A 72,089-nucleotide genomic window follows, 5' to 3' on the forward strand; every position below is an offset into this window, starting at 1 on the left:
CACGTTTTCTGTTCAAGATATTTGAAATAGTTCCAACACAAATCCATGCCTTAAGGTGAGGAAGAAGACCTTGCTACATAATTAATCGTATAATAGTCTCTCCATAGCAAGGCAAGCCAGTATATACAAAAACCATGAATAAGTGTGTTAGTCAATTGTTGTCAAGGGAACTGAGCTTGTTCTCATCATGAAGCTTTCACATGATGGTCTGTGTGTGAAAAACGCTGGAGGGGGTCACTTCCTTTGATAATTGAACAACCAAGATACTAAGGCGTGTGGAGGTGGAGCAAGAAGAATCCGTACGTGTTGCAGGCTTTAGTAAGACTCTTGTGTTAAATTGGAGGTCCCTATTAGTGTGGTGAGTGTGGATGATTATGGAACTATATTCATTAAAGACTCTTGCACATGAAAATATCATATGGTGCCAAACCATTTTGTTATATTTTGTAGATATATTTTGTGCTTTAATGACCATGTAATGGTATTTCACTTGTGCGTTATCCAAAAGTTCTGCACGTTGAAAAGCTATGAGAGTTGAGAAACTTGGGTTCAGTATCCCCAATGGTGACTTCTAAATGTTTATAAACAGTTACTGAACCTCTCTTGAATTTGAAGTTTGTTGGGTCTATCATTTAATTTTTGAGGATCATGAGTTATTTTAATTTCCTATGAGAGCATATGTCATGGATAGTTGGCATAACTCTAAATCTCCAAGCGTGGACATTGGTTATCGCTGTTCAGAGCCGAAAGGAACCAATATTTATTTACACATGCTATAAATATCTGTAAACATCGATGACCCATTTTCATACAGTCGCTGGATGAGGAATTTCTATCAGTCATCTTACCACATCATAGTCATTTCCTGCTAGTCACAAAGCATTAGAATAGATCCCTGATGCAATAGTGCATTTTTGTTGTTGTCCATCAAATCCAACTACAAATTGGAGCATAGGAACTCGAAACATATTTTCAAGGGTTGTGTTCATCTTTGACTCAGGAAAACTACCTTTATTTTCCTCCACTTATAGTTTCATATGCTTTTATTGCCTAGATATTGTGAAAACACATGTGGTTCTCTTGCTTTAAGATCACATTTTCACTAGTTGCTTTGCTTCTTCTGCGTTAACCTTTCATTTATTTTAACTGGAGAAAATGGTGAAAGTTGATGAAGTAGTACAGTTACTTAACACTTTGAAACTTTCTTCAATGGACGGTGCAATAAAAATTAGGAAGGGCACTCTCACTAACATTTAGACTTGTTTGCAAAATACACAAGAAAACATTGAATTTCTGGAGCTTGAATCTCAGCTTCAACGAGAAGAATTAAAACATAAGAGCTGTAATTCTGAACTTGTTCAGAGCATTGAGACAAAATACCATCAACAACAAGTCAATAATGTTGAAGTTGATTAAGATCTAGTGCCCAATGAAGGAACAAATTTGCAGAAAGAAGTAGAAATTTAGCATACACTTCCCAAGTCCATCATCAAACCTTGGGAAGAGCTTGTCCATAACAAATGTAAAATTGGTCTTGGATATGAAAAGGAATTGTCTTTCATATTCCAGACTATTCCAAGCCCATTCAATTTCAGAGTGCTGGATATCTTCATGACAGTTCACCTTCATCTGTTCCAGATTCTGCTCCTCTTCCACAACAACAACAACAAATTGTTAAATGCCAACATTGTGATTGAGTTGGCCATGTGAAAGATCACTGTTTTGATCTTCATCCATGTAAGAATTGTCATAAAACTAGTCATTCTTCACATAGATGCTTCAGAAACAAGCCTCCTGCAAGAACAAAGATTCATATTGGATGGATTGCTTCTTGGCAATGGGCATCAACAACCAAGAAGATATTTCAGTCATATGTCAAAACTTGTTCTAGAGTATTGAATAGTCTTGCAGTCGAGTTTTCTCCATTATCTCACCTTGTAGCTGACAGGGGGGAAGTGATGGTCATCTACAAGCTTCAAAGCCATATCAAGCGAGCCTGAGCCACAACCTGCCATACGAGATTCAGAGTTGTAGCCAGAGACAAAGATGCCCCTGAGCATGCCTTCAGTCGGTGTTACCTCTTCAAATTATTGGGGACACTTCCTCTAGTAGAAGACTTCAGCTTCTTGCCAGTTTTGGAAGAGTTCGAGGAATTTCATTAAGCATTCCAGAGTTGTTGGTCATCCTTAAACCATCACAGGTTGAGACCTCCATTTTTAGGTTGAGGTTCTCCCTTTTATGCGGGGTGAGACCTCCCTTTCATGGTTGAAGGTTTACCTCTTCAAAACATCAGGAGCACTTCCTCTAGCAGAAGACCTGAGCTTCATTCCAAACTTGGAAGAGTTCCGGGAACTACACTGAGAATTCCAGTGTTCATGGTCATCCTTAAATCACCTCCCTTTATACCAACATTTCAGAGAGCAAATTCAGCCTAGTGTTGTCATGCATTTTTTCACGTTTTGTATTACAACTCTCTTCTTGGACTCATACTTAACCCTTCAGATTGAGGGGGGGAATGTTGGACACCTAATCCTCTAAGGGTTGGCGTGGAAGCTTAACAACTAGAGGGAGTCCAAGGGACCAATTGGAATATGAAAGCAAGGGTCACTCCTATGTATTAGAAATGTATATCATGTCAATAATAGATGTACTCCCATTATTTTAATTCACACTTTGTGTCTGCCATGTATGTGTTTAATAGTCTCTTCAGTTTTCCCTAGGAAAACTCCACCAAATCTGGAGAAACTCTAGTTAACCCTGCCAAATTTGGAGTAGTTCCAGATTTTTCGCACTTGCCAAAAATACCACCAACTAAATCTGAAATTAATTAAGGGTTAATCATGTTTAATTAGCTCTTATCTCTGTGGTTAGTGTTATCACTGGCTTCTAGTTACGAAGTTGGTCACATGCAGAGGTAAAGGTTAGCGGTTACCTCCCAATCTGCCACGTGCTATCCTTCAAATAGAAAGTGTGTGCCATGTTTGTTAAGTGACATGGTTGTGGCATAACGGTAATACGTGGGGATTGTGTGAGCGAGGTCGTAGATTTGATTCCCCGGCTTGCCAAAACATTTTACATGACATTTGAGAGGGCACATGGCAGCCTCCGGGCTTGCCACATGTCAGCCTCTCATTGGTCCACCTTAATTCCCTTGACCAAATAATGTGTCGACACTTGTCACCATTCGATTGAGCCACCTATCAGAATATTCCAAGAATATTTTGATGAATATTCCTAGGAATATTATTTTTACTGACTGGGCTATATGGATGCCTAGTCAGCATCCCAGTTAGCCTATACCCAAAATTTTGCATGTTTGACAAAATGATTAGAACGCGATATCTTTCTCATACGAACTCCACTTTGAGTGAAATGAGTTGCGTTAGGATCATATCACCGAAACAGATGTGATCCTTTAGGTTTTGATAAATTCCGAGCACTTTTATTTTTGAGCAAATTTTTGCCCCTAATCTAGATTTCGATCACTCCTTCCCATTGACAGGATTTTGGACCCAAAAAACTAGTTATTTGATGAGAACTGAATACTATTCTCCTTCCCAAGTTCTACTAATTGATTCTACTTGGGAAAATCTCCATGAAAACCACTTGGGTTCATTGGCATGCCTTGCCTTGCAAATGGCTTGGCACTTCAACCAATATTCTCCTTTGCTGCTGACCTAATCCAACACTTGCTGGCTACTTTATGATTAAACACCTTGCTGTACCAAAGTGATCCCTTGGTGCTTGGAAATCTGACTCATGGCCTTCCCATTGAGAATCATGTTCCTCCTTTGCAACACATGCATTCGATGTGTTATCACTCCTCTGGATCTCCAAGGTTGAGGAAGAGTCCAGCTGAGGTAACCATAGACCAAGATTTTGACTTGGTAGCTAGCCCTACCAAGTCGGACAAGGCTATCTACAAAGGATCACAACCCAAAAGGGTTGGATGGATTAGGGTTTTAGGCTAGATATAGTAGCTCAGGGTTTTGATTTGATTTGATTGGGGTAGTCACTGGATGAGTGAATTAGGTCAGAGAGTGAACTAGGTTAGGGCAAAAGAGAATCAGAATTGCAGACATCTGATGGGGCAAGGTAGGAAAGTTACGTTAACACTTTGTAGTATATTTATGAAATGGTTTAGATTTATGATGTGCTAAAAAGAGCATGAAAATCATGAATTATTTTTAACTGAAGAAATGAAACAAATTATGATGATTTTCCCAGGACATAGCATAGAAGATGAATTCTGCTTATCACACCTTGAAAATAAAACATATTTAGAAGTGAAATGGATCATGGAAGATACAAAACATTTACATGCATGTAACTGAAGAAGAAACAATGTCAAAATACGATGCCACAGGAATCCCACCAAAATAGCTACAACTCATCCAATATATTCCATGCCAAATTCTGAAACACTAGTACAACATCTAATGGAGTCCAACCTATAGAATGACTGAAAAAGTACATGATTTAGGCCTCAAACAAACTCCTTCCAACCTCAAGGGTCGAATCCATGAGAGGAGGAGCAGTTCCACCAAAAAGTTGTAGAAATTTTGAATAATAAACACTTATTCACAGAGATTATCCCGATTATACACTATTGCGGAATACATGCATAATACGTAACCTCCTCTATGTTGATCATCAATTTAGCAGCATTAAAATCAATGAAACATCAATCGCATGCACACATTAACACAGTATGTAACCCGAGGAAAGATTACAGCTGAAAACCACACACTATCTGTATATTAATGATTGAGAACATGTAACAATACATAGTAGAATACTCCTCACAAGTACTCAGTACTATTTCCACCTGTTACACACAAACTAGCTCAGATCTGATGCCTCAAATCTCCTCCATTGTCTGCCTGCCTCCATTGCGCAACCTTGCAAGAGAATGAATGATGAATGGCTGATCCAAACTCCTATTTACCTTGTGAAAATCACTCACACTGGAAATCACATGAGCACAGGCTATTCTAATGGGCATATGTTGTGCAATCCTCATGGGCATACTCAATACATTTCTTGTGCAAGACCTCATGCACAACTATAGTCACAACTGATAGCAATCTCAACCTCTAACACCTGTCTCCACTGAACTATACATGCACTGAGTTAACTGATGTATTCTTCAGTTGCATTATGAGTTAATAATTAGTGAATTAATTTAATCAATTAATTCACATCACTCATCACTAGTATATTTGCAGTTAGACTAATTACAACTAGTTACAAAGTCAAACTGAACACAACTCCATCAACTCCACATCCAACTCCACAGAACTCACATGCATGAGTTCTAACTGATGTCCTGCATGCAATAGCTCAACTTACTCACAAGAAAAGCGTATTTCCTTCTGAAAGCTGCATGTGCCACATCTATAGCTCAAACTGAAGTGCTCCAAGAGAATAAGATAAAGTTTATAGTCTAAATATTATTATGAGACAATAATATTTGACTTTTATATTTTTAACCTGGTGTCGAACGGAATGTGTCGATCTTGTGGACAAGATAGACCTTCCTAGAATCTAAAGAAGACCTAACGACAAGCAAACCAACCAGACACTATCTTTCTCTAAATATGCTTCAATAAACAATAGAAAACAAGTGTTTTTAGGGCCTACCTTTGGTCCAACGCAAGCTTGTGAATGCCCTCGCTCCTTTGATCCAAATGAGCTCCTTTTCGCCAATCTGCAAACACAAACAAGGAAACAAATTAAATAGCACCTGAAAAACCAATTGCGTAAAACATATTTAACATGAAAGTCAAGGAGTCCATGAAACAAATAACATAAGATACTTGTTGAGAAAAATGAGTTTGATTGTATTGATTCAAAAGAAGAAGAACTTTACAACCTTTGCCTTGACGTTGTACAAGCTCCTCCCAGGGTCCAACAAGATGTCTCCTCTACTTTGAGAAGTTTCACTCACTCTCCAATGGAACCAAGAGGTATGTGATCTCTCCTCTCAAGCTCAACCAAAGAGTCTTAATTTCACCAGCATTTACCCTCAAAATGTTCAGCTTCTAACCTCTCTAGTCCTCACCCCAATGCCTGTATTTATAGTGCAATGGAGGGAAGTTACTAGGTCCTCCTTCAAAGGGATAAAGCCCTCCTTCAAAGGGATAGCTCCTTTAGCCAAGGGATTAGCTCCTTCTCTTTTGGGATGCATGAACCACCTCAGAGCGAACAATCCACGTCAAAATTCCTTCTAGAAAACTCTAGAATTAACCCAAAGTGAGTTTTTTAAGATAAAACTTGCGCCTTTTGACTTTCACAGGGGTTCGCACCTACACCGTTAGGAACAGAGTGGGTAGGTACGCAACTTTTGTACACAGAAGGTGCGGGACTGCAGGTGACCATGAGAGAAAGTGCGGAACCAGAGTTACATTGATATTTAATGTCTTTCTCCTACTTCTAAAGCTTGATTTGAAGAGCTGAGGTCTTAGACTTGCTTAGGAGGACAGTACAAGTGATGATAGACCCATACTGACTGCAAATAATCATGGTGACGATATTTTTGTGTAACAGATTTCCCCCTAAAGTGCGAAGTCTGTAGTAGATGAGGATTTCATTTATCATATAGGAAGAGTGAAGTACTTTATCATTTCGAGGATCATCTTGTGGAGAGCCCGGTTGGAACCTATAAAAACATTCAATGCAAGATATATATATGAGATCATATCATCGCTGAGGTAGGCATTCCCATACTCAGATCAAAACTAACTAGAAAACTATCTACTGCTCTGATATAGGAATGATCTTGTAAAACATCATAAGTATAGACTCGTGTGAAAACAGTATGGACGCAGCCATCTATTTATGAATAGTCCACAACATAATGAATACAAAATTCCTCGCAGCCTGGATGGTGGAAACTAGATCCAGGGTCTTCATTTCTACTTCCCGAAAAAGTACGATTCTATCCATGCGAATGAATGTGTTGATGTCAAACATGGTAGAAACCACTTGATTACCAGTCAATGATGTAAACTGTTAACAAGTGTGAGAGAAACCACCAGTGATGTCAATGGCTCTCAAAGTACCCAGTACAATCCATGAGATGTGAGTAAATGTGTTGATGTCGAACATATTACGGAATCCTTCGATCGAAAGTCAATGATGTAAACTGTCGTCAAAGGCGAGAAACCTGCCATTGAGGCATGCAGATCTCAAGGTACTGACGATTTCTAGATCATCTTTCTAGATAATGAGCTGATGTCGATAGAAAGCGATCCGTTGTAGGCAAGCCCACAACACGAAATCATAGATCAAGTTGAAGAATTTAGTTGCAAGGACTAACTCAGGGATGGTCAAGATGGATGATAGATATTTTGCAGATGAATGGCTTATTGGCAGTGACCTCTTGAACACATAACAACACGACAGATGGCTTGGTGACAATTGACCCAAAGTTAATACCCAGAAACTGGCTGAAGACTTTCAATGTGGTTTGATCAACTGTTAGGCAAAGGATTTCCCAACCCAGGTGAATAAAAGTGTCGTGTTCAAGAGTGGTTACAAATTATGACAAACAGACTTATTTTTCTCTCTTTTCCCCCACCATTTCTGGCAAGTACCTCTTTATTTTTGACAAGCTTGAGGAGGATAACATTTGCTTGATTATAAGCTCATCCTTCGGATGAGTCCAACTTAGTTTAGATTCGAACGCTAAGAAGGAGTGGTTCGTTCCTGTTTGTAATTGAACAAGTCCTTTATTGTGAAATTTTAACGAGTCCAGTATAGGGGAAACTCGGCACTTTTCAATTTTAGAGAGTCTGAAAAAACTTAAGAAGACTCCAGGGTTGACCTTTTTTGTAAGTTTGTGTCTCCCAAGCCCGAAGAAGTATAAAAATACTTGAGAGAACCGCTTGATCTTTTACGACGAAGGAGTACTTTTCGTTATTAGTGTCACTGATCCGAAAAAGTAAAAAAGCGATCAACGACACGTCGTTTTATAACCAATATCGAATTCAAAACGACAAAAATCCGGCAATCTTTTCATGTTTTTACGGTCGGAAAAGAGCTGTAAGTGGACCGTCTTTTAATTCCGTTTTAACGAGTGTAAAAGAAACGCTCGGCAATCTTTTCATATTTTAGGAGTCAGAAAAGGGCTTAAAGATGACTCTACTTGTTTTTTCGTTGAAAATGATAGATTTCGCCTGAATAATCCTTTATTCTACACAAAAACACAAACATTACTCATACCTGTTTGAAATGGATAAAAGCGTTGCAAAATACCTTTCCAAAGTGAAACATAAACAAATTTGTGATTTATTTACTCAAAAAACTTATAAAAAGGGCCTTTGTCAATTCATTTTTACCGTTCGAGTTTGGGTGAGAAAATAGTGCTTTTGCTTAGAAAACTTCCCGTGAAGATTGTGGAAAATCCAACCGTCGGAATTGAGCGCCGTCTTCTCTAGGTAATCCACATCATCCTACTCTTCATTTTCAACCATTTAGTTTTTTGATTTAGTCCTTCATTTCATTTTTTGGGAGGGTTTTTAGGCGCAAAACCTGCGCGCGGGGATTCGCAGGTTTACCATTGCAGACCCGCGGACCCCGACTTTTTCTCCATTGGGAAAAAGCTTGGGGTCCGCACCTTTCGTGTAGACAAAGTGCGTACCCACACACTGTGTCTAACTCGGAGGGCGCGTACCCCGCCGCAAGGGTTTTGAACCCAAAATTTCTCAAAAATGGACCAATCAAAATGTTTTCTAGCAATTTAATTAATATTTATACTTGATGCAGAGAGTATATCATGCTAGATTGGCATGAACGAGAGCATGAGGACGTGGATACCACCGCATGGAATCATTAGCCTTCACTTGATGCTTTGAGGGCGTGCAAATTGTACAAATTCTGGACCATTCCTGGCATGAGGGCTCAGGTGGATTTCTTACAGTGGCTGGTTGATAGATGGAGCATACAGGACCAGTGTTTCTTCATTGGCGGGCACCGGCTCGAAATCGAGCCGGAGGACATTTATTTCTTGACTGGTTTGCCTAAGAGAGGCGAAGACTTGACTCTATTCGGGACTAGGCTAGGTGGCCAGTCTGTCGATAGCCTCCGGCTAGAGTACTGCAACAGCCAGGCTAAAGACAAAGGGATAGACATAAAGACCATATCCCGTCCTGAGCTCATGGTGATTGCGTTTACTGTCACCAGACTTTGTGGAGCTGCCGCATTACATGTTGCCACCGGATCCCAGATGCGTATGGTAGTTGATTGCTTTCGAGGCACCATCTTCAACTGGTGCAATGCTGTGCTGGCCAATGTGAAAGGCCAACTGACCAGGGCCAAGAGCGGACGACTAAAGACCTTTGGTTATGGGGCTTTGGTCGTGAGTTTTGGCCTGGAGAGGGTTCCTATGCTGATCCCACAGCACCTTACTGTTGGAGCTGGGCTTCCTCGAGAGCCCAAACTGATGCGATGGGTCGCATGGCTCGTCCCCAGACGAGAGGACAGAAGTTGCTCGGTTCAAACCTGAGTATTTCCAATGGTTGGAAAACCAGGTCTTTTCCATTCAGGACTTCCCTTACGCTGGGATGGATTTCTGTGGTGACCTAGACATGGCTCTTCCACAAGGAGAGAAGTGGGACGAGTCAGGTAAAATCCTTTTCAACTTTTCCTATTTTAATTTTTTTTTATATTTTTCATCGTCTCAAAACTGATAGTAAAAATTTCAAATGCAGATGTGGGTCCACAGCGACCAGCCGCTCTCCAGCCTTTCGAGAGGAGGCAACCAGTTGCACCCGCGCCAGCCCCACAGGATGAATCAACAGAGGTTTTGGCCGAGTTGGAGGGTCATCTTGAGCGCTTGACAGGGGATATTCCTGAGACCACTATAGACGACATTCCTCGTCGACTTCAGCGCTATGTGATTGGAGTCCCAGGACCTTTTAGGAGGTTCCTTTGCAAGGTGGCCCAGGCAGTGGTTTCTTATAGAGATCATCACCAGTGATAGGATGATCGCCTTTTGTGGGCACATGCGACATTTTTGCTTTTTGTACTTATCATTTTTGCCGATCATAAGGTGTTTTTCAACCTATGATCGAAGACGATGTATTTTTTGACACACTCCTATATATATATCACTATTCCTGGCTTATCTTGTAAATCATGTTATGGAATGGTTTTAAATTTACATGTATGATTATTGCAAATGTCTATTTAACATTCGAGAAGCAATTGCATCTGCTAATGTATTTAAAGACCTTGGAATATGCTGATATTCAATGTAATCAAACTCACGTTCCAAGAGACGCACTCTAAAAAATAATCTTAATAACACTAGATTTCTAATGGCATACACTCTATTAAGCTGTAATACAACGAGTTCAGAATCCAACCTCACTATCAAACTCTGAATCCCAAATGAAATAGATTCAGACAATAACTCAATCACTGCACTGTACTCTGCAATGTTGTTTGTTGTTTGACCGAGGCTTACCCCATGCATAGAAACTAACTCGTCAGAGGGCGAATAGATAACCCAAGCTGCGGAAGAGATGTTCCGTGTATTACGACAAGCACCATCAACAAATCCAATGTATGTTTGGAGAGGCATCGACATCTGCAATATCAAGAGTAAAACCAAGATAAGCAGGAATAATGACGGAAAAACACTCTCTAAGCTAAGCACACTTTGTAAACTAAAACACACCAACTAGAAAGAAAAACTATCCTAACTAAAAATCTCCATACCCCATTCTTTTAAGCATAGTACCTCTTCAAGTAAAGGCCATTTCTGGGTTTACCCAAAGAGTCCCCATCAAAGTCTACCAATTCATAGGCCCCTTTTGCTAGCTTTCGCTTAACATATAGGGACCATGCCACATAGGAACGAATTTCCCAGCGCCTAATTTATCATTAGCTTGATCATACAATAACACTAGGTCTCCTTCCGAAAAATTTCGAGGGGTCACATTCCGATCATACTGATCTTTCATACGTTTTGCGTGAGTCTCGATCGCCAATGCAGCATCATGTCGATTCTCATCTAATTGAGCTAAGTATAACAAACTATTTTCCTCTTCGGAATTAGCTGGAAGTAACTCGATGGCCATTTGCAGTGACGGGATTTCGCATTCAATGGGTAACACAGCTTCCAAACCATAGACTAGTTGGAAAGGAGTGAACCCTGTTGATGTTTTTACTGAAGTTCGGTACGTCCAAAGCACTGAAAATAGCATGTTGTGCCAATTTGACCGATGAATCCCAATGATTCGTCGGATCATGATAACTAAAACTTTGTTGATGGACTCAACCAGACCATTCGCTTGTGGTTTATCGTGACGTAAACCAAGCTGGCCTGTAAGTTCGGTCATCATAACGTTTCGAAAATGATGCCCATGATCAGTGATTATTGCTTGTGGGACACCAAACCTAGCAATTATATGATTGAACACAAAAATTGCAGCTGTCTTGCCGTCTGCCTCGAATGTAGGCATCGCCTCGGCCCACTTAGTAAAATAATCTACCGCAAGGATGATATACGCATGCCCCCCAGCCGAGTGAGGGTTACATGTAATAAAATCGATACCCCATTTGGCAAAAGGACCGACGGCAATTATAGGGTGGAGAGGAGCAGGTGGAGTGCGCATCTTACGATCAAAAATCTGGCAGTTGTGGCATTTTCAGACCGCCGTAATACAATCTTTAAAGAAGGACGGCCAGAAATAGCCAGCGCGCAATATCTTTTGGGCTGTGGCATACCCAGACATATGACCGCCACATGCTCCGGAGTGACAGTCATTTAGAACCCTTTCAGCTTCTTCGTGAGTTAAGCAACGTCGAAAAATAGAGTCCGCCCCATGGCGATAAAGAGTATCTCCAATAATTTTGAATTGTTGGGACTGGAAGTAAATTTTCTGACGTTCCGACCTTGAAATTTCTGGCCGAAAGGATTGGGTCTAGAGATAGGCGATGATATCTCCATACCACAGATCTAAAGTGCTGATTAGAAACAAGGATTCGTCCGCAATGGGCTCCTCCGCCACAGTTTCCGTGTCAGCACGCGGGAAGTCACACATTAATTCTGCCAAAACTAAAGATTTCTTAGACTTAGATTTCTCAAACTCCAAGTCGAACTCCTGCAGGATAACGATCCATTTAGAGTACTTGCCCCCTAGCAATTGTTTGGTCAAAATGTAGATCATAGGGTTGCAATCCGAAATTACCGTAGTTTTACGTAGTAAAATGTAGTGACGAAAACGTTGGACAGCTTGAACGGCTGCCAATGCCAATTTCTCCACATGTGAGTATTTTAGCTCAGTTGGATTTAACGTGCGACTAAGGTAATATATCACATGTTCCGTTCTGAATTCATCTTCATGAACTAAGACCATTCCAATCGTGGAATGGGAGGTGGCGAGATACAAGAAGTAATCCTGGTTGTAGTTGGGAGGATGCAACAACGGTGCATGGGTCAATGCGTGTTTGAGTGCATCAAAAGATTTCTGAGCTATCTCATCCCAAGAGAATTGAGTGTTTTGTTTCAACAACTGTGTAAAACCCTTTGTAACCTCGGTGTAGTTAGGAATGAATCGTCGTAAAAAGTTTGCTTTCCCTTGCAAACTTTGGAGTTGGCGAAGACTCGAAGGAGGAGGTAAATTGATAATAGCTTCGACCTTCGAGGGATCAACGCGAATGCCGGCTTTCGAAACTACAAATCCCAGCAATCGACCCGTTTCTATACAGGAGACACATTTGTGTGGGTTCAACCGAATACAATAATGCCTACACCTCATAAATATTGCTCGTAAATGGATGAGGTGATCAACTCGATGTAATGAATGAGCAGGCAAGTCATCGAGATAGGGTTGCACAATGTGCTTGATGTCATGAAACGCATAAGACATCGCCCTCTGAAAAGTTGCTCCGGCATTCTTAAGCCCAAAAGGTAATTTGCAATAAGCAAATGTCCCCCATGGACAAATGAAAGCCGTTTTTGGTTGATCGGCAGGTAGAATGTTGATTTGATTGTATCCAGAAAAACCGTCCATAAAGGAAAATATTTCGCTGCCGGCACAATCATCAATGATTTGATCAATATAGGGAGTTGGGTAGTTGTCCTTTGGACAGGCTTGATTAATGTCCCTATAGTCGATGCATATTCTTATTGTTCCCTATTTTTTGTTAACCGGAACAATATTCGATACCCAATCCGTTAGCGGGATCAGATAAATGAAACCTGCTTTCAACAGTTTTTCAACTTCTGCTTTAATTGCAGCAGCTTTTCGTGGGTGAATCTGATGCAAACGTTGCCGGACGGGTTTAGCGTTCAGGTAAGTCTTGATCTCATGAACAACAATCGCGGGATCAATTCCTGGCATTTCCTCATAGGACCAGGCAAACACGTTGCGGAATTCTTGAAATAGGGCCTTATATAATTGAATTTCGTCATCTGTACACGAGGCACCTATATGAATGTTCTCAACAATTCCGAACTTAACCGAAATGTCAATGGGAATAGTTCGAGAGATGTTTCCCAAATTTAACTCTGAATCAGGATGTTTCATTGGATTCTGAGGTTCCTTGACATATTCAGTCGTAAAGATTGATGAGAAATCATTTTCAAAACGATCATCCTCAGGTAAAAACGAAGATCTGTGATGGAGATCTTCCCATGGTAAATCATCTACACATAGGATTTCACGAATTTTCTCATCAGAGTGAACAAGTTCAGAAAACGTAGTTAAATCCGAGGTTGATGTGAAAAGTGATTCCTCACGGACCACATTCATTAATTCATTTTCGGTTGAACACGGGTCGGCAAAAGACTGCACGGCTTCATAGTCAATTTCATATGGACTCAAAGGCATGGAATTACCAAATGAATCTATTTCAGATTCAGAAGGAATGATCCAATGATCGTCATAAAAAATAGTGTCTGATGTAATCATATGAATGGTTGCAAATGAAGATGATGCGTTGATTGGAGGAAAAGGAAAAGTTCCCAGTAAACCGGCATCTTTAACTAATCCTACTCCAACATCCTTATATGGGATAGTCATTTTACCGACATGCTGAATACTCTCCGAAGAGGCTAGGTTGGATGAAAAGTAAGCCAGCTGGTCTATTGTTACGATATTTCCATTATGTGGAAACTTTATTACTCTAAAGACCGATGAAACGACCGCTGTCATAGCGTAAGACCAACTTCGACCCAAGAGAAGGTTGTAGTATATAGGGGCATCAACCACCTCCACATCTAGAATAACATTTTTGCCTTCAACCCCTATAGGCAAATCCTGTAGAATGCCAAAAGGATGAAACCCACGGCCATCAAAGGCCTTAAGAATTGTCGAGGATTGATTTAGTGAAGGAGAACCAAGCGATCTCCAACACTGTATCGACATAATACACGTTGAAGCTCCCTCATCAATTACAGTCCGATGAATAGGCCTGTTTTTGACTATCACGGGGATCTGGAAAGCCATTTGATGAGGCAAACGCGGTGTACTATTTTCTAGATCAAAGATTATTAGGTTTGGGTCCTGAACATCAACAGCTCCTATAGCCGACAAAAGTAATTTACGCTGTGCTGGGCATGATTACAACACCTCCAAAGCTGACATTGCTGAGGGTGAAACAACTAAATCCTCAACAATGTTATAATTCTGAGCCGCTCTTGCATGTGGATTGAAAGCTGACTTTCGAAGTATACCCTTGGCGGGCGGTTTGATTACTAAGTCTGGATTAGGTTTCTCGATCTGTAGTGGATAAGAACCGGGAGCTGAGGTTGATGGATTAGAATGAGAAGATTCTGCTTCTTTGCCATCAACAGGACTTTTACTACCATAATCTTGCGATCGAGTCGCAATCCTCACATGGGACATCATCAATATGGGTTCTTCATTGGCACTCGAGGAAGAACCTATCATCTTGCTGTCTTGACTTGGAAATGGATCCTTCAAAACAGCAGGAGTTTTGGAACCTTTGACGATCTTCGCAACCTCTGCTCGATGAGGGCAGTCTCTTGTAAAATGTTCTTCGTCACAAATGAGACATGGATAACGAGGTTTGCGCTTTTCATCATTGGATTCCGCCTTTTCAGGTTTCTCCTTTGAACTTTTGTCCGTTTTATTCTTCTTCTTTCCTTTCTTCTTCCCACCGGATTTTGATTTAGTCGTAGATGATTCTACAACGTGAATATCGACGGAAACCTCTACAGAAGAATCTCCTGTCGGGGAATCAGGCAAGGTTATGATAGGAGAAGAATTCTTGGAAGACTTCTTCTTACTTTTAGTGTTAACCGTACCAATCATACCGTCAGCGGCATGAGATCCCGAAGGAGCTGCAGTGATTTGATTTGACTTGGGAAGATCAGGGATCTTTTCGTGTAATGTACCTGACTGAGTATAGACCAAGTCAAGGTACTGTGCTTGAGCAATCACTTGCTCCTCAGTAACAACTCCGGCTTTAGCAACATCTTCAGTGATCCTTGGCAACAAAGATTTTACAAACCACTCAGCCAAGATTTGATACGGAATAAATACCTTCACTAAACGTCGTTGACGTCTCCACTCATGAATATGATCTGAAATGTACGTGGATGTCGATTGTTTTAGCGAAGTTAAAAATTCCGTGCCATTGTCATATCTGACTGGCAACTGAAAATGAGTTAAAAACGAGGTAGCTAACTGACTAAAATTATAAAAAGTGCCTCGCGGTAACTCAATGTACCACTTGGCCGCGAGACCAATTAGAGTGCGCTTGAGAAGTCTAAGATGGATCGAATCATCTGTGATGGAGTTAGACGCACACCAGAGGTGGTAAATCATCACATGGTTCGACGGGTCCTCTCCAAATTTACCTTCGAACTTGGGAATGTCACTGGGCAACTTATTCGGCATTGGCGGCCAAAACGGAAGATAATTAATCGGATCGTTCGTTAGGCGCGACAAGTCTGGTAAGTCCAAAGTTGCGATAAACGGTAACTGCCGATTAGGATCCCTAAAACTCTGGGTCATGAGACCAGCCCCAGGAGGAGGATATCTAGGATAACTAGGAATAGGAATCGCGTTCGGGATATTGTATCCTCCCGGAAAATTAGGATTAACCGGACCGTACTGGGGTTGTTGAGGTTGTTGATAAGTGTACCCAGATACAGTTGATACTGATAAACTAGCTGCTGGACAGCAAGACCGAATTGGTACTGTCCCTGGTACTGTTGATAGGTGAATTGAGGTTGACTTGTGACAACCGTACTTAAACCAGGTTGTCCTACAGGCATTTGAACCATAGTTTGAATCTTGGATCTAGACGGTGGTAAAGATGTCTGAGGAGTAGATACAGGAACAGTAGAAATCGGAGCTGTCGATACTCCAGAAGTAGGTGGGGTAGATTGAACAGATGTTGCGGCAGTTGCAGCAGTTGTTTGAGATGGAGTACGAGGGGTAGTAGGCCCAGACTGAGAAACTACCAAAGGTACAGAAGTTTGAATATTAGACTGGACTGGTTGCTGGGGTGAACCAGAAACTAAGGGTTGTCCAGTTTGAGATGACAACTGTACATTTGGCTGCAACACCTGTTGAGTTTGCGATGGATCCCACACTTTGTTCATTCCGGGGTACTGACCCATAACAGGTTGAGAATATTGAGGACCATAACCAGGTTGAGGGTAGGATTGATAATTGAAAGGTACATTTCCCGTTCCTTGAACATAAGATTGACCTTGGGGTGGTTGGAAACCTTGGTTCGAGTACTGACCTTGGGGTAGATACCTCTGAGGCACGTACTGATACTGGGGTTGACCTTGAGGTATAAATTGATACTGGGGTTGACCTTGGGGCACATATTGAGTTTGGGGTTGACCTTGAGGAACGTATTGTACCGTAGGTACGTACTGTCCTTGAGGTTGCCCCCCAGATGCAAATTGTGTACCTTGAGGTTGCCCCCCAGGCGGTAACTGGCCACCTTGAGGTTGAGAATTGGGAATAGAACCTGACATCATAAGAATGTCTTCTATGCTCAACGGCTTTGCACCATTGCTTCCAGTGAATAACCCTTGTTCAATGGGTTGAGGAGATGCTCCCGAAAAAGTACCAGAAAGTGACTGATACCCAGAGGGAACAGAAGGACCGCCGTACAAAAAATATTCAGGCGATTGAGTAAACATGGACGACTGACCTGACATATTTACGGGAGTATAAAAACCTCTAGGATGATAAGGAGCACGAGGTGGTGAAAAACTTAACACTGAGTTTTCCAAATAATTAGTCAAAGAAAGATACCAAGTAGTACTTCTAGGTGGACTGTAAAAAATTGATTCACGCTCCCTTAGATCAATAACAGGTTGATTTTCAGGGATAGGGATGCCTACTTCTTCTTCCGGAGCAAGTTCTTCAATAGCTATCAAACCAGAAGGAAGATTTTCGATGATTACTCTTTCTACCCTAGGTGAATTAGGAGCACTAGAAGTTGGAGAGACAAACCCCGATGTTGGAGTAACAGGTTCAGATATCTCAGGTTCTTCACCTATATCACTAGTAGATGAAAAGCTACCAGCAAGTTCGGAAACCGAAATAGATTCAGGATTATAGCCTGTTACTAGAGTTTGGTAATCAGGATGTACAACCAATGAAGACTCTCCTTCTTCAGGTGACCCAACTTTACTACCACTAGGAGTTACGAGGACTTTCAAGCCTTCAAGCTGGCTTGGGACTTCTTCAAGAGGTTGGCCCCGAAGTCTACGGGACTTCCTCAGTAAATCAGCCACGGTTACAAACTCAGGAGACTGGCCCCGAAGTCTACGGGACTGTCTTGGTAATTCAGCCACAGTTAAAAACTTTTAACTACTTCACACGCAAACAAAGTAAAATCTCAATGAAAACCACCTAAAGCCTCTAAAGAACCAAACAAATTTGAATCACACGCCTAAAGAATCTAGAGATCAAACACACACAAACAGTAACTTTCTGGACCGAAAACACTAGTTGGTGATGAAATCCAACGTCGCAGAATTCAGTACAGAAATGGTGGTTGGAACAGTTACCCCGACAACCTGCTTAATGAATAGACTGGACCAAGTTCCTCCACTTAACCGTCTCGAGTGAAGTGAACCCCCAGAAAATCCAAGTGAGTCTAGCCGACGTCTGCTCCAGGTACAGTGGGATTTTCCCACCACTGTCACCTTAGGAAGAATCCTAAAGAATATGGTCACTAAGGCTACCAACTGAGACAAATACACCTGGGGGAACAGTCTATGATCCGATACGCACGCAAGGGCAGAGTAGCAAGCTCAATCCCCTTGAAGGCTCCTTGACATAATCCAAGGTTTACCAACAAGTGACCCCAGGCTCCTCGACAATGGTTAATCCGAGGTTTACCGTTTTTAATACGTGAATATCTGGCGTCATTCCCAATGAGGAAGGATTGATTCCCACACTGGTTCGGACACGATCTCGTGCTTCTCCTTTAAGGGGAGCTTTCCCAGAGCATAAATGCAACAATTGGATTTCTTCCTACCATAAGATACAACTACTTGTTTGTTTTTACTGTCTTGGAGAGTTAATTACTATCCTACTGCAAGACACTAGCCTAAGCTAAGTTGGTGTATCAGAGCCCTAGAAATAAAATGTTACTAGGTGAATTTTACTTTAAGCGTTAATTTTAGTGGTTGTTGTTTAAGTCAAGAGGTGGCGGAGATGAAACTTGTGGTGTAAAGACTCAACTCGAAATCACTAAAAACATGCACCTAAAATGATTTAAACAATCTTTTCTCTTCGATGAACTTCTAAACTAAGAAAGAGTTTGAGAATGCAAATACTTTGTAAACACAAATCTTTCTCAATTAAACAAATTAAAAGAAGAGATTTTCCTTTCCAAAGAACTCAAAACGAGACAACTAGCTATTTCACACAAATTTCCCTTTTCTTTTCAAAGCACTCAATCACTACAAAAAACAAACTTTTCCAAAAGAGATTTTTTTTTTTTTTTTATATTTTGTAAATAAAAAACTAATGAAAATGACTAACTTTGAGAGCTACAAACTATATAAAAAGCTACTTGAAGTCAAAGCCTACTGAAAGTCTTTTTGAGGATGTTTTACTTAGCTAAATGTGAGCTAAGGACTAATTTATGCAGAATCACAATTAGTCAAAAAACGACCAATCTTTCGTTTTCTTTTTTTAAAATGAAAATTCCAAACTTTCAACTACAAGCTTTTCGAAATTTTGAAATGAGAAAACTCAAAGCGGATTCCTCAACAAGGGGAGATTTCATAAATGGTCAGACTCATAAGAAGATTGGTAGACACCAAGGTAATCTGAGGTCCCTACGGCTTCTAAGCTCAGAGCCACTACACAACCAAAAACGAAAAACAAACCCAACAAGAAAAATTCCTAGGAATTCCACCTAAAACCCTAATGCTAATGAAATTAAACCAAGGAAAGTTTTTGACAGGGAACAAGCAGGTCTGGGCAATGGCTAAAACCTATAAACAAATTCTAAACTGATAAAAAAGAGAAAAATTTAAAATCTTTCAAATTTTTGACAGGGTACGCAGGCAACCTGTTTACACAGGTGCGTCCACGCTCTGTGCACAAAGCAAAAGTGCGTACAGGTACACACTGTGCTTAACTTAGAGGGTGCGTACCTCTCCCAAAACTATGAAAAATGAAAAATAACTCAAAATTAACTAAATTCACCCAATCCCACAATCATCAAGTCAAAAACAGAAACGGAAAATACAGTTTCTCAGGTCAAAGTATAGACAAAGAAAACAATCAAGTCCCCAGCGGAGTCGCCATTTTGTCGCACTGAATGTGCCGATCTTGCGGACAAGATAGACCTTCCTAGAATCTAAAGAAGACCTAACGACAAGCAAACCAACCAGACACTATCTTTCTCTAAACATGCTTCAATAAACAATAGCAAACAAGTGTTTTTAGGGCCTACCTTTGGTCCAACGCAATCTTGTGGATGCCCTCGCTCCTTTGATTCAAATGAGCTCCTTTTCATGAATCTGCAAACACAAACAAGGCAAACAAATTAAATAGCACCTAAAAAACCAATTGCATAAAACATTTTTAACATGAAAGTCAAGGAGTCCATGAAACAAATAACATAAGATACTTGTTGAGAAAAATGAGTTTGATTGTATTGATTCAAAAGAAGAACTTTACAACCTTTGCCTTGACGCTGTACAAGCTCCTCCCAGGGTCCAAAAAGATGTCTCCTCTACTTTGAGAAGTTTCACTCACTCTCCAATGGAACCAAGAGGTATGTGATCTCTCCTCTCAAGCTCAACCAAAGAGTCTTAATTTCACCAGCATTTACCCTCAAAATGTTCAGCTTCTAACCTCTCTAGTCCTCACCCCAATGCCTGTATTTATAGTGCAATGGAGGGAAGTTACTAGGTCCTCCTTCAAAGGGATAAAGCCCTCCTTCAAAGGGATAGCTCCTTTAGCCAAGGGATTAGCTCCTTCTCTTGCGGGATGCATGAACCACCTCAGAGTGAACAATCCACGTCAAAATTCCTTCTAGAAAACTCTAGAATTAACCCAAAGTGAGTTTTTTAAGATAAAACTTGCGCCTTTTGACTTTCACAGGGGTCCGCACCTACACCGTTAGGAACAGAGTGGGTAGGTACGCAGCTTTTGTACACAGAAGGTGCGGGACTGCAGGTGACCATGAGAGAAAGTGCGGAACCAGAGTTACATTGATATTTAATGTCTTTCTCCCACTTCTAAAGCTTGATTTGAAGAGCTGAGGTCTTAGACTTGCTTAGGAGGACAGTACAAGTGATGATAGACCCATATTGACTGCAAATAATCATGGTGACGATATTTTTGTGTAACACCTGGCAGTCTAAAAATAGACTTTGATCACTCCTGCTGTGATCCAAAAATAGAAGTACAACTATTTTTCCCAACATGACCAATCATCCATAAACAGAATTCTGCAACTCATAGACCATGATCCATATGTCTAAAAATAGACATAGTCTAAAAATAGACTTTGCGCCATAATTTGCCTGCGGGCCCACTTAGTGAAGGTGACTCCTTTCCACTAAGCTCCATTATCTTGTTGCATTCTCAACACTCCCTCTCAACAAGATATGGATTATCAGCAACCCCTATCCTGCAACTCTGGAATGTTCTGCATGCAACACGATTCTCCGCTCCGCTTGCTTCAACAACACTTGGAACAAAAACATTCCCAACTGACCACTCTGTTGGGCTAGGAACATACTCTGATGCTGAAGCTCTACCTGCTCCTGACAAGTGCTACCTCTCTGACATCTGCGCTACTGCAACATCTCCATGCATATCGCACCATTGCACACCTCTCTGTGCCACCTAGCACTGTGCAAAACACTTGTGCCTCTCGCATTGCTGCAGTCTGCTAGCTATGTGCTGTCCTGGGATTCCTTACACTATCGCTCTCTTTGCTGCTCCATCCACATCTGTCTCTACCCAATCAGTTAGTTCCTACTACTCCACATCGGGGATCCCGTAGCAAGGTCTCATCCAAGAGGTTGGGTACCTCAAGGATCCTACCCCTCCTCCTTGGGACGATCAATCCACATCACCCCACCTCCTACCTGGAGGTATGGTTGTATGCGATCCCTCTGCCCACCTGGCTCGAAGTTTCCCCCTACTAGAGGTCTATGCATGAGTAGATGTCTCTACTCGATCTCCTCTCAGCTTCCCTTGTTGTGGCTTTTCCACAATCTCTTGAAGCTGCTGCACCAATCGTGGCTCCTCCACAATTGTCTGAGACTTCTTCTGGCTCTGCATGTTGAGAGGTAATATACGCTCCCTCTCAATCACCAAGTCTCCATCAGTTGCCTTGCTGCTCAAGGCTTTGCATGCATCTTGAACCTCAAGAGCATACAGGTTCTTGACCCGTGAACAAATCTGCTTCACCTGTCTAGTGACGATGTGTCTAAGGAAAACCTTTCCCTTACTGAATACTACATCATAGCTTCTGTCTTCCAGCATCACGATCGACACCAAGTTTCTCTTTAGTCCTGGTACATACTTGACATTGGTCAAGGTAAGGCAAGCTCCATGCTCCCTCTGAAAAATAACCGTGCCTACACCTGAGACACTATACTTCTCATCATTACCCATCACTATGAGTATCTGGAGATCTTTCTCCTCCAAGTACTGAACAAACTCTTGTCACCGGTCATGTGGAAAGAAGCTCCACTGTCAAGAAACCAACCACTTCCCACCATGGATGAAACCATGCATGTGAAGAGTGTGAAGTCCAACTCAAACTGTGAAGCAAGTGCCTCACCTTCAGATCCTTCCTCGTATCCCTTCTTGGATTTCTTCTTTGGGCAATTAGTAGCATAACGACCCAACTCATGACAACGAAAGCATCTCACCTTCGACTTGTCAACCTTCTTCCCATCATTGGAAGAAATGGATTCGGAAAGAGAACCCTTCTCCTTCCCCTTCTTCGCCTTACTCGCTAAGGCACAGTTCTCCTCATCATGCATGGATGAAGAACTGTCTCTGGTGCTCCGTCTGATCTCCTCTTACACAAGATTCGACCAAAGTCTCTCCCATCCTGGCAATTTCTCCCGACCATTGACAGAGTCCTGATAGGAATGCCAACTCTTCGGAAGACCAAGGAGAGCCAAGCTCACCAAGTCCTCATCATCAAAAGTCACCCCCACACTTCCCAGCTCATCCCGGCACTGGGTGAACTTTGTGAGATACTTGGGCATACTGTCTCCATTCTCACACTTAATGTTTCTGAGTTTATCCTTGAGCGCCAACTTCCTCTGGTCGCTCTTGCTTTGGAATAGATCTGTCAACGCTTTCCACATCAAATATGGAGAAGCCTTTCCATGCAGGCTGGACACAATGTGATCCTTCATGCCCTCCAATAGAATCCTTCGACACTTTGCTGTCTTCTTTTGCCAAACCATAGCTTCAGCAGCATCAGTAAGTTTTGGGACTTCAGCATCTACGAAATCCTTCAACCCATTGTCATCTAACACCGCCTCCATCCTGTCTTTCCATGCAATATAATTTGAGCTGCCCTCAAGAGCATACTCCAATCGCAATCCGTTGAAAGACATTGCAACGATGACACCAAGAAAACGCTGCTTCAAATTCGAATTCCACCAGCTCAACAACTCAACCGTCTCTGATCTAGAATTCGTGAGAACAAAGTATTTCTCGTATAGAGATCGACTGTATGGGCATTCACTGGATACCTCACCTTCCAAAAGAAGGATGAATCCAGAGGCTACCTGGCCCGATTACAGACCCTGCCTGAAGAAATAAAATGTAAACACTTTCTGAATAGTAGATCTGATGATCAACAACTCTGATACCATGTAGAAATTTTTCTACAAATCATCTAGCTCTGATACCATGTAGAAATTTTGAATAATAAACATTCATTCACAGAGATTATCCCGATTATACACTATTGTGGAATACATGCATAATACATAACCTCCTCTATGTTGATCATCAATTTAGCAGCATTAAAATCAATGAAACATCAATCGCATGCACACATTAACACAGTATGTAACACGAAGAAGCATACAGCTGAAAACCCCACACTATCTATATATTAATGATTGAGAACATGTAAACAATACATAGTACAATACTCCTCACAAGTACTCAATACTATCTCCACCTGTTACACACAAACTATCTTAGATCTGATGCCTCAAATCTCCTCGACTGTCTGCTTGCCTCCACTGCGCAACCCTGTAAGATAATGAATGATGAATGGCTCATCCAAACTCCTATTTACCTTGTGAAAATAACTCACACTAGAAATCACGTGAGCACAGGCTATTCTACTGGGCATATGTTGTGCAATCCTCATGGGCATACTCAATACATTGCTTGTGCAAGACCTCATGCACAACTATAGTCACAACTGATAACAATATCAACCTCTAACACCTGTCTCCACTGAACTATACATGCATTGAGTTAACTGATGTATTATTCAGTTGCATTATGAGTTAATAATTAGTGAATTAATTTAATCAATTAATTCACATCACTCATCACTAGTCTATTTGCAGTTAGACTAATTACAATTAGTTTAACAAAGTCAAACTGAACACAACTCCATCAACTCCACATCCAACTCCACATAACTCACATGCATGAGTTCTAACTGATGTCCTGAATGCAATAGCTCAACTGACTCACAAGAAAAGTGTATTTCCTTCTGACAGCTGCATGTGCCACATCTGTAGCTCAAACTGAAGTGCTCCAAGAGAATGAGATAAATTTTATAGTCTAAATATTATTATGAGACAATAATATTTGACTTTTCTATTTTTAACCTGGCAGTCTAAAAATAGACTTTGATCACTCCTGGTGTGATCCAAAAATAGAAGTCCATCTATTTTTCCCAACATGACCAATCATCCATAAACAACATTCTGCAACTCATAGACCATGATCCATATGTCTAAAAATAGACATAGTCTAAAAATAGACTTTGCGCCATAATTTGCCTGCGGGCCCACTTAGTGAAGGTGACTCCTTTCCACTAAGCTCCATCATCTTGCTGCATTCTCAACAAAAGTAAACTGATAGCTAGAGTGTAGGGTGGTCAAAGTGACTCATCCCTCACTTTTTGGAAACTGATTCATTACATCAAAAAAATAGTTTTCACCTAATGTATTTAACCTATGTAACAATAAAAACATCATTATTACATTTACATTCATCAATTACATTGGTAAAAACATTATTTGTCAAGGTGAATTGTCAAAATTGAGAAAATTCACAAAATGATGAAACTCAGAAAATTTGTGTCAAAAGCGCAACACCACTATCCTAGGCACAACGTGAAATTCAACTCCACTATAGATGGGGTTCCTAGTGTCGAAATTGAGCCTGGAATAGCTCATTGGAAATCTTGTCCTATCTAGTTTCCATATCTACCTTTATTTTCCAAAATGGTCAAGTTTTGACCCTCCAAATGTTGATTCTCCCAAGACTGGTCAAAAGAACAGCGCCAACCTCCAAAACAGGGCAGAAACATGATTTTTTGGGTGTTTTTTGACCTTTTGATTGCCCAATTGACCCAAAAAGTTTAGAAAAGTGGTTTTCCTGATTATATTTGGCCTTCTGAATCCAATGATGGTGGCCATTTTTTTTGGTAGTGTGATTGGTGCAAAAATTGCCAAAAATGCAAACAACTCCAAAATTTTCCAAAAGTGCTCAAACTTCTTCAAAATTTGATCCATGGAAGGGTGATGAGATATGTTAGGCAATGAGTGAATCCTCAGCAAGGATTTCAAGCTTGTTTTCCTTCTTTTGGTTGGCTAGGGTTTCAAGTCTTATTTTGACTTTTTGGAGCTTGGACCTTGCAATTTGATTTTTCTTGAAGTAATGTTTGGCCATATTTATTTGTAAGTAATTTTCCCTCTTTGAATTCTTCTAGAGCTTCTCAAGATGTTGGTTAATCCTTCCTCCCTTATGTGGCCTTCTCTCTTCCCTCTCTTCTTCCTCCATGAAATCTATGTTTCTCTTCTTCCATATTGTCTTGACTAGAAACCTTAGGGAGATGAATTGAGAGTGAAATTTAGGTTTAAGGAGTGGGGAATGGGATGGAAAAAATTATGGATGTGGGGGAAGGGATTATCAAATTGAGGGAGGTGACATGGAGGAGAAATGTTGTGGGATCTGGGAGCCTAGGTAATATAGATACCTAGGTCTTAGAGTTTAGAGGATAAAGGGCTCTTGGAAAAGGGAATGGTAGTGTAAGGGTAAGGATAGGTTTTGTAGATATGTAGGAAGGGTAGTGAAAGTCTTAGGAAGTATATTTGGAAATTGGGAATGAAACTAGGGGTTTTAGCAAGGAAGACACCAAATTTTTATAGAAGATTCAAACACCACTGAAATTTGCCTTTAGGAATGCTAATAGGTGGCATTAGATGTTACTTACTTGCTATGAGGTGGAAACAAGACTTTGTTGAATTTTTGAGAGAATTTGGAGGCGTTTTGGTGCTCTGGGGGCTCACTCGGCAAAAGCACAACGCTCGTGTTAAGAAAGGCAGTGACCATTGCTCTAAGCACAATGCCTCCCTCTTAAGCACAACACCAACTTAAACTCCAATTTGTAGGAGGTTACCGATGTCTAAATTGATCTCATGATAGCTCGTTGGAAAGATCTATATCTTGGCTACACAATGGACCTATCAAGCATTGAAAATGATCAAGTATTCCCCCTCAAAAATCAATTCTCCCAAAACTGGTCAAAAAGTGCAGAATGGGTGTGCAAAAATGCACTGTGATCTTGAAGGAAACTTTTAGAGGCCTTATGAAACTACAAATTGAGCTCATGATAGCACATTGGAAAGCTATTCCAGGCTAGTTATCAATTGACACATCACGAAAGTCATTTGGACACTCAAGCTAGGAGAAAAAATTATATTCCCAAGGTCACTCTAGAAATGCAGAAAACCTCTTGTAGCACCTGTATGTTTTACATTTCTCCAAAACCATAACACCTGTGTAAAATCTGAAGGATTTTTTTCATCCTTGGCCTATGATGGACAAAAAACTCTCACTGTAGTCAAATTCATCTATGTTTGGTCAGAAACACAGTTTGAAGAAAAACTGGCCCTATGTGTGGCAAATGATGTGTCCCTTGGAATGACTTCTTGAAAAATGATGGAGACATGATGTTTATGAGTTGGATTGGCTTCATACTTTCTAAAATGACCTCCCTTGTGCCTCCTCTACTCAGATATCTCTGATTCCATATCCAACCCTAGCTCAGTGGGAGAGAAAATTAGGGTTTAGTGCTTGTGGAAAATGATGATTCGAGCACCCTTGGGAAAAGACAACTCCCTTTGGCATTCACTTAACTTTTGAAAATTTACCCTTTCACTTGATTATTTCCTTTGAACTTGATCTTCTGATTTGATCTTCTTGGTGGATTTGGAAACATAATGACTTTGAAACTCTTGCTTTTGGTTGGTGGAACTTTGAACTTACAACACTTGGAACCATGAGAATTATTACCTATTAAAACCATAAAATTACATTTTTGATTGAATATTCAAATTACAAACTATTTTGCTGATGAAATCTTGTTTATTCTTACTCCTTCACTTGCTGGTCTTTTATGTAGGAGATGGTATTTATTGGACCTTGGAAACCCTAAGACCTAATGGAGACTTTGAGTGGATGTGACCATGACGAAAATGACTGTCATGATGAAGACAAGTCATGACTAATGGTATACTTCAATAAAATGTGAAATGAGCTAGCAAGGGGTAAATTTCTAAAAGGAGTAAAGGAAACCCTAATTCAACCTTTAGTGACCAAAATTTTGCATGATGACCTAGTGGAATGACAAAAATTTTAGAATGGGACCCTAATATGATATGAAAAGAGGATTTTGATCACTAATGGCAGTATGCAAATATTGACACTAACATCGGCCTTATTAGGGATGGCAGCTCCTTGGAGGTGTAAAGAACACCATAGACCAAGTGCCTAACCATGTGGGCCAATACGGTCAAAAACTTAAATTGAAATGCCTGACTAAACGCCGAGAACTCAAATGACAAAAACTGACTCGAAACTGACTTAAAACTAACTGAAAAAAGATGCTCAGAATTGACCTTATTCAACAAAACCTACTCTAACTGATCCATTCATCACCTGATCAGGTGAAATGGAATAGCCAATGCAACCATGTAAGCATTCTGGAAGGTATTTGAATTCTCTGCAAGTGCTTTCTTATGAGAAAGAAGAGAGAACTACTGAAAGGCAACTCCCATGAAAACTTGAAATCATATTGAATCTTGATGAAATTGGAAAGAATGAGCCCACCAACTGACCTCAAGAATGTTGCAAAATGATCTTCATAGGAATTCATATTGTTTTCCAACCCATCTAATACATTACTGCTATATTCTAGGCAGTCTTCATGACATGAATATGGCCTTTCATCTTTACCCTTACTTTCCTGATATGACTGCAAATGTTCAAATGAGATTTGTAATGAGACTTCTGCTGAACAAGACAATGAAAACAATTGTTGGATCAAGTTTATATCAACATTCTTTTCAAGCTCACAGTTAGCTAATGGAGAAGGAATTTTACTGCAGATATCATCCAACACATCAGCTATAGGGTCATGAAAAACTTGAAAAGACTGCTGCAACCTATTCTCCATTGGTTCTAATGAGACTGCATGACTTTCTACAGGCTGCTCATCCTTTTCTTTAGAGATATTATGAAAATTTTCCTTTAAAAACTGAAATGATTCAAAACATAATGGTACATAATCATCTTGCATCATTTGATCACATGTTTCAGCTTCCAAGCCTTCATCTGCAATTTGAAATTCAATGGAACTTAGTGGCTACAAATCTAGAGCTAAGGAGGATTCTATGTCGCAAATGATTTCCTCAACCATCTCAGGAGAAGGTTTATCATTTATAGTGTTGACCACTCGCTTATCTACTTGCTTATAGTTTTCTCTTATTTTTGCAAATGAGGAGAAACACAAGGGTAAGGAGCTCTGATCAAGAATTTCATTATCCTCTTGATTTTCAATATCAAAACTTAATGACTGCTAATTTCTGATTGCATCAAAGTTGTCTCTGATGAACTGAAATGAAGTAAAACAAAGAGGCAAAGATCCTTCACTTACTTCCAAATTTTCTGCACTTTCCTCCTCATTGTCGTAGTTGATATGCATCAGTTGATCACTGTATTCGAGTTGCTAAAACTGAACTTCCTCCTCCCACAAACCAGCTGCTGATTGGTCTGCAAGATTAGCTTCTGTTTGGAGAACATAATCATCGTCATACTGATCAAACTTTGGCAAATCATCAAAAGTAATGTCATCAAACATACACATTAGATCAAAATATTGTTTCTCCTCGACTTGATCTATAAATCCATCTTCTGATCTATGGTAGCTGGGATTAGCAGGCAAGTGTTTAGGGCCAGCAACCTCTTATTTTCCTGGGATAAGTGGGTCATGGTGATGTTGAACGGAAAATTCATCTCTCACAGTGATCTTTTGCATCATTTCCTCCATTGTAATTACCAAAATATTGAGCTTTACCTCTGAAGATGTTAGGTTCTCTGCATCTATGTTCTCCCTCTTTTCTTCCTTCAACTTTTCCCTTTTGATCAACAGATTAGCCTCTACATCTATTGCATTGTTCTTCATCTCTTCAAGTGTTGCAAGGTTCCTTTCTCTCAGTTGAAACTCCATTTCCAGATCAAAGGCATCTGGGTAATGTAAGAGAGCTGAGCCGGAAGGAGGTCTTATATTAGCAGGTATCGAACAATAACTAGATTGAATCTGGCAGAAAACTGTTATACTGTCTCCCCTGGCCATCTCTTTAGCTAGTCATACTCTTCTAGGATCAGGAAGGGTTTTCTTTTACCACCCACTTGTCAAGGAAAACTTTGATAAACTGCGGGAAATCTGAGATTCTTGTAGCAGGTAGGGTTTTGAACCAACTCTTGACTTTGCCTTGCAAAGAAAGAGAAAAAAACCTAAGACCAACATCCTCTTCATCAACTTCAAAAAGGCCGAGGAAAGTATAAAAATTATGCATATGTCTCTCAACAGTGATGTTGTCACATTCACCATCAAACCTTGTCAGATATAGGTAATGACTTTCAGGGAAAGCATGGAGTATAGGAGGTAATATGAGTGCTTTGTATCTATCTGAAATTTTACAAGGTGTAGGAGTTTGTACAGAAGCTGTAGGATCAGTCTTGATCTCTTGAGGTTCATCAATTTGAAGATGGTCATCATAAGATTCAGAAAAAGGGTTTAGACCAAGATCAAAGGTGTACGGGGAAATTGTATTTACAACCTTCAAAGGAAAGGAATCCAATGGAGTTTCATGATCTTTTCTCAAACATAATATACCTTGGAAAAATTCCTGGAAATTCTTAGGAAAAGAGAGGAGATATTTCATGATAAATAACATGATGTCTTGAATAAAAGTCCAAGTTGAATACTTGATCTTCCCATGTTGTCCTTTCATTTTTCTTGGCAAGGTTCATCCTCTAATGGAGTCTTTGGATTTGATTTCGAAACTGATTTGGAGTCGTCGGGTGAATGATTTTAACATTTGTGTGCCTGATCACCGTCCACCATCAAAAGTCAGATCTAAACTTTGTCGTACACCCAAGGAAAATGAATCTTTAGTTCCCTGGAAACGACACTAGTATGTTGTCACTCCTTCGAATCTCCAAGGCTGAGGAAGAGACCAGCTGAGGTAACCACAAACAATTCTTTTGACTTGGTAGCTAGCCCTACCAAGCCGGAGATGGATATCTCCAAAGGATCAAAACCAAGAGGTCTGGATGGATTAGGTTTTTGGGATAGATATAGTAGCTCAAGGTTTTGATTTGATTTTGATTGGGGTAGTCACTGGATGAGTGAATTAGGTCAGAGAGTGAACTAGGTCAGGGCAAGAGAGAATCAGAATTGCAGACATTTGATTGGGAAATGTAGGTAAGTACTTTAACACTTTGTAGTATATTTATGGAATGGTTTAGACTGATGTGACGCTGAAAATAACATGAAAATCATGAATTCTTTTTAAACTGAAGAAGTGAAACAAATTATGATGATTTTCCCAAAATAGAGCATAGAAGATGAATTCTACTTATCACACCTTCAAAATAAAACATATTTAGAAGTGAAATGGATCATGGAAGATATAAAACATTCACACACATGTTACTGAAGAAGAGACAATGTCAAAATACCATGCCACAAGAATCCCAACAAAATAGTTGCAACTCATCCAATATATTCCATGCCAAAGTCTGAAACACTAGTACAACATCCAATGGAGTCCAACCTGTAGAATGATTGAAAAATTACATGATATAGGCCTTAATAAAACTCCTCCCAACCTCAGGGGTAGAATCTATGAGAGGAGGAGAAGTTCCACCAAAAACTAAACTGATAGCTAGAGTGTAGGGTGGTCAAAGTGATTCATCCCTCACTTTTTAGAAACTGATTCATTACATCACAAAAATAGTTTTCACCTAATGTATTTAACCTAGGTAATAGTAAAAACGTCATTATTACATTACATCCATCAATTACATTGGTAAAAACATGATTTTTCAATGTGGAACTGTCAAAACTGAGAAAATTCACAAAATGATGAAACTCAGAAAATTTGTGTGAAAAGCGCAATGCCATTGTCCTAAGCGCAATTCCAACTTCAGCTCCACTTTTGAGGGGGGTTTTAGTGTCCAAATTGAGCCCAGTATAGCTCATTGGAAAGCATGTCCTGTTTAGTTTCCATATCTACCTTTATTTTCCATAATGGTCAAGATTTTATCCTCCAAAAGTTGATTCTCCCAAGACTGTTCAAAATCACAGTGCTAGCGTCCAAAACAAGGCAGAAACATGATTTTTTGGGTTTTTTTTGACCTTTTGACTGTCCAGTTGACCCAAAAAATCTTAGCAAAGTAGTTTTCCTGATTGTATTTGGCCTTTTGAATCCAATTATGGTGGCCTTTTTTCATTTGGAGGCCTCTAGGATTTGTGATGTAATAAATCAGTTTCCAAAAAGTGAGGGATGAGTCACTTTGACCACCCTACACTCTAGATATTAGTTTAGTTTTTGGTAGAATTGTTCCTCCTCTCATGGATTTGATCCCTAAGGTTGGGAGGAGTTTTTTTGAGGCCTATATCATGTACTTTTTTAGTCATTCTATAGGTTGGACTCCATTGGATGTTGTACTAGTGTTTCAGACTTTGGCATGGAATATATTGGATGAGTTGCAACAATTTTGGTGGGATTCCTGTGGCATGGTATTTTGACATTGTTTCTTCTTCAGTTGCATGTGTGTGACTGCTTTTTATCTTCCATGATCCATTTTACTTCTAAATATGTTTGATTTTCAAGGTGTGATAAGCAGAATTCATCTTCTATGTTATGTTTTGGGAAAATCATCATAATTTGTTTCAATTCTTCAGTTTAAAAAGAATTCATGATTTTCATGCTGTTTTTAGCATCTCATCAGTCTAAAACATTCCATCAATATATTACAAAGTGTTAAAGTACTTTCCTACCTTGCCCCATTAGATGTCTGTAATTATGATTCTCTCTTGCCCTGACCTAGTTCACTCTCTGACTTAATTCACTCATCTAGTGACTACCCCAATCAAAATCAAATCGAAACCTTGAGCTACTATATCTAGCCTAAAACCCTAATCCATCCATCCCTCTTGGCTATGATCCTTTGGAGAGAGCCCTCTTCGGCTTGGTAGGGCTAGCTACCAAGTCAAAAGAATGGTTTGTGGTTACCTCATCTGGACTCTTCCTCAGCCTTGGAGATCCAAAGTAGTGATAACACGATGCAAGCTTCTCCTTGGAAATCACTTTTCCAAGTTAAGCCTATCTGAGTGAACTACAACAATGAGTTCCAATATCAGTAATAACAAGAAAATAAATGACCATTCTTTTACCTCCATGGTTCCAAATTCCACATAGGGAAGAATGCATTCTCCATCTCTTTCGCTTCTTGGCGTCAACATATCAAATGGTCTACAATGGTTGCAATTTTTTTTGGAGTTTTTGTCCACTTTCACTTCTTGATTCGATTATCTTTTAGTATTCACATGCTTCTCATGTCATGATTTGAGAATGAAAGCTAATCATGGGCCTCTTTCTCAAGCGTGGACCTTTCAAAATCCTGCAACATCTTGTCACAAAAAACACCATTAACCTTGAAAAACACTCATGCAAGAATATAACTTGACAACCTCTTGCTTTTGCTTCTTCAAAGCAACAAATGTCACATCATGTGAACATCACCATGTACTCTTACATCTTGATGTATAAACCATCAACTAAACACAAGTCGACAAAACATGCTTCTTCAAACAACTGACTTTCAAGTCAAGAAAAAGCATGTACAACAACTTGACGATTTACAACAAGAATTCCACATTCTCATGAAACAATTTGTCACGTCTCCCTTTCATCTTTGGAGACAAAATCAACTCTTCCAAGTCAATATAACATACATGTAACAATCAACCGACCACACAAGCCGACACTTATGCATGTGAAAATGATCAACATTCTCAAGTTGACAACATACATGTTAACAAAGCAATCAACCAACACAAATTAATCACTCATGCATGTTCAAGCACAATGAAACTATTAAAAATTCCACTGTTCACACATACAAACTCTCATGCATGTATAACAGTTCTCAAGTCTCTCACAAGTACAATCACAAGTACAAGAATCCCATTGGTATGTACGAGTACTTAAAGAGCTAAAATGACCAAATTTGCTGCAATAAAGTGAGTCAACATACTCCACTTTCGAACACCTTCCCGATGTAATCATGCAAGTTTAAGAACACAACAAGCATAGTTGCAAATTGTCATCTTTGCTGCATATAAGTGAGTCAACATAACTCTACTTTTCCAACATATTGCTTCATGCGATATGCAACATACTTTCAAGAGAAAAGAAATGCATCCAAATAATAAGGAAATGCATTAATAAGGACAGATTTGCATCAATTATAAAAAGAAATGCAAGGCCTTAAATGGTTAAGAAATCTGACCCTCTCTTTCCAAACCATTTCAATGACGCTTCTTTCAATTGCACTTCATCATGTGTATCATCCTAACCCACATCAATTATGGAATCCTCTTTTCCATTCTTGCCAAAATCTCTTCCACCTTCTTCAAATGTCGTGGATGACTTGTTGGGTTCAAAGTCCAACACTTGTCTACAAGATGACCCAGCTTATGGCAATGAGTGAAAAATAATTGCATCTTCTTTTCAACATGGTTTCCATTATCCAATGGACCTTTGGATTTCTGTCTCTTTTGTTCTAAAAGTTTCCTATGTATGGCTATCCTCTTCCAACACCTCAAAATAGTGTGGTTATTAAAACCACAAAAAGAACATGTAAATTTTTTCTAAATCTTATGTGAATATTTACCATGTTTATCATAATCAAAAGAAACTTGATTAAAGGCAAATTTATACCTTGCACATTCACCTTTGTCTCCTTCTTGAAGAGGTGAATTTGATGAGGTAGTGGCTCTCTTCGGAATACCAACAATGGTTTCAATGACCTTAGATATTTCAACATCCTCTTGTTTTCCATTTCCACTAGTTGCATGCTTATAATCATCTTCTTGTAAAGTGGGTATAAAACTTTTTCATTCCTCATGAACACAAACTTCACAAGCTTGAAGTAATGAACATGCAATGAAAGTCCTTCTTGAAACACCTTTATGTGCCTCCTTGGCTTTGGAGCATTCTCCATCATGTTCTCCATAACCAAGACCCAAATACCTAGGCCTTTCCTCAACAATAATTGGCTCAACTATGCCTTGTGCATGTTTTCCTAACCCTTTACCTTCATAACCCATATTCATTAATAATTTGGACCCGATTCCTCTAGTGTCTCTTTCAAAAGCACCAAAACATTCATTTTGAGAGGAAATTGAAGGTCAACTTGAATTGCATACCTCATTTTCATGCACATACTTGGCTAGGGTTTCCTTGGTATCATGGAGTTGAATCTCCATCTCATGAATATTTTCAAGAAGATCTTGCTTCTCCTCCTTCATGGACATCAATTCCTCTTGAATTGTAGTGTTCTCCTTCCTATCTTCATTCATCTCTTGCACCATATATCTCATGATGATAAGCTCTTGCAACATCTCTAAATAACAGAGTCTTGCAAAGGAAGATGGATTAGAAACATCACTTGTTGAAGCTGCCATCACACTTGTAATGGATCAAAAAGCTTCTCAACAAAGAAGCATCTCCCTTCTTTAGCTTACACATAAACTTGCACACAGTTAAATTCTCCTTGCACAAATACAAGACCAATAGCTAATTTTCTAGCTAACCTTAGCAAACCAACTCAGGGTTAAAATGAGCTAATAGTGCTCTGATACCAACTTTATCTGAATGATGGGAAAACTTGTTAATGCTATGCAAGCTCCCTCATCAGTATTAAAAAATGTGTTTAGGATCGTCTCAAATTAACCAAAATGTGAGGAATTATGTGTCAAGTGTTTATTGTCTTTTATGAGAGATTTATGAGGTTAATTAGCTATTTAAAACACATATACAACAAGTAAATAGCAGAGAAATAAAACAAATCAACTCATAACACAAATTTGATAAAGGAGTTCACCCCTCTTGGGCTACATCTCCTTGGACCTGCTCCAATGGCTAGGCCCTCTTTGGATTAATGATCAATTATATGATTACATGCACTTGCAGTGCTCCAATGGGTTTGAAACCTACTCCATTGGATTTTGAAGACCCAAAAACCCAAAAAATGACTCTCCAAGCTATGCAATTAGACTTCAACTGATCTAGGCTTGACCTCCTCTCCTGGTAGCTCTAGGATTCCTTAAACTTCAATGTAGCAAAATCACCTACATAAGTGTCTTTTTTGCTTGTACAACCTATTCCATTGCGTTCAAAGAATCCAAATCATCTAGAAATGACTCTTTCTGAGACAAAATTGATCGAATAATGAAGAAGTTATGGTCTCTTCATTTTTCCCTAGGAAAACTCCACCAAATTTGGAGAAACTCCAGTTAACCCTGCCAAATTTGGAGCAATTCCGAATTTGTCGGACCTACCAAAACTACTACCAACTAAATACGAAATTAATTAAGGTTAATCATGTTTAGTTAGCACTAATATCTATGGTTAGTGTTAGCAATGGCCGCTGGTTACGAAGTTGGTCACATGTGGAGGTTAGGGTTAGTGGTTACCTCCTAGTCCGCCACACATTATCCTTCAAATAGAAAGTGCGCCCCATATTTGTTAAGTGACATGGTTGTGGCATAACGGTAATGCATGGGGATTGTGTAGGCGAGGTCGTGGGTTTGATTGCCTGACCTGCCAAAACATTTTACATGACCTTTGAGAGGGCACGTGGCAGCATCTGGGCTTGCCATGTGTCAGCCTCTCATTAGTCCACCTCAATGCCCTTGACCAAATAATGTTCTGACACTTGTCACCATTCAATTGAGCCAACTGTCGAAATATTTTGGGAATATTACAAGGGATATTCTTTGGAATATTATTTTTGTTGACTGGGTTGTACAGATGTTAGGAAACCAGCTCACAAAAAGATAGAAAAGATAGATCAACGCCTTAGAATTTAGCGTCTTTGAGGGGACAACCTCCTTTACATTACACAAATGAACAATTCTTGGATGATACAAATTACTAAACCTCCCTTCTATATATAGGAGTCTAAGGGGTCACAATATAATTAAGTCGACATAACAATAATAACACAAGGGCACAAAAATAAGAATAGTGGGTTTCTATGGGGCTCACTAATAACAATATGGGGACAATAGGGGCACAATAATAACAATAAGGGATACAATGACAATAGTAATGGGGGAATCACTAGTATTATAGGGACTTAACATGCCCCTCTCCTTCCGAAAAGTGTTGGCCTCAATGCTTGAGTAGTTATGGATGCTTCTGTATAAAATTCTCATCCTCCCATGTGGAATCTTCTACGGATAAGTTCTTCCACTTGATGAGATACTCTGAAATTGATCGATTTCGTAGCTGTCGAGATCTTGTTTCTGTGACTACTTCCGGTTCCAATATGATTTTTCCTTCCTCGTCAAGTTCTGGCAATATTGTTTGAACTAGGAGCTTGTCACTTATAACCTTATTTAAACATGAAACATGGAAAGTTGGGTGCACTCGGGAAGCTGTAGGAAGCTCCAATTTGTATGCCATAGTACCAATATTTTGCAACACCTTGTGCGGACTGTTATCTCAAAATCAGACTCTGATAGGCTACTAGTCAGGTTGACTCTAAGTAACTATTTCAAACCTACTTTAGGCTGAGGCTTAGCCTCCTCAACCTGAGAGAGCTCTCTCTGGATGGGTTAATGATTTTGATTAAGATAAGATGGCTAACTCTTTGTGAAATAACTGAGACAAATATGGATGCTGGAAAAACATTAAACAAGTTTCCATTGGGCCTATAGAGTCAACAACATCTTAATAAACAATGATCTTGACTTTACATAGAAGTCAGGGCATTTAGCATTTGAATATTCAGAACACAACTCATATGGAACCACAATTTATAAATGCATACAGGAAATCAGAGCACAATCAGTGAATTCTGAGTGGTTATACATTTATACAACTGTAAAAAAAATTAAGGAAAAGACAAGATCACACATTCTGAACATAGAAATCCTTCATGAATCCTGAGAAGTAAAGCCAAATTATATTACTGAAACTCTGTCTTTACATAAGCCAAATACAATGCTCTGTCATAAAGTTTTCCAACCCCCATTACATTGCTGTTTCAGCTATATATAGAATTCTTATTCTAACTGTTCGAGATTCCTCCTCCAGCATGAGGTGAATTCGATAACTACCTCTAATGACACCTATCAACTATTTAACTAACTAATAAATACAATAAAGTGCTGACTGGAGCTTTTTTAGAGTTCTAAATCTACTATGACTCTAACTCCATATTATATGCATGATGGCTTCTCCTCGTTCTTTGACAGCTGGTCCTCTTTCAGTTTGGCTGAGATGGCTGAGATGGGTATTTAAGGCCCCATGTTGACCTTGGATGTTGAAACTTTTTAACTGCTCAGAAATATTAGGAGGTTACCCTTGCTTCTCGGCTTCAGTTTTTTCCAAAATCTTCGAATGCACAGAAGCACGTTCTTTAGCCTTTAATTACCCAAAATGTGGAAGACTGCCACGTTTTTGATGCGCTGTAAGCTTTGTCCATGAACACGCGTGCAGGAAAAAGTTTGTTGTAGGCAAACCGTTTGATATATCTTGAACGGTGATCAAGGGACTTTATAACAAAAATTTAAAATTAAATTTGAATATTCAACCTTTTAAAGTATCCACCTGTCTTGACCTGATTGACTGTTGACAGCTCCAGATGATCTCTTGCATTCCCTTTAGGCGTTTCCTTTTCAAAATTCCCGCTCATAATTCAAACTGTTTGATTTACGTTAAAATCATCACTTTCAGCAGTTTCGTAGCGCGCTACGAAACTGCTGAGTTATTTAAAACAGTTTGCCTTTGACCCGAGATCTTTATCAACCGAATATTTGATTGCCAAAAACTCCCTTCGACTTTCCACATGTTGAACAGGGATTTATATTTCCTCAGAGAAATAAGATTAAGCAAATTTGTCAAAAATTTGAAACAAAACCTTACTTGAAGTGAAAAACTCATTTAGCAGGCAGCCGGCTTAGCTGTGTCTTCAAATCTTCAATTTGTTTTCTCATAGCTCTATTCCCAGCTCTCAGTTTCATATTAATCCTTCTGATATACTTGGCTTCTTTGATTGCTGGTACTGTCCAGGTGTGAAATTGTGCATGGCCATCAACCACTGAATTCAACTGAGCTTCTAGGGTTTCACTCCCTTTCCATAGAGCTTTATAATACTTTGCATGTATGACTGCATGTTTTCTAGTGGCCTTCTTCAATTTGGCAATCTCATATTTAGCTGTTTCTAGTTGGCTCTTTATGGCTGCTATATTATCTCCTTGAGATGTGATGGTTGTTTTGCTTGCGTTTTTCTGTGTCTCTTCCCCTGTTTCCTCTGTTCTTGGCAGTGCTTCCTGTACTTGCTGGAATCTCCTTGTCATAGGTCTTCTAGGTTTAAAAACGAATTCCTCAGCTGGCACATCAAATTTGAGCCTTTTTGAGGCCTTGGATTTCTTGGTGCTTTCTTGTTCTGACTGCATCAAGTCGATTTGAACTGGTAGAGACTGCTCGAATTCAATAGCATGTAATAAATCATTCAAACTTGCCTTGGATACTGGACTGTCTTCGACTGCTATAGCTTTACCTTTTTCCTTATTTATTTGACTTCTTGTTCTTACCCTTGAGACTATTTTCGATGTGCTTGTTTCAGGTATAGTCTTCTTACCATGAGCTTTTTCCTTAGTTATTTGCTGAGGTTGATCTTGGATGATGAGAGGCTTCACTGGTTTTCTTAGCTGTGACTTTGGAACCCTTTTGGCTCTTGCCTCTTTTTGGAGCTCAGCTATTGTGAAATCTCTGGCCGGTTGAGGAGTGAGGCCAGTCTTGCTTTGGAATCCAGCCATAAAAATAAAAGAATTCCAGTCTCTGTCTATCTTCTGGAGGCCATCTAAAACCAGCAGCTTGATCAAACCATGATGAAACAAAGAGGTTTCACAGTCCTCTTTCCTTAGCTGCACCTTATCACACATCTTACTCAAGCTACGGAACAAATAAAAAGGTAGGTCTATGGAGACTTTCCCAGTGAAATGCAAAAGCAGTTTGAAATGGTAAGAATAAACCTTGTTATACCTTCCTTCACAAGTCAAATATTTCTGTATGCAGGTGAGTAAAAGAGCATAATGTTCCTTGACATAATTCCTGGGCACTGCCTTAGTTAAATCTTCATTTACATATGCATCTTTTAAAAACTCCTTACAAGGATTCATGTTAAATTTGAAATTTTTAAACCATTCCTCTTGTCCTCTTGGGATCTCTGTCACAGCAGAAATCGCTTCTGGAGAAACCTGTACTTCTAACATGGCTACCTTTGAATTCAGACCAATGAAGTTTAGTGCAAATTCTTTAGTTACCTGTGCATGCCCTCCTTGTAGCTTTTTGCAAAAGTTCCAGCACCCGGCGTTTTTAAACGCTTTCTTCACCCCTTCATCTCTCAATGTTATATCCAGGCCCTCAGGTTCAGTCCTTAGACATTTGCCGGATCTGTGCTCTTTTTTCTCCATGGATTCTTCCAAATCTTCGCACACAAAGACTAACAGCTCCGGTTGAAATTGTGATTCAGCTTCTTTTTAATTCGGCCTCGCTTGATTGTCAGCCTCGCTTGATTATCAGCCTCGCTTGAAATTTAAACTCTTCCATTTCAAACCTTTCAATACATAATCTTGCAGATTTGTCACTCATGCAGAACCTACGGCCATCATTAAGGTTTATGCACGGTAAAATTTCTTGGGAATGATACTTCGTGCATATCAACAGATCTAGTGGTGGTGATAGTGGCAATGAGCATTCAAACATGATAAGAGAGGTACATGAGCTGACATGACTGATGACTCACCTAACGGACTTGACATTTCGGGAAAGATTCGCTGCGGAATGCACGAATCCATGATTTCGCAGCGCTGTTAGTTTTAAATTTTAATGATGCGCTGCAAAACTGCCTAATCATGATGCGCTATGAAATTGCTTAATCATGATTGCGCTGCGAAACTGCCTAATCATGATTGCGCTGCGAAACTGGCGAATGGGAATTATGCTGGGAAATTGCTAAAAGACATGGTGACTCGGATAAGACAATATGTGGCTATAGAACACTGATGGGTGGAGGAGAACCAATGGGAGTTAAGAATGACTTGAGTTAAAAACTCTTTAAAACTCCAAATCCTAAGGGAAGAAAATTAAAACTAAATTAAAATAACACAGACCTTTGTCATTGGGCTAGGATAGAAAATTATATGCATCAAATTTTTAGTTCTAAGTGATAACACGGACCATAATACTTTGGTGATAATTTATTATCCTTCTTAGCTTGCTTGAGGGACATTTGTTTATATGGTTGTAGCCGTAGGAATACCCAGTCACCTACATCAAAACTTCTTTCGCTGCGATCTTGATCTGCCTGTTGTTTCATTCTATTTTGCGCCAATGTGAGGTTATCCTTTAAGAGTTGGAGAACTTGTCGTTGATGCTCAATGTGATGTTCCACTGCTTGAACCTTAGAATTTTCTTTTAAATGTGATGTGATGGATGGTGGATGATATCCATAAAGTGCCATAAATGGGGTCATTTTTGCTACAGTATGGAAGGAAGTGTTATACCACCATTCAGCCAGAGGCAACCATTTGACCCATTGTGTCTGTTTATCAGATACAAAGCAACAGAGATATCCTTCGAAACATTTGTTTACTATCTTAGTTTGCCCATCAGATTGAGGATGATAAGATGAGCTATGAGCTAACTGAGTACTGAGACAAGAAAATAATTTGTCCACAAATTTCCAGTGAAAATGAGATCTCTGTCACTTACAATAATCTTTTGGTTTCCATGTAGCTTTTGAATTGTTTCCATAAATGCAATAGAAACTGTACTGGCTTTAAATGGATGCGATAATGCACAAAAGTGTGCATACTTAGTAAGTCTGTCAACTACCACCATGATGACACTCTTTCCTTCGGACTTGGGTAAACATGTGATAAAATCCATTGAAACCTCCTCTCAACGTTGGCTTGGAATGGATAATAGACCTGGGGTCTTAATTGTTTCAACATTCCACCACAAACTTTTGAATATACGATTTAAGGCCATCCAAAAAAATTCCTTCTTAAATATGTGGTAAGTTTTTAAAAATCCTGAGCGCTCTCCTAAGGGAGAAGTGTGCAATTCCATAAGAATCTTTTGTTTGAGTTGGGAATTCTTACATATGTACCATAAACGATATTTGTACCATAACAAATCATTTTTCCTGTTGAAAATGCAACAAGATGATGGAGCTTAGTGGAAAGGAGTCGCCTTCACTAAGTGGGCCCGCAGGCTAGTTTTGGCGCAAAGTCTATTTTTAGACATATGGATCATGGCCTATGAATTGCAGGATGCTATTTGTGGATGATTGGTCATGTTGGTAAAAATATATGGACTTCTATTTTTAGACATATGGGTAGTTTCTATTTTTAGACTGCCAGGTTAAAAGTAGAACAGTGGAATATTATTGTCTCATAATAATATTTGGACTATAAACATTATCTTACCCTCTTGGAGCACTTCAGTTTGAGCTACAGATATGGCACATGCAGCTGTCAGAAGGAAATACACTTTCCTTGTGGTTCAGTTGAGCTATTGCATGCAGGGCTTCAGTTAGAACTCATGTGGTTGAGTTTCAGTGGAGTTGATTGTGGAGTTGATGGAGTTGTGTTCAGTTTGACTTGGTTAAACTAGTTGTATTTAGTCTAACTGCAAATACACTAGTGATGAGTGATGTGAATTAATTGTTAAATTAATTCACTAATTATTAACTCATAAAGCAACTGAAGAATACATCAGTTAACTCTGTGCATGGATAGTTTAGTGGAGACAGGTGTTAGAGGTTGAGATTGCTATCAGTTGTGACTATAGTTGTGCATGATATCTTGCACAATCAGTGGGATTGAGTAATGCCAATGAGGATTGCGTGGTTCAGCCAAGGAAATACGAGTTTTCTTCATCCATTCATCATGATTTCTCTTGCAGATTGTGCATTGGAGGAGATTTGAGGCATCAGATCTGAGCTAGTTTGTGTGTAACAGGTGGAGATAGTGCTGGATACTTGAGAGGAGTATTGTACTATGTATTGTTACATGTTCTCTATCATTGTAATATACAGATAGTGTGGGGTTTTCAGCTGCATGCTTTCCTCGGGTTACATACTGTGTTAATGTGTGCATGCAATTGATGTTTCATTGATTTTAATGCTGCTAAATTGATGATCAACGTAGATGAGATTATGTATTGTGCATGTATTCCGCAATAGTGTATAATCGAGATAATCTCTGTGAATAAGTGTCATATTATTCAAAATTTCTACATTTCCAGCTAAATGTATCAAATGTACTGGGATCTTGTTGTAACTTTTGAATGAATGCCCACACTTCTTCGTCATTCTTCCATTCATCCCTTGCTTCGTTTATCCAATATACGTGGATAATAGAAATGGCGAACAACAATGCTTCCACATCCTCATCCTTTCTTGAGAGTGCATCTGCCACAACATTTTGCTTCCCTTTTTTGTAGATGATTTCAAAGTCATAACCCAACATCTTTGTGACCCATTTCTGTTGCTCTTCACAGGATAATCTTTGTTCTAAAATGTATTTAAGACTATCATGATCCATTTTTACCTTGAAGTGTCTTCCCATTAGGTAGGGTCGCCATTTCTTATGTGCATGTAGTATTGCCAACATTTTCTTCTCATAAATAGCTTTGTGTAAATACTTTCCTTTGATTGGACGACTTCTGAAAGCAATGGGTCTTTCATCTTGCATTAAAACAACACCAACTCTATTTCCTGAAGCATCACATTCCACAATAAAGGTTTTTGTGAAGTCCGGCGTAGCTAAGACCGATGCTTGGCACATTGCCTATTTAAGATGTTCGAAGGCTTTTGTTCCTTCTGGAGTCTGTGAAAATGCATCTTTCTTTAATAATTTTGTTAGAGGTGCTGCTATTCTCTCATAATTCTTAACAAACTTGTGATAATACCCTGTCAACCCGAGAAATCCTCGCAGATGATTTATGGATGTGGGGATTTTCCATTCCTTAATGGATTTAATTTTGATAGGGTCTACTTTAACACCTTCATGAGATATAATATGACCCAGATATTCCACCTCTTGTACTCCAAAGAAAAAGTTGGAGCTTTTTGCATATAATTGTTTCTCCTCCAATAGTTTGAGCACCCTGTCAACATGTTCAGCATGATCATTCCAAGACTTTATATATATTAGTATATCATCAAAAAATACTAACACAAATTTTCTAAGGAATGGTTTGAAAATGGAATTCATCAAACCTTGAAATGTAGAAGGTGCATTGGTAAGGCCAAAAGGCATGACCAAAAATTCATAATGACCCTCATGAGTTCTAAATGCTGTTTTCGGAATGTCTTCAGTCTTCATTCTGATTTGATGATATCCTGAATGAAGATCCAACTTGGTGAAGTAAATTGATCCATGCAATTCATCCAATAATTCATCAATGATAGGAATGGGAAATTTACCTTTAATAGTAAGCTTGTTGAGCTCCCTATAATTCGGACACATGCACCTTGATCCATCTTTCTTGTGCACCAATACTACTGGAGCAGAGAAAGAACTTTGACTAGGTTGAATTATAATAGCCTCTAGCATTTCTGCAACCATATGTTCAATTTCACTCTTTTGAGAATAGGGATATCTATACAACCTGATGTTTGGAGGAACACTTCCTGGAATCAAATGAATAGCATGATCATGATCACGAATAGGTGGGAGGCCTTTGGGAGTCTCAAATAACTTGGAATGATTGTCCAAGACTTTTTGGAGATCTAGAGAAATAGATGATTTCGATGTGGGAACCTCTAGCGAACATAATTGTGCAATTACGCCTCGTTGTTCATTTTTTAGAAGATTTTTCATGCCGTTAGAGCTGATTATCTTTCCCGGTTTCCTTGCAATACCCCTTAATTCAACTTCCTTTCCTTTCGCACAAAATTTTATGAAAATTTCTTGAAAATTAAAAGCTATTGTACCCAAGGATTGTAGCCATTGGACTCCTAGTACAACATCATCACCACCCATTGGAATGGGAAGCGTTGGGCTATTCAATACATATTCTCCCATGGATAGCTTAATATTATGGTACTTTCCAAAGAAATTTATGGTTCCTCCATTTGCAACCATCACTTGACACTCTGGTGCTGGATATAGGAAGCAATTCAATTCCTTGGCTATATTATAATGAATAAAATTATGGGTACTTCCCGAATCAATCAACACTATTACCTTTTTATTCTTGATATGTCTTTCTATCTTGATAATTTGAGGAGTGGTAATTCCAGCCAATGCATTACAAGATATGGTTGGATTCATTTCTTCTTTATCTAGGGTTTGTTCCTGGAGTATATCCTCTTCTTTTGACATTTCTTGTTCTTTTTATTCCTCCTCTTCACAACCTATGTAGAATAATTTCTTCTCAACGCACTTATGACCTTTAGTGTATTTGTTATCACAACTGTAACAAAGCCCTTTTGCTCTTTTTTTTTTCAATTGTTGTGGTGTCAAACTTGTAGGTTGTGGAAGGCTAGGGACAACAACACTTCCATCTTTATAGTTGTGAGTGGTAGGCTTCCTAGTTTCCATAAATTTTCTTTCCATTTTTCTTGCTAACCTGAATGCCTTCTCCAATGAATTAGGTTCCCAAAGGCGAACCTCATGTTAGATATTATTTTTTAAAGTCCCTATGAACACATAAATCCTATGCTCCTCTGGTATATATTTTACCCTTATGTTCAATTTTTGGAAGTCCTCAATGTGCTCCATCATTGAACCCTTTTGTTTGAGATTTATCAATTGGCTAAAAAAGGTGTTTCTTTTTGTATCCTCATAATGTGCTATCATTTTTTCCGTAAAAATTTCCCAAGTGACAATTTGTTTACGAGAGCAAAGCCATCGATACCATACAAACTGATTTGGTTCCAAATATAAAGTTGCAATACGTACCTTTTGTCTATTTTTCACATTATGGAGATCGAAAAATTACTCAATTTGTAGTATCCATATTCCGGGATCCTTGCCATCAAACTTCCTCATATCGATTTTTGGAACATGGTGGGTCTTCAATCCAACATTAGAGTCTATGAAATCATGATTAACATTTCTTTTGTTCTCATCATGAGTTTCCTTTACTACCTTTTCACCATTAGTAAACATTTCTTGTAGCAACTTATTCAAATTTATCTTGAATTCTTCCATATTAGCGTCCATGCCATTCATCTTAAATTCCACACCATCCATCTTAACTTGCATTCCATTTGTATTAGCTTCCATGCCATCCATCTTAGCTTCTTGCATGCCATTCATATTAGCATCCACACTATTAATCTTGGCTTCAGTTACCTTTTGTGAGAGTGAAATTTGTTGTACTTGGTCTTGTAGTTTTGATATATCATGTTGCATTTCTTCCTCTTTTTCACGAGTCATGCTAGAGATTTCAAGTTGCTTACTAGGTGTTTCCATTTTCTTTCTTTAGGGCATCAATTAATGCTAATAATTCTTTACTATTCCCTTTGAATTCCTTCAAACTAATTTTATACAAATTTTTAAAAAAACTACACATTTTTTTTCACTTTGTAAGAGCTCACTTTTGAATCTATTGTATCTCTGTAACTGCGGATCTTGAATATCTGAAATTGTGTCTTGCAGAAGTCCTTTGAGTTTTCTTTCTAATCCCACAAGTTTGATCAATATTGGATTCCCCAAGGAAGAGTTATGCCAAATCTTCCATGGTGACCGGATTATAGACTAGTTCAGTAGAGCTAACTTGTACGAAGTTCCACGTGTCATTGTTTCAACCTTAGTACTTGAAACTGATATACAAAAAACTACAAGTCGTCCGATTTCTGAAACTTCTTACGAAATTTCAATCTGATTCTTATAACAAAAGTTATAACGATTTTCCCCATGTCACCTGTTTGGAATGTAATTTGGGAGTCTGCAAAATCCCTAACTTCTGCAGATCATATCTCTGAAAATATAGCAAGACAAGCTCTGAAATTCGGATTTTAAGTTAAAAACGATTTCGGCTCAAATGAGTTTTTTTTAGCTTTTGAAACGTCGCAGAAAAAAAGTTATAGTGAAAATTTCACGATGACTTGTTTGGAGCAGTGAAACCCTAGAATCCAAACATCTGATACCAAATGTTAGGAACCCAACTCACAAAAATATAGAAAAGATAGATCAATGCCTTAGAATTCAGCCTCTTTGAGGGGGCAACCCTTTTTATATTACACAAATTAACAATTCTTGGATGATACAAATGACTAAACCTCCCTTCTATATATAGGAGTTTAAGGGGTCACAATATAATCAAGCCGACATAATAGTTATAACATAATGACACAACAATAACAATTGTGGGTTTCTATGGGGCACACTAATAACAATATGGGGACAATAGGGCTACAATAATAACAATAAGGGATACAATGACAATAGTAATGGGGGAATCACTAGTATTATAGGGCCCTAACAACGGATGCCTAGTCAGCATCCTAATTAGCCTGTACCCAAAATTTTGCATGTTTGACAAACCGATCAGAACGCGATATTGTTCTCATACAAACTCCGTTTTGAGTGAAATGAGTTGCATTGGTATCGTATCACCAAGATGGTCGTGGTCGTTCAAATTTTGATTGATTCCGATCACTTTTATGTTTGAGAAAACTTTTGCCTCTAACCCAGATTCCAATCAATCATGTATCCTAGTTAAAAAATGAAATACTTATTTGTGAGTATTACTATTTTTGAGAAAAATGATAAGATGGCATGGGACGGCTATATAAGGAAGGGTCAAATTGTGGTGTGGAAGATCTATCGTAGACTTCCTATGGTCTCGATTGACTTTGGTTTCAAAAGACTTGGTTGTGGGAGATTCCTCAAAGTTAAAATGTTTTTGCTAATTTGTGCATGATGATATTATTATCACATGGGAGAAACTTCTTCATAAGGGTTCAATGGCTTTGGCATTTGTCTTGTGTGTATGAAAGACACACTGGACGTGAGACACTTATGACTGAGTCGTCCCTGTGTAAAAACTATTTGGATTGAGGTTTTAGATGCATTAAGCATCGATACGACTTAGCTGTAGAGTTCGTTGGAGGATTGCCTTAAACTTTGGTTTGCCACAAAACTTAGAAACATTGTTCCCAACCATTCTACATAATTTGGATCATTTGGCGGTGCTAGAATTCCAAACTTTTTGAACAGGAAATGGTTGATGTTAGGAGTACCGTGTTAAAGGTCGTGGCTTATTATGGAGATATTGCGCCGAGGAAGAAGAAGCAACACAAGAGATCGATCAGGATAAAGTATATATGGATGTAAATATATATATATATATATATATATATATATGGATTATATATGGCGTTTATGAGATAGATATAGATTGTAATTAAAATTTTAATTATAGACCACTGCTCTTATCTTATATTTTCTCGTGGTTTCACCTGCATTTGGTTTTGGTTCAATATGAAAAGGCATCCCACGGTCATGGACTTGCTCTTAGTGTGCTCCAGTCAACTTCGAATTCCAAATAACAAACCTTAAATAAAGGTGTCCCATCTTCAGGGAAGGGATACATTTGTTGATTGGTTTATGATAATTTCTGATGTTGAAAAAATATTGTGGAATTTGATTCACAAACAATTTCAAAGGCAAATGCCACATCATTCTGATGGTAGTTTTCAAAAATATTTAATAATTTAAATAATATTATATCATTTCAAAAATATTTCAAAATTTCCTTAACTAGATTTGTCTAATCCATTATGAGTCATTAAATTTCAAAATATTTTTAAAATCTAAAATATAATTAAATTAAATAACTAATATTTATTTCTTTATAGAATTTCAATGTATATGATTCGACAATGTATATGCCCATAATGGAAACGTTAGACATATGTTTTCTTGTTAGTTGTATTTGTAAAGATCCTGGGATAAGTTTCATTCATGTTCCATGTCATAAGTTTCACGCATATAGTTTTTCTCTTTTTTCTTCTTCTCTTTTATTCGATAGGGTTCATTCATATGACCTTCTTTGTCAAAAAGTATAGGAGGATACAAGCAATATGAATGCAAGTCCATCACCAACTCCGACTTTTAAGAGTTTTAGTGTTTGGAATCAATTTGCAAGTAATCACACATGTGCTCTATATTTGTGTATTGTTTAAGCCTGCCCCTGATACTAATAACGAGTAGAAGGAGGGGAAGTTGAAAAGAGTCGAAACTATTCTCACTGCACTTAATTCAGAAGAGAAATAAAGCATGTATCACTTGCTTGGTAACCAACCTATGCATGGGTATCATAATCCTTCTCAACCTGTAGTCAATATATTGGTGGGTATATTAGATGCAAAAATGTTTTAATGCAGATTTTTTTATGCGGTAGGCATGATGGTTAAGAATATTTATTTTTTAAATAAGAAATCAAGTTTAAAAGTAAAGGAAATCAAAGTTAAAAGTAAAGGAGATATAATATGTATGTTTTTGTATATTTTAATATCAGAATAAATGAAATCAATAATAAAAGTAAAGGAGATAGAGCATGTATGTTTTTGTATATTTTAATATCAAATGTCTAACTTGATTGTAGCTTTGAAATTAGATTATAACTTTATTGCAATTATCCATAATTAAAATATGGAATTTTACAATTATTTAGGGGTAAAATATGGAATTGCATTTAATTGTACATGCGTTGTACATTCTAGGCAATTTTCCTAATGGAGATGTACTTGAACATTCTAGGAAATTTGTTTGCTTCATGGAGATGTACTTGAATGACTCTTTCCAAGTGAGTCTATTTTTAATGCATACAAGAGAAAGGCTTTTGACAAATGCCTAGCGTAAAAATAGTATATTGTTTTTATGATAAAATTTAGCATAATTTAACTATTAATTTATATTAAGAAAAATTATTATTCATTAGTATCAATACATGTAAATTGATAATTATTACTATTGAATGAAAAACATATTGATTCATTTGTTTAGATTTTAGGTTGTTAACCATTTTTATTAAATTTGTGAGGAAATGATTATTAATTGATTAAAGTAATTTTAGTTTTAATGAAAAATCACAAATATTCTTTAATCTAAATAATGAGAAACAATTTGATTGTTAAAGTTTACAAAAACATATTAATATTATTATTATTATTATCCAATTTTAAAGTCATGACTAAGCCATACCCTTGTTTGTGGGACAAGGGACCCACCTACACGCAGCGATTTGACTGCTAAGTCTACGAAGGCATACATACTCTACCCCTTCTAGTTTTGAACCTATGACCTCTTAGGATGAAACACATGCTCTTAACCATTAGGCCCACTCACGCTGTATTACATATACTCTATTTCCAATATAAATTTATATACTACTTGCAATATAGATTTTAACTTTAAATCTTATATGGAGAAATATAATCAACCTCAACCAATAATAAGTGAGAAAAACTTCGATCATAAGTATTTTTTTTTTGTCCCAACAAATATACTAAATAAAATATTAAACATAGTTGACATTGAAACCTATTTTTATTAGATTAAAACCTTAATTAATTTTTATAATCGTAATAATAATAATGATCATTTAATTTTAAGGTCACCACCAAGCTAGACACTAAATTGGTGTAGGGTTTATATACCTTGGGTTTATAATATTAATCCCTTGGGTTTAATATTATTCTATTAGTTTTATAGTACCTTGGGATTTTAGTATTGATCCCTTAGGTTTATTATTCGTTTGGGTTTATAATATGAATCCCATGGGTTTATCAATTTAAGGGTTCATATTCCTAGGGTATAATATTATTCATAGGGTTTATAATATTAACCTTAGGGTTTAATATAAATCCCTTGAGTTTATAATCATGGTTAACCATGGTCCTATGTCAAATTGCGACAAAGATTGCCTCAATATGAAAATCAACCATGGTCAACCATTTTCAACCACGACCAATCATGGTCAACCATGACCAATCATGGTCTAACATCACATTTAGACAAATATTGCTTCATGAATATTTACCATTTTCCGACGCGTTTCGAACCAACTAGTTGTGGAGTACTAAAAAGGTATGTTTTTAATGATCATTTCAATGGCTTTTCAGTGGGACTTGTGAATCTTTTACATCATGAATGTGGAAAACAATAAAGAATTATGATAAAATATGTGGAATTAGTATGCAAGACTTAACCGCTGATATTTGTCATTCTCCTTTGCAGGAAAGGGTAAAAACGAGGAGCTGCTATTCCAAAGAAAAAGACAAAAACAGGGTAACTGCTGTCCCTTTGACGAAGGACTGAGTGCAAACGAGGCTAAGCAGGTTGAAGCAAACCGGTCCGGAAAAGGAGGAGAAGGCACCAGCTCGGCGGAGGAGAAAAGAAGTGATTAAGGGTTAACAGTTTGGCGAATCCCTCAGGATCTTCGATCTTGAGGGATCGCTACTTTATTTATCTTGTTACTTAGACATCTCCGCCGTCACCCTTATATAAAGGGACGACACTGTTAGCTTTGGGGATGATGCTTTTATGTAACTTTTTGTTAAAGATTGAACTTTCATCATTGAGTCCCATTGAACTTGGCTCATTGTAATTTCTGTTTCATGCATTAATATAAACTTGGTGATTATCTTATCTCCGCGTCTGGATTAACTTAAAGCGGTGTACCCTTGAGGCTAAGGGCTCGGCCCCAGAGGACACTTGCTTCTGTATCACTACGATTTGATTTCTGCGTGGTTTGCTTATCGTCATTAGTTGGTAATCTGATATGTTTTATAAGTTACACCATATGCTCTGTTAAGATTCGTTCATTAAGGTTCTTTATATTGACTCGGCATTATATCATCAATACTTTTAGAGTTGATCCAATATTATTAGACTTAATTGAACATTGTTATCATTTTGTTACGGAGCTTTTATGCTGTGTATTTGTGTTAAGGAAATTATCTGAAAAGATGTGTTCTTTATGATTCAGGATTCATGCTGTTCCATTTTGAAACGCAGTTGTAATTCCTGTTGATAAATCAGATTACTTTTCAAGGGTGTTGTGTGCGTATGATTTCCAAATGCTGTTCCATAATTAGTAATTAATGTTGTTCCATTAGTTGGTTGCGTGATTTTCTTGGAGAATGAAAGATTGGAGTTTTGATTACAATGAGTGCATTTGAGTTGATAGGATAAAGTTTGATTATTGCTCGTGAGGTTTAGTTATACGATTGCTGTTCCATTTCAGAATTGCTGTTCCATTTTAAGCATTGCTATTCTATTCTAGATTTGCTGTTCAATTTCCTATTTTCCGTTCCATTTTTATCTGCTGTTTCATTTACTCGCATTTGGTGTGAGAGACGATCTGTGGCTGTAGTGAACCTCGACACTTACTACCTCGCTCCCAGACCCATGGTCCATGCTCTAATTTCCTTTCCATCAGTTTCCAAAGGGATGGGCTATTGCTGTCGAACCCTTGACTGATAAAGTTGCCTAGTTTTAAGAGCGTGTGCTTTAGTCATTTGAAGTAACTTAGTCATAGACAAGCATCAATTTACTCTTGTATTTTCGTAGAATGCTGTACTACTAGCATTACTCTGACAAATAGCCTCAGATTGAGTCACTCTTTGAAATAACCAAACGCTCCCGGATTGACATATTAATGTGAGGTAATTAGAGGTGAAAGAGACCCTTTTTATAGCTCTACATTTTGGCGCCGTTTTAGGGGAAAGAGTGTAGCCATTTTTCTTTTTTCAGAGCAGTGTACGAACCTGCTAGGGAAGAGTTGGATCTTAAAAACGGAAGGTAAGAACCTGCGTGCGGAGCATGTAAAAGCCCTGCTCCACTGTCCGCTTTCCTAACAGATTTGCTCTTGCTTTGTTTGAATAGAATTTAGTAGTTCATTTGAGTGCATGACTAAGTAGAAAAAACCAGAAAAGAATATTAAGTTTCCATCCAAACCCGAAAAAGCTAAGGGGCCGGTGACCCTTGGCCGAACAACTTTCATAAACGAAATCTATAAGAAAACAGAATCTCAGCCATCAGTAGGTCCCAGGAAAATCATTTCTAAACAACCTACTGGTTCCCTTCAGGCCACAGGATCACCATCTGTAGCCTTTGCTGAGGTGCATAGTCAAACTGAAGAGCAGGACTTTCAGGAAATTGAAAATTCTACTCCAGAACTATTGCAGGAAGGGAATTTCAGCAACTTTTGTGAAGGAGAAGGAGAAACAGGGGAAACCGAGGAACCAAAATCTCCCATTGGAACAGATCAGCCATTAAACATCTCAGATAAGGGGAGCACTGCGAAAATCATTGTTGAAGGAGTCCAATCTCCTCAGACATCAGGTATTCCTCTTATCCCAGATAAAGGAAGTGCCATAAAAACTATCCCTGCTAAAATCGTTCCCTCTCAACCTAGGAATACCCTCCTAGATATCCCAGAAGGTTATTGGCATATATTCGATCCTATGGCTCAGAACCAGCCAAATACTCAAACCTCTACATTACAATACCCTATAGTAGATTCTGCTGCAAATGCGCCCATGAAAGCTATCCCTCTTCAACATATCCCTACATTTCACGGTCTCACATCAGAAGATCCGGATGCATTTTTATTCGAATTTGATGTGTTGTGCAGGGGATATGATTTCACCACCGATCCCCAGAAATTAAAATTATTCCCCTCTACATTAAAGGGGGCAACTTTAAGATGGTTTATGGGACTAGGTGGTGGGGTCATCAACAATTGGGATCAAATGAAAGAATCCTTCTTAAAAAAATATCATGATTATTGTAGGTCTAGAGAATTGAAAGACGAAATATTCCAAATGACAGCCAAACCAAACGAAACATTAGAAGAATATGTGGAACGTTTTCAATACAATTTAAAAAGATCGCCTTATGCATCACTACCTTTACCTGATAATGTGTTAAAAACTGCATTGATAAGGGGCATGAAGGAACAATGGATTGAAACATTAAATATCATGGGAAAAGGGGATATTTATGAAGAGAATTTTACTGACATTATTGATTTATGTATCAGGAGTTCAAGAGGCAGCACAAGAATAAAACCGGCAGAATATGATTGGTTTGCAAGAGACAATAAAATATCAACAGAAGGAGTAACGCGTGTGGAGATTGGAAATTTATTAGAAAATTTTAAAACTGATATTCTAGGGACACTAACTACACAACTTGATATTATGCAGGCCAAACAGAAGCAGATGGAGGTAGAACAAAATTTGGCAATCTTCTGCCCCCGATGCATAAAAAAACATAGTCACAAGGAGTGTCCACTGGATATAGTCCAAACATGTGCCATCTGTACAAACGATCATCTTACGGAAAGCTGCCCCTCACTTCCTGGATTAAAAGCAGTATACAAGGAAGCAGAGGAAGAACCAGAATCGGTGTACTTGATCAACCAGTGCCGCCAGTGGCAGCCAAGACAATCTGGTATGTTTTCAGACCCAACCTCTTCTTTTCAGCCTCCACAATATAATGCTCAACAATATAATATGTGGAAAAATCAGCCCCAACCCCCATTTTCGAACTGGTCACCACCATCGTTTCCTTCTTCAAACCCGTGGCTGAATCAGCCAAGCCAATCTGGTTGGCCGAATTTCCCTTATACTCCACCATATTGGCAAAATAGCCCATATCCTCCGCAATGGACTCCCCCTACTTCACAAAGTTCACCCTGGTAGACAAACTGGCAAAGACCGATGCAACAGCCAGTAGGAACTATTCCGCTCCCTCAACCTACTCTGCCAGCTCTACAACAAAATCCCCAGTCTAATATGAGACCACAACTCCTAGCCCAACCCAACCCCAACCCAAATAACAGACCGGTCCAATCTCTCCAGATCATAGAATCACCAGAAATAGGACCCGACCTACGAGAGTGTAACGATCTTCAATTACGATCTGGACGTATCATTGAAAATGAGGGAGATAAAACAGTTCATATTGAAGATCAGTTAGTAGGAGAACATCAGTTGCAACAAGAGGATGTAAATAAGCAACAGACTCATAATCAAGCAACTACATCCTCTCCCCCGTTCCCAGAACGATTAGTCATACCTCGACCTTTACAGTATCCTGACTTTGACATTCTGGGAGAATTACAAAATTTGTATATAAAAATCTCGTTCCTCCAAGCCATTCAAGATATTCCTATATATGCAAAAACTATTAAAGAATTGTGCATAAAGAAACCAAGGAGGAATATAACAACTAATCCAAGAGTCCAAGTAGTCGGTACTTTATCTGATCTATTATCTGGGAAAGAAACACCTAGTAAATATGAAGACCCAGGAAATCCAATTGTAACTGTTCAAATTTACAGTCAGACCTTGTCTAATGCCTTAGTTGATCTAGGAGCTGCAATCAATATTTTAACAACCACCACCTGTCAAAAACTCGGCATTACATCTGTAGAACCTACCTCTACTTTGTTAGAATTGGCCGACCGATTTGTGGTTAGACCAGAAGGTACTCTACATGATGTCATGGTCTCTGTAGATTCCTGGGAATATCCAACCGATTTCCTGATAATTAATCCAAAAACCCGACTTGATGGACACCCGCTAATCCTAGGTAGGCCTTGGCTTGCCACCGCCGATGCTTACATTGGTTGTCGGCAAGGAAATATGACCATAACCAAAGGACCTGATATCAAGAATTTGGTCCTATACCCTCCAGCGCAGCCAAGTCTCACAATAATTAAAACTAACAAGTATCCTGTATCATACCTTACTGATAACATTAGATCTCCATTGACTATACAAGAGGCACTTGATTTTAAAGATCAAACAGAAGATAATGCCATTAACAACTTCATTAGTCAAACTGAATCCGGATCCTGTACGCAATGTCACATGATAGAAGTAGCATTTGATAATGAATTAGAAGAAGATCCTCTGAAAGACACACATGATCAAACAATACCTGTTACTTCTGTCGCCAATAGTAAAATTGTGGAAATTGAACCGGGAAAAACTTTAAATATCAATGCCAACCTCACATCTGAACAAGAAACTAAGCTCATCCATCTGTTAAGAAAATATCAACAAGCATTTGCATGGGATTACCCTGATATGAAAGGAATCGACCCACAATTGTGTACACACCACATTTATATAGAAAAAGATGCTAGACCTGTCCGTCAACCGCAAAGAAGACTTAATCCTCATTTAAAGGATGTGGTGAAAGCGGAACTTCAGAAACTTTTAGATGTCAATTTTATTTATCCTATTTCTTATAGTAAATGGGTCTCTCCGCTTGTGGTGGTACCAAAAAAGAATGGGAAATGGAGAATTTGTGTGGATTACAGGGAACTCAATAAAGCAACACAAAAAGACCACTTTCCTCTCCCATTCATAGACCAAGTGCTAGATACTTTGGTAGGGAAAAAATTCTTTTCCTTCCTGGATGGCTTCAGTGGATACAATCAGATTCAGATTGCCCCTGAAGACTAGGACAAAACAACTTTCACTTGTCCTTGGGGAACATTTGCCTACCAAGTTCTACCTTTTGGCCTATGTAATGCTCCCGCCACATTCCAAAGGGCTATCCTTAGCATTTTTGCAGATTTAATAAATGATGGACTTGAAGTATATATGGATGACTTTACACCCTATGGAGATGATTTTGATCCAGCACTAAATACCCTAGAAAAAGTCCTACAACGCTGCATAGCTACCAGACTTTGCTTAAGCCACGAAAAATGTTATATGATGATGACTGAAGGACTTATTCAAGGACACTATGTTTCAGCAGCCGACATTCAGGTAGACCCCGCCAAAATCCAAATACTTTTGCTTATTCCCAATCCTACTACTCAAACAGAGGTACGCAGATTTCTTGGATTTTCTGGATATTATAGACGATTTATAGAAAATTATTCACACATTGCTGCACCTTTATATGCACTAACTGGTAACATTGATTTTCTTTGGACAGAAAATTGTGAACGTGATTTCAAGGATTTAAAGAAGCTCGTATCCACAGCCCCAGTCCTTCGAGGACCAAACTGGGGCTTGCCATTTCAGATATCAGCTGATGCCTCAGATACACCAATTGGCGCAGTCCTTGGGCAGGAAGAGGATAAAAAACCATACGCTATCTATTACATCAGAAAAATTTTATCCCTTGCTGAATTAAATTACACTGTTACTGAAAAAGAATTCCTAGCTGTAATACATGCCGTCAATAAATTTAGACATTATATTACAAGCTATCATGTTATTTTGTATATGGATCATTCCGCCATAAAATATTTAGCAAATAAGCCTGTCACAAATGCCAGAATAACTAGATGGTTGATCTTATTGCAGGAATTCGATATCACAATCAAGGACCGGCCTGGCAAAGAGAATCTGGTAGCCGATTTTCTCTCGAGAATGCCAAAGGCAATTGATGCAGCAGCAGTTGAAGATCAATTTTTGGACGAACATCTGTTTGCTGTTGCCATTCGAACACCCTGGTATGCTGATGTTGCCAATTACCTTGCGGTAGGTAAACTACCAAAACACTTAACCCCTAATGAACGAAAACAGATTGTTCAGAAGAGTACTCGATTCTCCTAGATTGGGGGCTATTTGTTTCACACAGGGGCAGACATGCATATCAGGAGATGTGTTTGAGAAGATGAAATCTTTGACATCCTAAAATCCTGTCACGACGGACCATGTGGGGGACACTTCGCTGAGCGTAGAACTGGACACAAAGTATTACAGACAGGATATTATTGGCCCACGATTTTCAGAGATGCAAAGAAATTTGTCCAAGCCTGTGACAGCTGCCAGCGAGTAGGATGTCCTGGTCAAGCTGACGAGATGCCTCTCAAACCACAGTTAGTCATCGAACCATTCGAGCGATGGGCTCTTGATTTTGTTGGACCCATCAACCCCTCATCAAATCAGAGAACATATATCTTGGTGGCAATAGAATATGTCACCAAGTGGGTTGAAGCAGAAGTATTGCCAAGAGCCACAGAGGACTCTGTCATACAGTTCTTGTTCCATCTATTTGTACGTTATGGCCTTCCAAGGGAAATAAGTATAGACGGAGGACCACAATTTGCTGGCAATAGATTAGCTGCAACACTTAATAATTATCATGTCCAGCACAAAATCACTACTCCATATCACCCACAGGCGAATGGACAGGTAGAAAGCAGCAATAAGGTAATAGAATCAATCCTAACGAAAACCATTGCGTCACACTGGCGTGATTGGGCTGCCTGACTACCTGAAGCACTCTGGGTCTATAGAACAACATGGAGAAGCACCACTGGTTACTCACCTTATCAATTAGTGTTTGGAAAACAACCCATTTTTCCTATAGAATTTGAAATCCAAACATTACGAACAACACATGAAGTTGGCTTAGATCTAACCGAGGCACAGATTAATCGACTACAACAGATCAATGAATTGGACGAAATTAGGCTCTCTGCACTACAAAATACAGCATTGATTCAACAACAGCGAGCTAAATGGCATGATGCCCTCATAAAAAACAAAGTCTTCCACGAGGGAGACTGGGCTCTGTTATATGACTCTCGGTTTCAGGACTTCCCTGGGAAACTCCAGACTCGTTGGTTGGGACCATACGAAATCCAGAAGGTACATGACAACGGGACCATCACTTTAATCACCATTGACGGTTCCGAATATACCTTCAAAGTGAATGGCCACCGAGTTCGTCTCTATCGTAAACCACTCACTCGGGAATCCTTCTGCCAACAGCTACGCAGAGACACTGATATGGAGATTTTAGGAGAGGAAGAGAAGTTTTCCTCACCTGTAATTCATTAAGGAATTCATTTCTTTTCACAATTTGTACATAATTTCTTTTCTTCAAACTCGTTTGTGTACATATGTTTGAACTAAATGTGTTCTTTTGCCCAAAGATTTCAATTTTTGCCGTTCCTGAAACGAATGGCATTTGTGTGTTTCTGTTGTTCCTTTCCAAAAGGAACAACATTTTTGATTTCTCGATTTTTCTACTGTTCCTTTTCGAAAGGAACAACACTTTTGATTTTTCTGCTGTTTCTTTTCAAAAGGAACAACACTTTTGATTTTTCTGCTATTCCTTTTCAAAAGGAACAACACTTTTGATTTTTCTGCTGTTCCTTTTCAAAAGGAACAACACTTGTGATTTTTCTGCTGTTCCTTTTCAAAAGGAACAACACTTTTGATTTTTCTGTTGTTCCTTTTCAAAAGGAACAACACTTTTGATTTTTCTGCTATTCCTCTTCAAAAGGAACAACATTTTTTTATTTTTCTGCTGTTCCTTTTCAAAAGGAACAACACTTTTTTCTGTTCCTTTTCAAAAGGAACAACACTCTTGATTTTTTTGCTGTTCCTTTTTCAAAGGAACGACGTTTGCTTGTTTTGCTGTTCCTTTTCTAAAAGGAACAACATTTTGATTTTTGCTGATCCTTTTTCAAAAGGAACGTCATTTTGAGTGTGTTGCTGTACTGTTTTTCAAAAGAGATAGCATTTTTTATTTTCTGCTGTTCCTTTTTCAAAAGGAACGACACTGGTGTGTTCTGCTATTCCTTTTTCAAAAGGAACGGCATTTGCACTTTTGAGACCTATGCTCCTTTATTGTTCTTCTCTCAAAAAGGAACACTTCTAGCATACTTTTTCTCTCTTTGTGAAACAACTTATCCCTTTTGCTGATCCAAGTTTGAGGATGCTTCTTGCCCCTGTTCTTTCAAAGTCTTTTAGAGACAGCTATGCACTTATGCAATGAATACAAAATCACAACATACTGAAATCAGGAAATTATAAATCGCTATCTTTATAAGGCTATGTATTGGTAAGAGGACAGAAGGAAGGACATACTTATCTTTTGTTGTCATTGTCTTACTAATTTTGCCCTGATTGGTTATCTTTATCATGCCATTCTTTTTAATTCCCTTTGATTTTTGTTTAGGAATAAGAGCAAAGGGTTTATATCCTCCTATTGAGATGATAAGACTTCTTCCACCATTCCTACTCTTAAGGAGTGTTGAACCACCCTTTGTGTATATATAAGGAAAAGTGCTTTATGAAAAAAGAAAGTAAAAAAACAAATGAATTATAAATTGTCAAATGCAGGATAGGGGGTCTCATCAAGAGCCAGCCTACCATGATCATGAGGATGGAAGTGAAGTGGCATTCCCACTATGGCCACCACACCAGGGATATGGTCCAAAAGGTATATCAAATAAACAAACCTTGGAACAGGAGGTCTCATCACGAGCCGGCCTACCCACTCTTCGCCCCCTCCTCGTGAATGGCATTATGGCTAACTGGTTACCAAGCCAGCATAATGGCCTACACTTTGACATTACATTCCTTAATATGCACATAAAGGATCATGGTTCCAGGGGTGAAATAAACAACTCTGCCAAGGTTATGGACACCTGTCGGCAGCAGAGCTCTGTTAATGGTATCGAAGTTACATTGATTACACCAATAGGTAGGATACTAATACTCTTTTGTTTCTTATATCCTAGGCACTAATCATACATTATTTCCCGACTTATATATTGCATGAACATTTATTACACCAATCATGGCAAAGGAGGTGACAATGACCACTTGAGATTTGGCAAGTACGACAGACGTCCTATCCCCCAGCCTCGCATCATATCACAACAGCCTCTTACGTAATACGCGATCCAACTTTACGCCTCGATTTTGGTAATCCATTGTTTTTCTAAACATGGCATATTTTCATACGCTGTTCCTTTATGACTTGGTTACAGATCGGGTGCCGCTCCTTTCTTTGACGGCTGGGGCAGCCTATCGCATTGTGGGGGGGAGGTTAACCTCATTATTCCCCGGGTTATGTGTCAGCTCACTATTCGGGAAAGATAGTGTACCAGGAAATGGCACGGTTTAACGGCATGATATTTCTATTTTTTTCTACACAAGTTGTTGTTCATAAGTCATTTCTGTTGCATACTCTGTGTTTTTTCTAAATCCGACGATTACTACCCTCTCTGTGTTTCAAACAGCACAAGCAGTTGCTGTTCCATTGAGAATCCACAGTGAAACCATGGGAGGCAGGGCAATTCGAAGCGAACCACAGGAGTTGACAGTCTCCGCTGCTGCTCGGGAGATCTTGGAAAGAGCAGGATGGCTGACTTATCTCAGTCGCCTGCAGGAGTCCAATGAAACAGTGGCAATGGAATTTCTGCAGAACCTGCAGGAGGATCACTCCACAGTGAGGGGGAAATGGATAGCGGTCACCGACGATATAATCGCAGAAGTCTCAGGACTACCAGCCACCGGACCTGTATGGACACTGAAGAAGGAAATACTACAGAAGATCATGGAAATTTTCCAGGACGAAGGCCAGAGCTTGACGATTAAGGGGAAGGGAGTTCTGCCGACAACGCTAGGAGAACCCTGGGCAGAATTAGCAAGAACAGTGCAAAGCTACATCACCTGCGAGGGGAGAAAAGACGTGGTAAGGCCACGACATCTTAAACTCTTAGCTGTTCTAAAGCAAAAATTCTCTGTAAATCTTCCTGCACTTTTGAATTCTTTACTTCATGACGTCGCACGAAGCCTGAAAAAGGCACAGCATGTAGAGTCAGTTGTCAGCCACCATGGATTAATCCGACTAATAGTTAGTCATAGCCTCACCCAGCAGCAAAGCAGCTGGGAAGAATTAATTGCAATAATTGAGGGGAGAGCGATAACACCTTCCCCAAAACGTAAACATACTACAAGCACACCAGAACGTCTGGAAAAACGCAGAGAATTAGGAAAACAAAAACATACTGCGAGCACATCCGAACGACCAGAAACATGCCAGGAATCAGCAAAGCGTAAGCATGACACTGATACACCGGAACAGCCAGAGAAACGCAGAAAATCAGTCCGGTTAGCCCAGATAAGAGGAAGGCTGGAAAAACTCCAGGAAAGCACCAGCCAGCCAGTGGTAATTGAGGACGAGCAACCCTCATGACAAGAAGTAGAAGAAGAACAAGTCGAAGGAGAAAAGGAAGGAGAGGCTGAGGAAGCTGAGCAATCCGAAGAGGAAAATGAAGAAGTAGCTGAGCATTCGGAAACAGAAGCTGAGCCTCCTGAAACAGAAGCTAAGAATCCTGAAATCGAAGCTGAGCATTTTGAGGTAGAAGCTAGACAATCCAGGCAGGAGGAGGAAATGGGACAGCAGGTAGGTAGCCCACCACAGGACCCAGTGGGAGAAGATGAATTGGCTGTAATATTGGCCAATATGGGTGAGTATGGCCAACCTTCCACTCCATCATACCTCCGCGACAAACCCCAGGAAGAAGATATACCCGAAAAACCACATGTAGAAGAGGCAGAAGAAGGAAATCTGCCTGTTCATGATGAAAAGGAGATAGGAGACACTGAACGGGAACAATCTGTTCCCACAACACCAGAGGAAATTCCGGAGGAAGTAGGGATAGAAAACGAAGCCCCGGAACCAGTTAGGGTTCCTACCCCAGAACAACCAGCACAAAATAGTGAAGAAGCACCCCAGGAGAAAGATCCAGGGACTAGTCACGGCCCAGAACGCAGCAGAAAGCTTGCTGTTCCTTCTAATAAAACATTGGAAATTAGAGAATTACGAAAGGAACAACGGAGGTTATTGAGCATAATAGCCCAGCTCCACCAGCAGATCAGGATCCTAAAAGCGAGGCAGAGGATAAGGAAGACCGCCGGGAAGAAAAATATGACCACTGCAGTAAGAATCCGCAGGATAAAAAGGTGGAGGACCAAAAATCGCCCTGCTGATCAAAACCCTGCTGAAGATCCAACTGCTGTTCCAAATGAAGCTGAAGGTCCAGCTGCTGTTCCAAATGACGCTGAGGGACAGACTACTGTTCCATTTGAAAAGGAACAGCTGCAAGCTGGTATTCGTGTTAAAAAAGAAAGGGACAACAAGGAAATTCAAACAGAGGCACCACCCTCAAGGGTGATAAGGGTTCTGAACTCGAAACAACGCAATAAGAAAGTTCAGGTAAAACTCCCGGCCTCCACTGATGCATGGAAAAGAGATCCAAAGACGAGGACCTTGCACAAGGGATTGAAACAGGCTCAGCAAGAAATGGAAAGGCTTAGAGAGCAAACAGTCCCTCGCGAGAAGTATGAAGAACTACAACAACAACTAAGGAACGTCAACCAATCCGAAAGCCAGGCCTTTGAAGGGTGGCGAAAGGAACAAGAGAAAGTTGCAAAGGTAACCCGTAGGCTAGATACTGTTATCAAACAAATGGATACCTTGTGTTCTTTATACAATGACGTTTTAGCATGTAGGGCCCCTACCAAAAACTATGCTCTGTTTTTATTGGAACGGTACTTACAATTAAAAATAAAAGCTGTTAAAGCAGGCGCCCCGATACAAATTAACACTGTCAATGACTTTATAGATTGTTGTAAACATTATGGGGTGAAGGTCCAGAGATTGCTATGTGAATTTTATTTGCATAACCTCGTGCTAGATCAGGAGACTGAGTTGAACCCTGGCCCTTTTGTTGGGGACATTCAATTGCAAGCATTCATCTCATTCGGGGTTAATCAGATCAAATGGCTCAAAGCCTATAACACTTTCCAGAGGCAGGAAAATGGCCTAGACTTGTGGGTAAGGGCTGAGCCTAGGGACCCAGTACGGTTATGGAAAGCACATAGAAACCTTATGAGAACTCCGGGTGTCATCGAAACGTTAGGACCCATGCACGAGGCACTCATTCGACAAAGTTTAGAATATTTTCTTTCTATCAAAGACCTCGCTATTGATGCAGCCAAATTCTGGTACCGAATCTCTAATCCAAACATCCAGCTCAGGGAGCCATTTAAGTATGAGAATTTTCAATTAGCTGCCAGTTTGAACCTCTATGGCGAAAGAATTTTGAGGGCAGGGCCATCCTGGTTAGGATATAGATTCCGCAGTCCAATTATCTGGCACCCTGCACTCGGATATCAAGCCCTATATGAGATGCCTGAGGGTCAAACAGGCCAGTTCTTTGACTACCTAGTCACTCACCATGGCTGTAGGCCTCCGCATGAGATTCATTCTCCAGCCTATTCTCTCACTGCTTTGCATGTCAACTACAACGTTTTCATGAGGGCATGAAACAGGGTAAGCAGGGGGGTGTGTGGAGTACTAAAAATGTATGTTTTTAATGATCATTTCAATGGCTTTTCAGTGGGACTTGTGAATCTTTTACATCATGAATGTGGAAAACAATAGAGAATTATGATAAAATATGTGGAATTAGTATGCAAGACTTAACCGCTGATATTTGTCATTCTCATGTGCAGGAAAGGGTAAAAACGAGGAGTTTCTGTTCCAAAGAAAAAGACAAGAACAGGGTAACTGTTGTCCCTTTGACGAAGGACCGAGTGCAAACAAGGCTAAGCAGGTTGAAGCAAATCGGTCCGGAAAAGGAGGAGAAGGCACTAGCTCGGTGGAGGAGAAAAGAAGTGATTAAGGGTTAACAGTTTGGCGAATCCCTCAGGATCTTTGATCCTGAGGGATCGCTACTTTATTTATCTTGTTACTTAGACATCTCCGCTGTCACCCTTATATAAAGGGACGACACTGTTAGCTTTGGGGATGATGCTTTTATGTAACTTTTTGTTAAATATTGAACTTTCATCATCGAGTCCCGTTGAACTTGGCTCATTGTACTTTCTGTTTCATGCATTAATATAAACTTGGTGATTATCTTATCTCTGCGTCTGGATTAACTTAAAGCGGTGTACCCTTGAGGCTAAGGGCCCGGCCCCGGAGGACACTTGCTTCTGTATCACTACGATTTGATTTCTGCGTGGTTTGCTTATCGTCATTAGTTGGTAATCTGATATGTTTTATAAGTTACACCATATGCTCTGTTAAGATTCATTCATTAAGGTTCTTTATATTGACTCGACATTATATCATCAATACTTTTAGATTTGATCCAATATTATTAGACTTAATTGAACATTGTTATCATTTTGTTACGGAGCTTTTATGCTGTGTATTTGTGTTAAGGAAATTATCTGAAAAGATGTGTTCTTTATGATTCAGGATTCATGCTGTTCCATTTTGAAACACAGTTGTAATTCCTGTTGATAAATCAGATTACTTTTCAAGGGTGTTGTGTGCGTATGATTTCCAAATGCTGTTCCATAATTAGTAATTAATGCTGTTCCATTAGTTGGTTGCGTGATTTTCTTGGAGAATGAAAGATTGGATTTTTGATTACAATGAGTGCATTTGAGTTGATAGGATGAAGTTTGATTATTGCTCGCGAGGTTTAGTTATACGATTGCTGTTCCATTTCAAAATTGTTGTTCCATTTTAAGCATTGCTGTTCTATTCTAGATTTGCTGTCCAATTTCCTATTTGCCGTTCCATTTTTATCTACTGTTTCATTTACTCGCATTTGGTGTGAGAGATGATCTGTGGCTATAGTGAGCCTCGGCATTTACTGCCTCGCTCCCAGACCCGTGTTCCATGCTCTAATTTCCTTTCCATTAGTTTCCAAAGGAATGGGCTATTGCTGTCGAACCCTTGACTGATAAAGTTGCCTAGTTTTAAGAGCGTGTGCTTTAGTCATTTGAAGTAACTTAGTCATAGACAAGCATCAGTTTACTCTTGTATTTTCGTAGAACGCTGTACTACTAGCATTACTCTGACAAATAGCCTCAGATTGAGTCACTCTTTGAAATAACCAAACGCTCCCGGATTGACATATTAATGTGAGGTAATTAGAGGTGAAAGAGACCCTTTTTATAGCTCTACACCATTGTGGTTCATCGTCATGACAAGTTGAAGAAACAGATCCAGCTTAGCATGTTAAATAGTCTGAGTAGAGCCTCTAATGGCTAACTTGACCAACGACTAATTTTGATTTTTTGGACCGGGGTCAAATTTTTTAATAATTCAAAAGAAATTAGTTATATTCAATATATATAAAAATATAAAAATACATAAAATAATTTTAATTGGTGTTAATAGTTATTTAAAAAGGTATTATTAAATAATTAAAATTATAAGTTATTTAGTATTTAAATGGAAATTAGTTACATAAAGGACCTTTCTTATAATATATGAATACGTTATATGTATATATAAATATATAAAGTAATATTAATAGGTTGTTAAGAAACAAGTTAGTTAGAATTAATAAATATAAAGGAATGAGAAAATTAAAAAATATAAAGGAAAAAAAAACTAATAAATAAATTAATAAAAATTAATTAAGAAAGTAGATGGTTATAAAAGGTACTTAATAATAATAATAAATAAATAAATAATAACGAGAAAAATAATATTAAGTTAACATAAAAGTCTTAAAAAAAATAAAAATAAAAATAAAAAATAAATAATAACAAGAAAAATAATATTAAGTTAAAATAAAAGTCATATATATATAATATATATATATATAATAATAATAATAATAATAATAATAATAAAGTAATTAAGAAAGTAGATGGTTATAATAATAATAATAATTAATAATAATAATAAAAAGTAATTAAGAAAGTAGATGGTTATAATAATAATAATACATTAATTAAGAAAGTAGATGATTAAAAAAAAAAAGGGCGGAAAAAACGACTAGGAAGAGAGTGCTGGGACCCAACACCTACTGATTTTCCAACCATCCTCTCTATTGAGATTGCTTGGCCTCTTTTCAATCTCAAGCGCTTCCCTAAATTTCCGATGATGGAAGTGCGAAACCTTAGCAATAACATTAGCCTCCTCAATACAAACATGATGATTGGTTTTCTCAGCATGTTCAGCTAAAGCGGAAGACTTAGCTCTCCTATGCTTAAGGTCCGCTGCGTGCTCACTATTCCTTAGATTAATGGAGCGACCAGTCTCCCCAATATAGGGGGTCCCGTAGGAACATGAGATAATATATACACCTTTCATATCTTTAGGGTCGATAGGATCCTTCATTGATCTGAGGGACATAAGAATGGTGTTCAGGGGCCTAAAGCTGACAAGGACACAATGCATCTTGAGAATCCTTCCAATCTTATCAGTGGTCCCCTAAACATACGGAAGATGGACACCTAGAATTCGTTCCTTTGGTTCCCTTTTAGTCAGAGAATTCTTGGCAGCTTTAAGGAAAACCTTTTGACCCATGTATCTACTATAACCATTCTCAACAAAGACATCAAGCAGATGAGATTTTTCTTTCTCAAAACTCTTCTTGTATGAGATCCTTAGGGCCTGAGTAGCAAGGGTATTGAGAACACCCATCTTTTGAGCCAGGAAATGGTGGGCACTGGCATGAAGATACTGCTCCGTATGCATTTTCTTCCGAAAAACTCGGTGGGTGAGGGAACCATCACTATTCTTAGAAATAAGAATATCGAGGAACGGAAGGCAACCATCAACTTCCTGCTCCTTAGTGAACTTAATGGCTGAGGATTGATTGTTGAGATGATCGAAGAAGAGATCTAACTCTTCTTGGCCGTGAGACCAGATGACATTGGTGTCATCCACATACCTTTTCCAAAGCTTTGGCAAGAGCCAGGAAGAGTTTAGAGCCTTGGACTCAAAATCTTCCATAAAAAGATTAGCAACGACAGGGGAAAGGGGTGAGCCCATGGCAACCCCACAGGTTTGCTTGAAGAACTCCCCCTCAAAACTGAAAAAGGTGGAAGTGAGACAGATCTCAACTAACCTGGCAGTGTCAGGATCTGTTAGGCGGTTGATCACCTCCATGGCCTCAATAATAGGTGGTTGATCACCTCCATGTCTCCCTATTCACTTGCATGTTATCCCTTGTTCCTGTGGGACCCCCTATATTGGGGAGACTGGTTGCTCCATTAATCAAAGGATTAGTGAGCACGCAGCGGACCTTAAGCATAGGAGAGCTAAGTCTTCCGCTTTAGCTGAACACGCTGAGAAAACCAATCATCATGTTTGTATTGAGGAGGCTAGTGTTATTGCTAAGGTTTCGCACTTCCATCATCGGAAATTTAGGGAAGCGCTTGAGATTGAAAAGAGGCCAAGCAATCTCAATAGAGAGGATGGTTGGAAAATCAATAGGTGTTGGGTCCCAACACTCTTTTCCTAGTCATTTTTTCCGCCTTTTTTTTTAACCATCTACTTTCTTAATTAATGTATTATTATTATTATAACCATCTACTTTCTTAATTACTTTATTATTATTATTATTATTATAACCATCTACTTTCTTAATTACTTTATTATTATTATTATATATTATTATTATATATATATTTAAGACTTTTATGTTAACTTAATATTATTTTTCTCATTATTTATTATTTATTTATTTTTTAAGACTTTTATGTTAACTTAATATTATTTTTCTTGTTATTGTTATTGTTATTATTATTATTATTATTAGTACCTTTTATAACCATCTACTTTCTTAATTAATTTTTACTATATTTTTTATTTTTATTTTTATTTTTTTCTCATTCCTTTATATTTATTAATTCTAACTAACTTGTTTCTTAACAACCTATGAATATTACTTTATATATATATATATACATATAACTTATTCATATATTATAAGAAAGGTCCTTTATGTAACTAATTTTCATTTAAATACTAAATAACTTATAATTTTAATTATTTAATAATATCTTTTTAAATAATTATTAACACCAATTAAAATTATTTTATGTATTTTTATATATATTGAATATAACTAATTTCTTTTAAATTATTAAAAATTTTGACCCCGGTCCAAAAAGTCAAAATTAGCTGTTGGTCAAGTTAGCCGTTGGAGGCTCTGCTTAGACTATTTAACATGCTAAGCTGGATCTGTTTCTTCAACTTGTTCTGACGATGAACCACACTGGTTGGTTCGAAACGCGTCGGCAAATAGTATTTCATGTGATTTTCGCCGAAAAATCTCTCATAAACTTGATATGGATCACATAAGCCTCAACTCTACAAATATTGTCTCAATATGAAAATCAACCATGGAAACCATGGTCAACCATGGTTAGTCATGGTCAATCATTGTCAACCATGGTGAACCATGGTTAACCATGGTTCAACATCACATTGTGACAAAGATTGTCTAAATATGAAAATTGATCATGGTAAACCATTTTCAACCATGGTCAACCATGGTCCAGTGTCACATTGTGACAAAGATTGTCTCAATATGAAAATGAACTATGGTCAACCATGGTCAAACATGGTCCAACGTCATATTGTGACAAAGATTGTCCCAATATGAAAATCAACCATGTCAATCATGGTCAACCATGGTCCAATGTCATATTGTGACAAAGGTTGTCTCAATATCACCATATCGCCTAATCCCTTGGGTTTTATTAATATAAGGGTTCATATTCGTTGGGTATAATATTATTCACAGGGTTGAAAATATTAATCCTTAGGTTTAATATAAATCTCTTGGGTTTATAATCATGGTCAACCATGTTCCAACGTCACATTGTGATAAATATTTTCTCAATATGAAAATCAACCATGGTCAAATGTTGCATTGTCACAAAGATTGTGTCCATATTAAAATCAATATGGTCAACCATCATCCAATGTCGCATTGTGACAAAGATTGTGTCCGTATGAAAATCAATCATGGTCAACCATGGTCCAATGTCACATTGTAACAAAGATTGACTCCATATGAAAATCAATCTTGGTCAACCATAGTCCAAGGTCGCATTGTGACAAATATTGTATCAATATGAAAACCAACCATGGTCAACCATGCTTATTTTAGGGTTTATAGTATTTCTCTTAGGGTTTATATACCTTGGGTTTATAATATTAATCCCTTGGGTTTAACATTTAATTCCCTTGGGTTTCTAATCCCTTGGTTTTTTACTATTAATCCCTTGGGTTTATTATTCCCCTGGGTTTATAATATCAATTCCTTGGATTTGTTAATCCAAAGGTTCATATTCCTAGGGTATAATATTTCTCATAGAGTTTATAATACTAATCCTACAATTTAATATAAATCCCTTGGGTTTATAATCATGGTTAACCCTGGTCAACCATCATCAAATTTCACATTGTGACAAAGATTGTTTCAACATGAAAATCAATCATTGTCAACCATGGTCCAACATTGCATTTTGACAACGATTGTATCAATATGAAAATCAACCATGGTTAACCATGGGTAACCATGGCCCAATGTCACATTGTGACAAAGATTGTCTAAATATGAAAATTAACCATGGTCAACCATTGTTAATCATGGTCAATCATGGTTGACCATTGTCTAGTGTTACATTGTGAACAGGATTGTCTCAATATGAAAATGAACCATGGTCAACCATTGTCCAACGTCACATTGTGACAAAGATTATCTCAATATGAAAATCAACCATGATAAACCATGGTCAACCATGTTTATTTTATGGTTTATAGTATTTATCTTATGGTTTATATACCTAGGGTTAATAATATTAATCCCTTGGGTTTAATATTATTCCCTGGGGTTTAATAATATTAATCATAGGGTTGAACATAAATCCCTTAGGCTTATAATCATGGTCAACGTCCAATGTCACATTGTGACAAAGATTGTCTCAATATGAAAATCAACCATGGTCAAACATGGTCCAACATGGCATTGTGACAAAGATTGTCTCAATATGAAAATCAACCATGGTCCAACGTTGCATTGTGACAAATATTTCCTCAATATGAAAATCAACCATGGTCCAACGTCCATTGTGACAAAGATTGTTTCAATATGAAAATCAACCATGGTAAACCATGGACAACCCTGCTTATTTTAGGGTTTTTTTATATCAATCCCTTAGGTTTTATGAATCTAAGGGTTCATATTCCTAGGGTATAATATTATTCATAGGGTTGATAATATCAATCCTTAGGTTTAATATAAATCACTTGGGTTTATAATCATGGTCAACCATGGTCCAACATCACATTGCGACAAATATTTTCTCAATATGAAAATCAACCATGGTCAAACATTGCATTGTGACAAAGATTGTGTCCATATGAAATCAATCACGTTCAGCCATGGTCGAACATTGCAATGTGACAAAGATTGTCTCCATATGAAAATCAATCATGGTCAACCATGTTTCAATGTCACATTGTGACAAAGATTGTCTCCATATGAAAATAAATCATGGTCAACCATGGTCCAAGGTCACATTGTGACAAATATTTTCAATATGAAAACCAACCATGGTCAACCATGTTTATTTTATGGTTTATAGTATTTCTCTTAGGGTTTATGTACTTTGGGTTTATAATATTAAATCCTTGGGTTTAATATTTAATTCCCTTTGCTTTTTAGTATTAATCCCTTGGGTTTATAATATCAATTTTCTGGGTTTGTAATCATGGTCAACCATGGTCGACCATTGTCCAATGTCACATTGTCTCAACATGAAAATCAATCATTGTCAACCACGGTCCAACATCACATTTTGACAAAAAATGTCTCAATATGAAAATCAACCATGGTCAACCAAGGGCAAATGTCAAATTGTGACAAAGATGGTCTAAATATGAAAATAAAGCATGTTCAACCATTGTCAACTATCGTCAGCCATGGTTAATCATGGCCAACCATGGTCCAGTGTCACATTTTGACAAAGATTGTCTCAATATGAAAATCAACCATAGTCAGCGATGGTCCAATGTCACATTGTGACAAATATTGTCTCAATATGAAAATCATGTAGATTAACCATGTAGAAATTTTGAATAATATAACAATTATTCACAGAGATTATCCTGATTATACACTATTTGCGAAATGCATGCATAATACATAACCTCCTCTACGTTGATCATCAATTTGCGGAATTAAAACATTCGCATGCGCACATTGAAACATCAATCTCACATTTCAATGCAGTATGTAATGGGAAAGCATACAGTTGAAAACCCCCAACTATCTGTATATTATAATGATATAGAACATGTAACAATACATAGTACAATACTCCTCACAAGTACTCAGTACTATCTCCACATGCTACACACAAAACTAGCTCAGATATGAACAAGTCACGGGTTCAAATCTCCTCCATTGTTTGCCTACCTCTACTGCGCAATCCAAGTTGAGAATAGATCAGATCCAAGTTCGAATTCCCTTGGCTTGTACTGTGCAATCCTCATTGGCAATCTCAATCAATGATTGTGCAAATCTCATGCACAGCTATAGTCACAACTGATAGTAGTCTTACCCTTTCACCCACCTCTAACACTTGTCTCCACTGAACTGTCCATGCACTGAGTTAACTGATGTATTCTTTAGTTGATTTATGAGTTAATAATTAGTGAATTAATTAATAATTAATTCACATCACTCATCACTAGTGTATTTGGCAGTTAGACTAAATACAACTAGTTCAACTAAGTCAAACTGAACACAACTCCATCAACTCCTCAATCAACTCCACCAAACTCAATCACTTGAGTTCTAACTGAAGTCCATCATGCAATAGCTCAACTAACCCATAGGAAAAGCGTATTTCATTCTGGCGGTTGCATGTGCCACATCCGTAGCTCGAACTGAAGTGCTGCAAGAGGATAAGATAATGTTTATAGTCTAAATATTATTAAGAGCTAATAATATTCGACTGTTCTATTTTTAGACTGGCAATCTAAAAATAGACTCCACCCATATGTTTAAAAATAAAGGTCCATCTATTTTTACCAACATGACCAATCATCCATAAATAACATCTTGCAACTCATAGACCATGATCCATATGTCTAAAAATAGACTTTGCGCCAAAAATAGCGTGCAGGCCCACTTAGTGAAG

The sequence above is a fragment of the Pinus tabuliformis genome, chromosome 7 (assembly GCF_031772625.1).
Source record: "Pinus tabuliformis cultivar Carrire ecotype Pingquan chromosome 7, CPIR1, whole genome shotgun sequence".
In the NCBI taxonomy this organism is placed as follows: Eukaryota; Viridiplantae; Streptophyta; class Pinopsida; order Pinales; family Pinaceae; genus Pinus; species Pinus tabuliformis.